This window comes from Haliotis cracherodii, unplaced genomic scaffold (assembly GCF_022045235.1).
Source record: "Haliotis cracherodii isolate W230 unplaced genomic scaffold, xgHalCrac1.p SCAF_6, whole genome shotgun sequence".
In the NCBI taxonomy this organism is placed as follows: Eukaryota; Metazoa; Mollusca; class Gastropoda; order Lepetellida; family Haliotidae; genus Haliotis; species Haliotis cracherodii.
In genome coordinates, this window is record NW_027266319.1 from 11,379,806 (window position 1) to 11,451,894 (window position 72,089).

Genomic DNA, 72,089 nt, shown 5'->3' on the forward strand with positions numbered 1-72,089 from the left:
ATAGATTAAGTATTGTCTGAATTGATTACATTTCAGGGCAATTTGTTGAAAGCCGTTGTGATATGAGCGACTACCGTGTCATCTGAATCAATGTTTATGAGCCCACACCATGATATGCGAAGACAACCTGGCAACTCTCCCCGACTTAATACCTGACCACATAAACAATATTCATATGGACTAATGACAATCTCTATGGGGTTATTTGCTGATGGACGTTCTGAAATGAAGAGCAATAAGTTGAAGTTCGGTTGATCGATAGAGGAGTGTGGAGAATGGGCTTGGAAGGGACTCTGTCGTTATTAAATAATGATATATTACGTATCTATAAAGTGAAGTCAAAACTGTGAAACTTTTAACTTGATCGCTTAAATATCCTTGAAGACTGGGTCTGTCATGATTCGGTCGATATTTCACCAGATTTCAGATCTCTTCCCGACACTGTGGCCTTGTGGATAGAGCGTCCGGAGAGCGGAAGGTTCGGGGTTCGATCCCCGCCCGCTTCATACCAAAAGAGTGAGTGAGTTTGGTTTAACGCCGCCTTTAACAGTATTCCAGTTATATCACGGCGAGTCAGCTTAATGTGGGAGGAAAGCCCGAAGTGATGCAGGTATCAGACGTTTACCACTTCGGTGAAACCCACGAGCACGGGTATGGTGCTGACAAACCTAGAAACATAATCGGGGCGAACCGGGATTCGAACCCACAATCCTAGGTTTCTGGCGTGCCCAAGGGACGCAACTCTGCACAGCGAATCGCGGCGCCTTAGACGACTGGGCCACCCGTGACTCCTCAGACCAAAAGACGTTAAAAGGTGGTACTTGTTGTCACCCTGCATGGCGCTTGGCATTAAGGAGCTCAAACAAGGACTGGGCGACACGGAGTCAGTATACTGTGTCTGAGTGGGGTATTTGTGTTTAACTGCGGCATGGTATCTCAGTGGGCTAGAACTACAAACCGGCATCAGTCCGGACTAGTACAAGCAGGCACATATGCAGGTGCATGCACGCCACTCTACAAGTGAAATAATGTTGAAAGCGACGTCGAAAACCATTTCATGGCCGTTCTGTATCACATTACGCGTTACCTTTCTACTGTATTGACATAATAACATGATCTATGATTTCATACGTATAGTTGGCCAATTGCCAATGTGGATGCTATGATAATGTGGTAAAGTCTAAGGGTGAACATTTCCAATAAATAATTAATATACAATATTGGCCTCGCATTCCGAAATACACTTGGTCTCTGCAACAGTGCGAGGCAGATATTAGAACACAGGTCAAGTGTCTTTTGTGAATAGTGAATAGTGAATACGACGCGATGTCTTTTTAATGTATTTTTCGTAACTGAAGGATGTATTGACAGATGAATTTATTAGAAAGCTGCAATATGATATGAATAATAATTCTTTAAATTCCCACTCGCACTTATATATACATTCTCTCCCATAACAAATGGTCTAATCTCTTAAATAAACATTGTTTTAGAAAGAATTTTTTTATTAATGTTGATGATGATAATATTGTTTCAGAAAGGGGGCTTAAGTAATCATCACGTTGTATTTAATTTCGAAATAATCAGATCATAAATATATTTAACATATATAAGATCATATAGTCCTTTACGTAAGCGTTGTGAAATTAGCAACACAATAGCTATCTTGTGCTTACACGATGTCTTAGAAATATTACCATCACTCACTATGAAAACTTAAGGCATAAACCATTTCGTTCATGAAGATTTATCATAACAAAATTGATTAAATTTCCATTACACAACCCTTGGGAAATTAGAAGCAAATCGTGTGCTAATACAATGGAAATTGTTAAAAAATATCGCACTATGGTTTGTAGGGCACTTATAAACCGCTCTTTATTTCTCTATTCCATTTCGGTTACCGACTTGTTATTGGAACATTTTCACAGAAAATGTATGTTCTACTTCGTGTGAAATATGCTGTGTGCGATCACGAACGCTATTAGCAGCTACGTATAAAAAGACGAGCGTTTGACATGTCAACGTTTTAAATATTAGTGATCATTTCGTCCTCATCGCGGCTACTTTGTGCTTGTGAAGACTGCGGTGACTCATGCTCAGACGTGCATCGCATCCACTTGTCTGCTGGCTTGACGTTAATACACGTGCATATCCCTTGTGAAAAAACGCGCGTTTCAGTTTGCCAAAAATAATGATGCACGTGTTTTGTGTGGAAGTGACGGAATGCTGCCTGAAGCGGCCTCTCAGACAAAGAAAGTCGGTTCGACCTTTTTTCCCTTCCAATCCGAAGTCCACAAATTATGCTAATACTAAAATAATTGGAACCGGCGCGCGTGATTATTTGGCTACCATCTGTGTCACAGGAGAACAAGATCGACATTGGGTGCGCTTTTTTCTAATCCTCACGACACTCAAAATTCCTGTACTCGTAGCTCGATAATGAAACTTGTTTACAGAAATGCCTTCACAAAATACAATCGCATGTGTTGAGGCAGGTTCTCACTGGGTGCGCTTTCTCGCACCATCAGATGAACTGTTGAGGGGTTGACTTAGCTGCTGAAGCTGCTCTCAGAACGAGAGGGATGAGACAAGGGTTTTCTCTGTGTACTCCTCTGTTAAGAGGCTTTGATGTTCCTCTGCATTGAAGTCTTTCCCAGCGACTGTAGAAGACAAGGGACATTTATCCGTCAAAGGATTCCGAAGAATGTGTCAGGTTTTCTGTTTGAAAAAGTGACGATTGCGATGACTCAAGTTTTCAAGAAGAAAGGATTTATCAAAGAGAGATGGCATTTTGTTTTATAACTTGATTCAATTAGTACTGTTAGAATCAATTTACTTTTTCGTATTGAAATGTTGACCTTTTTATCCAAATCAAATGTGACAAACTGCTTTAATGTATGATTGCTTTCCTGGGCAGGACAGTCGTGGATATTTCAAGATAATAATCCTCATTTAAGTTTTATAAAAAATACATCATTTCCCTGATTAAAAAAAACAACAAATTGCTTTTAAGCAGTCATGTAATGCCTATATGTAATTGTGGTAAAAGTTTTTAATTAGCTGAAAGGTTGAAGTCGTTTCAGCAAAATAGTATGCAAGGGATCAGATGTTGCTGGAATATATTAATTGCATATGGTCTATTTTAGTCCTCTAAATAGTTTTGAACCTTCGTTAACTTTTAGAGCCAGTGAGTGAGTTTGATTTAACGCCACTTTGGACAGTATTTTCGTGATCTTACACCTGTATCAAGTGTGTGAGTGAGACTGAAATCCAGACCCGTGACCAGATGACCTAAGGTCAGATTATCAAGTTCTCCTTATATCATTCTCGTGCTTCATTCGAATTGACCTACGTCTGTATCGTAACTTTATGGTTTTAGAGTGTCTAATACATGTTTTTTAAAATTAATATCAAGTTTGCATTATCATCATCACAGATGCATATTTTTTGTGGAAGGTCACAGTAGGTATGAGTAGTAAGCCGGAAGACGTCACTCATGATCGTTGCTTTATGTATTTATGCGCCACTGCGATCACTGAGAATAGACAACTTGTGCGTCAATTCGATGCTAAAATGGAGCGATATTGGGGTGTGTAAGAAACAGATTGCTGTTCGTTCGTTAAATAAGTTTTGAAACGATTCGCTGTAAGATAGTGAGTGAGTGAGTGAGTGAGTTTGGTTTAACGCCGCTTTTAACAATATTCCAGTTATATCACGGCGTGTCAGCTTAATGTGGGAGGAAAGCCCGAAGTGATGCAGGTCTCAGACGTTTACCACTTCGGTGAAACCAACGATCACGGGTATGGTGCTGACAAACCTAGAAACATAATCGGGGCGAACGCACAATCAAAGGTTTCTGGCGTGGCCAAGGGACGCATCTCTGCACAGCGAATCGCGGCGCCTTAGACGGCTGGGCCACCCGTGCCCCTCGCTGTAAGATAAATGATATCCGACAGGCATTCGTCTAGTAATCTCTATGTCACAGTGCGTGTCATGGCGCAGGTCTCAGACATCTCCCACTTCGGGGAAATCCGGTTATGGTGCCGACAATCCTAGAGTGAGTGAGTGAGTGAGTCGCTTTTAGCAATATTCCAGCAATATCACAGAGGGGTACACCGGAAAATGGGCTTCACACATTGTACCCATGTTGGAAATCGAACCCAGGTATTCCGAGTGACGAGTGAACGCTTTAACCACTACGCTACGCCACTGCTCCGAGAGGCCTTGAAACATAACCACCGCGAATCCACGGCCATAGGGTTCACAACTGTCCGCGGTGAGTGAGTGAGTCAGTATGTTTTTTTACGCCGCTTTTTCGCAATATTCCAGCAATATCACGGCGGGGGACACCAGAAATGGGGTTCACACATTGTACCCATGTCGGGAATCGAACCCGGGTCTTCGGCGTGACGAGCGAACGCTTTAACCACTAGGTTACCCGACCGCCCCTGTCCGCAGTGAATCACGGTGCCTCGGACGACTGAGCCCCCTACATTTTTGTGACATAAAACTGAACTAATATAAAATCGGCAGAATCGAATCTTTGTATTAATTTCAGAATAGTTATGAAAAATAAATGAAACGTTTTAATCATATAATTGTAAGCATTCAGACGAAATAAACATATTGTAAAATAACTTATAAATACATTTAACATGTTCCTAATAATATGACGGTGGGGGACACCAGAAATGGGAATCACAGTTTTAATCGAATTCGGACCTCGGCACTACTCCAGTAACATCACTGTGAGAGACACAAGAAATGGGATTCACACACTTAATCGAATCAGGACCTCGTCGTGATGAGCCAGCGTTTAAACCACAAAGCTGCCAAACCACCCAAGTTAAACAGTAAACATGAATAGAATGTCATCACAAAATCACCACCAAACTATTTTGAGATATGCAGAGATTTTGTATCATCATTTATAGTTTGTATATATTTATAATTCTATAATAGGGATCAGTGACGCCTCTTGGTGGCTGGGTATTTTCACATAACGGAGTTTGGGGATAACAGTAGATGTTTTGTTTTATCACATCATCTCAGTGACCTGTCAAATCCGCCCGCCGCTCCTCTGAACATCTTTCAATGCCATGCCTCCAACTCTGGCTTCAAGTGGTCTAAACTGGTTACTATAACCGGATTGTCTCGAGTGCACGTGCTGCACGAGAAGAGGTCTGCGACTTTTGTTCACAGGAGAACTCAAACAAAGACCTTATCTTGGACTTGCCCAATACAATTTACTCCAGAGACAATGCATTATCAATGTTTGTAATTATTGCATAGTAATTGAGTTAGGGGTTTAGAATTTGAATTAACTAATTTAGATGGGATAGTCAGAATTTTAATTGCATTTGATCTCTCCTCTGTTCAAAGATATTCCTTTGTGTGTACGATTAGGGCGAATGGCACTTAAACATGTGCTCCGGTGTATGACACTAACCGGAAGTCTCGCCGCTCTTCTCGCTCTCGTTATAGTCATGTTATAAATCGAGATACCCAACGATTGGAATACGTCTATTTCTATTTAAACCTGGCTGTAGCCTTCCAGCCTTGTGGTTAATCCCTTGTGATTCAAGCGATTTCCCAAATTGGTAAAACCTGTTCTCGGTTCCCTCTTGCGGTCATGACATTACTGGATTATTGATAAAACTTGCGTAAAACGCTACTCACTAACTCTCTGAAATCGCTCAATAGATTACATTATATGTATGAAACATGCTACGTTATTTACAACTGAACTTCTGTCAGTTATGTCACCCGTGTTGCATGTTTTTTTCAGATATGTTACATGTATCATAGCTGGACATTATTGTGGGATATTTCACATGTTTTGTAGTCGTTCATTCTGTAAGAAAGATGACCTGACTGTTACAGACCCGTGGAGAATAAGTCTTCAGCAACCCATGCTTGCCGTAAAAGGTGACTGTGCGTGTCGTAAGAGGCGACTAACGGGATTGGGTGGTCAGGCTCGCTGACTTGGTTGATGCATGTCAATGTATCCCAATTGCGTGGATCGATGCTCCTGATGTCAGTCTCTGGATTGTCTCGTCTAGACTTGATTATTTACAGACCGCCGTCATACAACTGAAATATTGCTTAGTGCGGCGTTAAACAACCAACAAACAAACATTCAAACAACAACATGTATGATAGCTCGACATTATTATGAGATATTTTACATGTATTTTAGCTGTTCATTCTGTCAGTTAGGTTACCTGATTGTTACAATTATAACTGTTCAATCAAGTAACCTTGTGGTTAAAGCAATCGTTTGTCACGCTCATTTCTGGGGACACGGGGTCTCGGGTGGCCCAGTCGTCTAAGGTGCCACAATTCGCTGTGTAGAGTTGCGTCCTTTGGGCACGCCAGAAACCTATGATTGTGGGTTCGAATCCCGGTTCACCCCGATTATGTTTCTAGATTTGTCAGCACCATACTCGTGATCGTTGGTTTCACCGAAGTGGTAAACGTCTGAGACCTGCATCACTTCGGGCTTTCCTCCCACATTAAGCTGACTCGCCGTGATATAACTGTAATACTGTTAAAAGCGGCGTTAAACCCAACTCACTCACTCACTCAAGTTGCCAAGTCGTGATTATCGTTCAAGGCAGTGTTGAACCCAGTGTTCTCCGTTTCAGGTCTGTTTCAGCAGCCGTTTTTTACTTGTTTGATATGTTTCCTTTTAAGCTGTTTTCTCCTAAGGGATCTGTTTTAGTAGTGTTTAAACCTTAATTAAACGAATTCTGACTCAGCCTCTTTGAATAGGTTTTTAGTTACATCATGACATGTCAGCTAATTGCGAAATGAAAGCCCGAAGTGATGCAGGTTTTAGACGCTTATCACTTTGGTGAAACCCATGATTAGGATCGGGAGGTAAGAAACACCCATAATCATAATAGCGCGTATCCGGGATTCCAACACTGGATCATAAGATCATGACACGGCTAAGGGACGCAACTCTGCTCAACAGAAGTGAGGTGCCTTGAACGACGGGGCTACCTTGATAGAATACTTGAAAATGTTGTTGAGAGCGTCTTAGGACATGGACATGATTAAGTTATAGGTTGTGTAGATGCTTGGTTCAATATAAATAGCCACATGAAGACGTTAAATTTTATAAATAACATTTCTTTTGCTCTTTGTAACAAAGTTTCCAGGCTATATTTTGTCCCTTCACCTGGTGATTACTGAGGGAATATAACAGTATTTACCTGATGAAGGTAGCAGCTCTGAAACGTTGTTGAGAACAATAAAGAAGATGTTATCCATAAGAGTTTTACGTCTTTACGTTCTTCCAAGTTCTAAATAGCAATAACAGATTTAAATATGCGCATAACATGTTCTATCGAGTATAGTCTTTTGAAATATTATTGATTGCGTCTGCCTTCTGTGGGGCACGGGTGGAGAGTTGCGTCCTTTGGGCACGCCAGAAACCTTTGATTGTGGGTTCAAATTATTTTTCTAGGTTTGTCAGCACCATACCCGTGCTCGTGGGTTTCACCGAAGCGGTAAACATCTGAGACCTGCATCACTTCGGGCGTTCCTCCCTCATTAAGCTGACACGCCGCGATATAACTGAAACAATGTTAAAAGCGGCGTTAAACCCAACTCACTCACTCACTCACTCTGCCTTCTCCTCGGACATTCTCTGCTCTTACAGCAGAACATCGTCGCTGTACGGCTGAAAAGATGCCGATGCGACGTTAAATTTTAACTCACTCACTCACTACAACAGAACACGCTTAGCTTAGGAGCCTACCATTTGATACTCACTGGGGCTGGGGTTTTATTCAAAAGGACATGTTGTTCCCGAATATGCTTGAAAAAAGTAATTACGCTTGAGACTGTTAAAAAAAATGAAATTGCCTGCACAAAAATACTTTGTTGCAAGATGCAAAAATATAATTTAGGCTCATAGTATTAATTTAAAAAAATATCTGGTTTTGCAGATTAAGCTGAAAACATATCTACTCTCCATACAAAATTCCACCATCAACACCCTATCGGAATAATGGTCGGTCGGTCCCTAACAGATGCCGTCCTGCGATGTTCCTTTATTGGTAGAACAATGAAGTCCTAACCCCCAGGCTTTCTGTCAACATATCTTGACATATGGACAGAACAATGTGGGACAGTGTTTACTTTGATTCTGGATTAGACGCACGATAACCTTGCTGCGTCAAAGCACAATTATCTTGGCCTTGTCTGGCGAGCCAGTGCGTGCATACTGTCAGTGTACAGTTCTGTCATTGCACCGAGACACTACTGATGTTCCAGTCAACCATCTGGACTCGGTCACATGGAACCCGAAGCTAGCTGACTCTTTCAGTCAATGGGCTTCAAAATAAATGACCATGTTTGATTTAACGCTGCTCTGAACAATATTTCAGTTGCATTACAGCACGGGCCTATACAGCTCCGTGATTACAGCATCTCAGTTTGATGTGTCAGTGAGTGAGTGAGTTGGGTTTAACGCTGCTTTTAACAGTATTCCAGTTATATCGCGGCGTGGCAGCTTAATGTGGGAGGAAAGCCCGAAGTGATGCAGGTCTCAGACGTTTACCGCTTCGGTGAAACCCAGGAGCACGGGTATGGTGCTGACAAATCTAGAAACATAATCGAGGCGAACCGGGATTCGAACCCACAATCATAGGTTTCTGGCGTGGCCAAAGGACGCATCTCTGCACAGCGAATCGCGGCGCCTTAGACGACTGGGCCACCCGTGCCCCCTTGATGTGTGAGAAAAAAGTCGAAGTATTGAAGATCTTGGGGTTCGAACCCGCGATAATAGGGTTCTGGCCAGGCCATCATCGGTACGTGTCATATTCACTGAGAATTAAACTGACAGAAACTAACATTTCTGAATTTGGGATCTAGTGAGGACTTCGTTTGGTGCTGATTTAGTGCACACAATTTGGAAACAATTTTCTTGTTCTTTTGCCAAACAATAGTCAATGAATTGTTGTTATTGTTAAAAGTTGTTTTGTGTTCCGTAAACCCCAACAATATGATCCCCTCTTCCATTAAGCTTCATCGTGTTACACATGAGTAAATGAATGGTCTATGATGTACCAAGAACCTGATTGTGTATTTAATCCCACTGCAATAACTTATATTTGATGGTGTTTTTTGTTGACGCCGCACTCAGCAATATTCCAACTATATGACGGCGGTCTGTAAGTAATCGAATCTGGACCTCCATTTGATACATACACGTACCAGCTGAACCCATTTTATATACAACAACCCCTCTAATCAATATCTATTAAGAAACAACTAGTATTTCTATTTGACATAGATGCTTAGGGGACTAATGGCATTCAAAATGTTCACTTTCTTGAAAAAACCCCGTAATGAACCCTTTCATCGTGGAGAGATGTCCATTATAAAATTGCACATTTTAGGAGCGTGCATCTCCCCATGTAGAAGTAAGTCTGGTTATATTGTATTTCGGAAGATGAAAGCAACAGCACAAGCCTTAAAAGCTTCCGAGTAACAGTCACGATAGAGTTGGAAACAGGCCCAAATGTACACGTCTGATAAGACTCTGAAGAAAACACTCATTATTTGAAATACTTTGTTGCAATTGTTAATCAAACTTTTATTTTTTTTCAAACGAGCCACCTCGTCCATTCCAAGATTGCTAATTCCAGGTGCGTTCTTCTTCATCTGTGGCCACTTTAGCTCTGCAGAAACCATCGTAAAAACTGAAAAGATTGAACCTGTTTGAAATGATGGATCAACAGTCTTTGTTAATGCACCGCAGGGAATAATTTCTTTCATTTTATTTCCATTAGAATCTTTTTCACGCGACCCAAGCTGCAGTATGATAATGACAAATGCGAACAGCCGCTGACAAATTCTTCAGGGATAATTGGTTGAAATGCAACTTCAGAGAACTACAGATTAATGGATGACGAGTTATATTTGAAGCAACGACCAGTAATACGTTTTTTAATTGTAATCCAAACATAATCAGCACGGGGATTAAAAGGCGATGACAAGGAGGTTTGTAGCAAGGGAAAACCTGACTACGATTTGTTAACATGGTTCTAAAGGAAAAGAGAAACAGTTCATCTGGAATATTGGAATTCCTTTGGTCAACCATACAAGTTTGCCTTGGAGAAATATGCAAACTTGGAAACAGGCGCTGACGTTTATACAAGAACTCATGAAAATTCAAATCCGCCACGGATAAAGAATGAACATGGTAACTGTCAAGCATAAATGGCTCCGTTCAAATGGTGATTAAAGCCTTCATTCCAACTCGTGTCTGTGACGTCAGAGCATCCTGATGAATGCATAATTCATAGTCTTTATTCGGCGAGACAAACGCTGGGTCGCCATTTGACATGGAGGGACGAAACCCCATAAGGGACCGCACCGCCCTATTGATTAGGGGCTTACTACAGCATCGCCAGGATAACACTGCTCTGTGAGGGCGGCTAGACTGAAAGTCCACGAGTATCGGGATGCATAATTCAGCATCCGAAAACTTTTATGGCGTCTCATAAAAAAAGGATGATGTTTCAGACGAGAATTGCATTAGCAACATGTGTAAGACATCTTGAACAAGAAAGAGCTAGGGGAAATTGCAGTTGTAGAAAACCAACCTACTGTAATAGATAGCTGCGTAGGTAGACAGGCGGCTTGTTAGACATACAGATAGAGAAGTAAGTAGGTTTGCAGATAGACAGGATAGATGGGTCTATAAAAGCCCGTCTATCACTTCAGGTTATTCTAAACTAGAGTTTTATTGATGTGTCTTAAGACGTAAAGCCTGACAATGGTAGAATACCCTTGGGATGAATTCAGAGTTAAAAAAAACCGTATTCTATAGTGTTTGTTTCAAAAATATAGTTATACTTGTTCGTCAATCTGAGCTAAATCCGGAATTTCGACCCCCAACTATTACGCATTCAAATGGGAACAGCTGGGTGTAGTTGTACAAAACGATCTTAGCGCTAAGATGATCGTAACTACCATACCTTAACATGGACTTACGACAATCGTAGCGCCGAGGCTGTTTTGTAAAAAGCCAGGTTGAATTATACTACTCAATGTTTTATAAGGATATCTTTGGTGTCCTGGTGGGTTGTGAATGTAACTGATTTCTTTGGGATGACGTCATGCGTTTTACGTTTGGTATTCAATATTGCCAAGGAACTGAGGTATTTTAATCATCATTGCAAATAAATTCAACACATGTACACAATTCAATAAATTGTCTCCCTGTTTCATAACAGTTTGAAATATTTCAGTATCCAAATCAAATGTTGAGCAGTATACATCTTCAGAGAACTTAAGATTTATAGTTGTTTATGCGTTGTAATGGAAGCAACGACATTAATACATGTATGTTGTCTGTCATAAATTAGCATCGAAATTATCCAAAAAAGGAGATACTCCTGTGCACGGCTGTTTAACTGAGAATGTGAGACACAAGTCCAAACGTTATATTACTTGATTCATATGAATAAATAATTCAGTGCAAAGGTCAGAATCAGCTGGCTGTGGTACATAGTGTATAGCGTATCAAAGACGTATGTTGACACCTTATTTGTATGTATGCCGATATAAAACACCCCAACACCCGAACAGGCCTATTAACGTGTTAATCAAGCAGTGTTCGATGGCATGTTTGAATAACAATAACATATTTGATACAAACACACCACTGCCCTACATAAAATTTGTAACAGCTGATCTAATTCGTCGTCGTTGTTGTGTGAGTGAAATGAGAGAGTGAGTGAGTGAGTGAATATAATTTCCCATTGCTTTGACCGATATTTCAGAATGTACAGAATTATGTTTGTTTGTTTGTTTGTTGTTTAACGCCGCGCTCAGCAATGTTCCAGCTATATGACCGCGATCTGTACATAATCGAGCCCGGACCAGACAATCTAGTGAGCATCGGTCCACGCAATTGAGATCGATAACATGCATCAACCAAGTCAGCGAGCTTGACCACGAGATCCCGTTAGTCTCCTCTTATGACAATCATTACAAAAGAGTGAGTAATTGGGTTATTTTAACGCTTAAAGCACTAATCCAGTCGCGGGGGAAATCAAGAATGGACTTCACACATTGTACCCACAGACTGTACCCAAATCAAACCCGTGAAGATCCGGGGTAGAATAGGTCTTCAGCAACCCATGCTTGCCGTAAAAGGCGATTAACGGGATCGGGTGGTCAGGCTCGGCGACTTGGTTGATGCATGTCAATGTATCCCAATTGGGTGGATCGATGCTCACGATATCTATCACTGGATTGTCTGGTCCAGACTCGATTATTTACAGACCGCCGTCATATAGCTGGAATATTGCTGAGTGCGGCGTTGAACAACAAACCAAACAGCCAACCAAACCATGATCTTCGGAGTTGCGGGGAAGCTTTCTCCTCATGCCTAAGATGATTATATGGCTTCTCGATATCCTGACCCAATTAGGGGATCCTACTCACATAGCCCATCTCTCATACCAGGCACATCGTCTCTCACAGACCCAGCCATGCACTGAGAACAAGCAAACCATGGACCTGATCAATCACGGCAGATTGTCGTATGAAATAGTCGTTGTGACATAACCATTAGTCATTTCCTGTGGACATTGAGATCTGTCTGACAAATGTCATCGCTTATCTCCTTCAAATGGACGGGCACAGTCGGGTGAGACTAAAGAACATCTTACTGCTAACAGGGTAATCGGGCAGGCTAATTAAGTTAAATTTAGGCAATGGAAGAGATAATAATGTTTGGAAACAGCTGCAATGGAAGACTGTGTCACTGACTTACGAAGTAACCACGGAAGAACATATTTATCCACGGACATTGTGCTTAAGTAACCCCCATAATAAAAGCGTATAAGGGAAAGCGACAAAATCCTTTGGCGTCCATAATCATAAGAGGTCTCCGCTAAAATCCAGTATTCACTGTACGATTTCGATAAAACCGTAAGATAATACCGACTGCGTCAAAGGCCGATATGTAAGGTTGGATTAAGGTGAGGATTCTCCTGTATTTTCTCTAGATATAAATCCACTGATGTTTTGAGAGGAGGGGGTGTCGCATTCATATTAATTATTTTAATCTCATTTCTATCCTATGTTTTGATTACAGTTAAGACTAATTATTGTTAAGTTAAGTGAAAGGTATTTGTTGGTCATGTAAAATAAATTTATTTCTCGATTTTGTAATCAAGTTTGACCATATGAGAGCCTCAAAAGTAATTTCAGGGAATATGTCTAACAAACATGATGTTAAATCAGGGAATATGTGTAATACCTGAAAAATTTAGGGATTATGTATATTCCCTGAGTGAATCAGACAGTAATTATACATGATTATACATATTAAATATATATATATATATATATATATATATATATATATATATATATATATATATATATATATATAGTAATAATTAAATAAGTGGAGTAAGATTGAACACAGCTTTAATAGGCTAGCGCTTTCAACTCGTACCACGTACGAGTCTCATCAGGCCATAACTGAATAACGGACATGAAGTAGTAACATATAGTTACGTGACGTCATAACATTTAGGAAACTATGACGTCACAATACCAAGGTGACAATGGACAAATGTGTGTGTGTGTATGTGTATGCGCGTGTGTATATATTTGCATGTGTGTGTATATATATGCGTGTGTGTGTGCATGTATATATATATATATATATATACACACACACATATATATATATATATATATATGTATTCTTATGTGTGTGCGTGTTTATATATATACACACACACACATATATATATATATATAAACACACACACACACATATGTGTTGTGTGTGTGTGTGTGTGTGCGTGCGTGCGTGCGTGCGTGCGTGCGTGCGTGCGTGCGTGTGTCTGTGTTCGAAGTATGTGTAGGCAATCGTAGCACGATCAAACGAAATCAGCCTAATCACAGAACCTGAATACCCGATCTCCTTTTCACTCGTGTAGGATCTACTCTGACCAAACGCACCATGATCCATTCGGTCCGCGTTACACATTACTTCTCAACATGAAAACACATGAAAACATACAAACATACACTGATTCACAGAATCAAAAAGGTTTAATTCAGTGACATACAGTTTTTGGATGATTCATCTTTAAAACTTTCACAATCATTTGACATAAATCGCATAAAAGAATATGATTCATAGTAGTCACACGACATACAACACACACTGTCACATTCACACCCTCGACACCATGGAACACCTTCTATAGCTTACAGTGTTTGGCACGCTGAATTCTACATGGAAACATTGGCTCCTTCCGGAATTACCACACTAAAGCAAACACACTCAAATTGACATAAGGACAACGTAACGAAAGTGTATCGTAAGCTGTAGCAAAAAAAAAAAAAAACGGCATTCAAGGAACACGGCCTGGAAGTAAATTTGGTCGTTGGGTGTGTGCAATTGTGCGTTCACTAACAACGTTTTGGGATACATTTCGTAGAGTGGTCATCTCAAAAGGATTATGGAATATTTCAGTTGAGCAGATATGATGTCCAAATTGGTTGTCAGATATGACATGCTCGTTTGTCAAACCGTATTATGACAGTAACGGAAATCACGGAACTGTGTCTTTGCAGCAATAGGAGTAGATTTAAAAAATCTAATAATTCTATTTGAAGAATTGAGTAAAATAACTACCTCGGGAATTATGACATGCTACCTAATCGAGATTGAAACTCGTTCCGAAGATTTAAAAATAATCCTTTATAATTTGTTTTCTTTACTTTGTAAAATATATTCTTGTAATGCATTGGCGTCTCCCGAGTTGAAAAAAAGCGTTATCATCAAAATAATAATATTATCTCTATCCGCTTTCCACGGGTGGCATACATATACATTCTCATCAATATCTTCATACAAGAAATGCGTTTATATGGTAAATACTGAAATAGCATGTAACTTTTATTGAATCGACAGAACGATTGAGTCGTTCATTTCCTGTTCCTTGTTTCTAAAAGAAACTCCTTCTTGTCATTTGCATCGAGCACTGTCCGCGAATGCTTCCTGATTGGTCCACGGGACACAATATACATAAGAGGGCACAACGCCACCTGGGTGTATGTTAGCCAAGCAGCGATGGTCACGAACACCGATCCAATTGTTCCAGTGTCACCAAACATTCGCCAAAACGCAAGCACAATATAGGGAAACCACAGCGAGCTGAACGAACAGGTTACGACAAAAAATAACCTCGTGAGGTGTTCATTTTTCACAATATGCAAATTCACAACCCTACCAAAATTTGGACGCACCTGCATACGTAGCGGATTCATTGCCGGATTGGCACCGAATCCATTCATGACGTTAACAAGTGCTTGTCCATTAGCCCCCGGGCCAAAAAATGTCCAGTTGGAACTCCGAGCAGGCTGATGTTCCAGCGGTCGCATCTTCCTGTGAGACCTCAGAAAGGAGAACACTCGCAAGTAGAGAAACACAGATACGAAGACAATAACGGAGAACACAAGCATGAATCCAAGCGTATCGTTTGACTTGTAGTATCTGTGATGAAAGGTGCACTGGCTTTCCTCTGGAATGAAGACGTATGTACCTATTCCTACCACAGGGGGGAAGGACATTGCAAACGCGATCGTCCATCCAACCACAACCACAATAAGGTTAACCAGTCCTCTGGATCTCCGTTTGTAAAATTTGGAATACACAATTGAGAAGTGGCGATCTATTGATATAGCTAATATGGCTCCTGATGAACTGTAGATGAAGAAGGAGTTAGCAAAGGCAAAGAGTTTACAAGCTGATGTTCCGTATTTCCAAACAGATCCTTGCAGGACAGTCATTAGCACGAGAGGAACACAAAACACGGCTCTGGACAAGTCAGACACACAAAGGCTTAGTAGGTAATAAAATGGCGGACGATGGAGATTGCCTTCTTTGACAATTGTGTATATGATGAACCCATTGCCAGCAACTCCAGATAATGCTATGAGCACTAGTGAGACTGTTTTTAGCACGAGTGCATCAATTGGTATTCCCTTGTAAGCTTCGTGTGATGTTATGTACGTGATAACAGTGGTGGCTGTTGTTACAAAGTCTATCACAGGCGGTGTCGTCCGATTATAACCAACTGTGTCGTTGCCAACGTATGTTAACGTTTCAGTGAAGTAATTGGTCACGGCAGACGTTGTTTCCTTTATCCAATTAGCAGACGTCAAGTCCGAAGACAAAGCAGACGACACACTTTCAGACGAAACGTCACTTGTCCACAAGTCTGTTACTGTGTTCGTCCATGCATCTGCCACAAAAGATGATGTTTCTGGTGCCACAGATGTCGTCTCTGACGCCGCATGTGACATCTCCGACGTCCACACAGCCGACTCAATTGTAGAATTGGACATCCCTGCGGTCGTGTTGTTTCCCACAGCCCAGTCGGTTAAATTGGAAGCAGTTGAAGTAACGTTATATTCCATAGCTCTGTATCTATCGATATGGTCACATCACAGGCACGCGTTCATTAAGTTAGCAGCGCTTGCAGCCGATATAGTTAAGTCCCTCTGGACCTATCATGCCCAAATGCCAAACTAGCAGTTACTGCCACAACGATGAAAACGTTTCTGTCGCGCCTGAACAGCAACAGATGTTAGTCATATGCATGAACTCCAATCAGCCTGTCAGTCATTTTAAACTTTTCAAATAAAAAAAATTCTCTCAAAACTTTACTAAAATGATTCCCTGAGGAACTGAGGCTGTACCGTTGTCTCGTCTGTATGTCCAGGGAAGTGAGGGTAGTTTAATTCGTCTGTAACTGTCTAAGATCAAGCGCATGGCTTCGTGCAAAACCAATAATCATGTTTGGCCACAGTAATCAGGTTTAAAGCCTCACATGGGCGTTTTCCACCGCAACGTGCAGCCAGCTCCACGGAGATTTCACAGCGTCCAACTCAAGTCCATGCAAAACCAAATGAGACCAAAATTACAAGCCAGTGCCGGTGAGGCCCCTAAGAGACTGAAATATGATGCTTGATCAGCAACAATGCCTGTCTGTATATAAAACAACAGACGTCGTTTAAACAATCATTTTCATTTGATCATACACACACCAAAGATGGAATTATGTCGATTCCCCGTGTTAATCATACTGTGGCACGATTTCATTGACTAATATTCAAGTTAAGCTGATTTACGGTCCTATCTCTACACGGTCAATTTGTCCTTGAGGAAATACGATACAATTAGTATAATTATATTTCAAGATTTACCCAATTCCTGCGTCTCCTAGCACTTGGCTTCCTTTAGGTTCCTCGTCTACCAGATTACTCTCGGCTAAATCAGTTTTTAAAAAAAACACGTCAATTGTATGAGATCCTCGTCTGCAATTAACACCTGTTTATCCTCGGGGCGTATCTGACGCTGGGGACATTGCTTCTCAAGACGTTAGGTTTTGCGATGTCCATTCTCATACGGTTAAGGTCACAGTAATGTAAAGAAAGGTACAATTAATGTAAACACGCCCTTCTAATTAAATGATAGCGTGGTTATAATTCCAAAGTGTTTCCTCTGTTTACAACTATCATAACGATTACAGATTGAGAAGCCAAGAAAAAGTGCCAGTTACAGAATATCTATAGTTATGTTTGAGAGATTGGACAATTTGCATGCAATATGATCGGCTCGATAAAACTTGAAATTACATAAGCTCCTTAAACCATAATGTCATGGGTCTCTTTACATTAAACCTATTTCAACTGACGTAAATCCTATTCCTGATGTCTCACGGGCACTTTGCAATGGGTGTTTGCATCAGTTACAAGTCGTTTATGTCCACCAGAAAGCCATAAATCAACCATCACAGGATGAAAAGCATCAAACTCTTAAGCTTCCACTTACAAGGCTTTTAGGCTTTTCTGTACCATATGCATCTTAAGAGCTTCTCTATATCACGTATCTGAAGTTTGCCAAGCTTCTACCACGCATGTTACCACTGTAGTTCCACTTGCTTTTCTTAAATGACATCTGCTGCAGAAACCCCTTGACCTTTCGTCAGTGATAAAGTTAAACGAATATTGTTTGCTCACTGTTTGAAATGCCTTCTTCTGTGAAGCCAAGAGCAACTTCAAAGACTATGTAGACCGTGCCGTCTGTGATAAAATAGTGCTGCGTATGTTGGTTTCTTATTGAGATTGTTGTCTGCTACATCTGGACATTTAAATCAACGGTGACTTTCCTTTGAAATGAGACCGCCTGCTAATATTAAAACTTCTAGATCGGTGAACAAGCTGAAGTTTTCGTCTGTCTTAAAGTCTGCATTTTAAATTCCCTTTTGTCAGCCTCGATCTATCACTGGCCTCGTAAAAACTCTATTTGTTTTTTTATTGTCGTCTGCTGCACCGGGAGCAGACGTCAGTCTTTGTGCTCATCACTTTTTTGCCTTGCAATAAGTCCAATGATTTCTGAGCATGCAATATTCAGCAAGTTGGTTCCATAATTTACAGCATGGCGTCATGGAACCCTTACAAATCTTCCGTTTTCCTTTGTGTGGCGTTGACGTTTGCGTTTTGGGCGTCCAATCATATCTCATCGAACTGATCATTTGACATCTGGAAGGTTACGTTCCTCCTGAAAAAGAAAAGAAGTTCGGTGACATGTAATACACATGTAATACATCAAATTCATTTACTTTAACAACAATTTATTTGAATTTAATGTTCAACCAGTTCAAAACGGTAAACTACGGTTATAACAAACTCAAAGGGACCACTAATTTTAGTTCGTTATAACCGCAGTTCGTTGTAAGCATATATGCAACATATATACAGCAAAAGATCAGGACCAAAAAGACCAGTTTGTTGCATCCGTCAAGTGTGTTCGTTATAAGCGTGTTCGTTATAAACGTAGTTTACTGTGAAATTAAATTCACATTTTTAAAAATATACTCTCCACTTCAATTTATCGGTGTTTTATACATAAGTTATATGCATTAATTGTGTCCTGAATATATTTCATATCAGGTGAGGTGAAATGGTGTTTAATGCCGGGTTTAACCACGGAGGCGGTCGATGGTGAAACATGGTGAAACCGATCGCTCGTCACATCGAAACCTGGGTTCGATCCCACACGTGGGTCCATGTGAAGCCCATTCGTAGATTCCCCGCCGTGACATCGATATGACATGATTGCACCAAGATGCGTAAAATCAACCTCACTCACAAGTTTATCAAAACCATGAATCACTTAATGATATCGACGCTGTTGAATTAAAGTGTCTCTTTAATACCCGAGCATGTTTCAACATTTGCCGTAACTTGCTCTTATCTCGAATGAACAAAACAGGTGATCAATAGCCAGGCCGCTGAAGCAATCATTATTTGCAATTTCCCAATTTAATGGCTAGTTTGATAAAGGGTCTTGTTTGGCTGAAACTGCTGGGTAAAGATCATCTGGTTCAAATTTCTGAAAGCTTTACTCTTTTATCACCTCTCTGGCATCTTTTTTCATTCTACAAATGTTTCACCTTCAATTTTATCCATTGTTTTAGGACGTAGTAGTTATATTGACAGATGAGATGGTATTTGAAAATAAAAATACATATCCGACAATTAATAATTAAGGGCTTCGAAATTTCCGAATAATTCAATTAACCATTTTCAAAATATTTTTTGAGGAACATGCGAATGATCACTGGATCCTAATGACAAACTCCAGCACGTCGCCATGACAGAAAACGCGTCTGGCAGCAAGGGACATGTCTCATTAACGATCCAACGAAATCGTCGCAATTAGAGCAATTATTACTGAAGAAATGTTCCGTAGCCTTGACCTTGCGGTGGTGGGTTTGTTACACCGCTAACAGAGCTAGGGACTGCTTGTGGCAATTCTGGGTACGCCACTCGTAGCAGTAACATCGTGGGATGGGATGACGCGATATCAAACCAGATCATTTACAGAACCATCCATTATACAATGACGTAACCCGCTGTATTGAGAAATGAGGAAATGAATCTCCGAGGGATCTTTTTGGAACATTTCCCATTGTTCCATGAGGTTAGGTGATAGGGGATTAACGTCGCGTTCACTTATATAACGACGTGCATGCACGTGTGTGTGTGTGTGTGTGTGTGTTTGTGAGTGAGTGAGTGAGTGAGTGAGTGAGTGAGTTGGGTTAAACGCCGCTTTTAACAATATTCCAGTTATATCACGGCGTGTCAGCTTAATGTGGGAGGAAAGTCCGAAGTGTTGCAGGTCTCAGGCGTTTACCACTTCGGTATGGTGCTGACAAACCTAGAATCATAATTGGGGAGAACCCGGATTTGAACCCACAATCATAGATTTCTGGCGTGCCCAAGGGACGCAAGTCTGCACAGCGAATTGCGGCGGCTTAGACGACTGGGCCACCCGTGCCCCCGTGTGTGTGTGTGTGTGTGTGTGTGTGCCTGTACTAGTACGGAGCTATGTTTTATAGTGCCAGCCCACTGAGATACCATGCCGCAGTTTAACATGAAACAGTATACTGACTCCGAGCCAACCATGTCGTACCCCTTAATGCAGAGGGCCAGGCATATGTGTCATATTTGAAACTTGTTAAATGAAAATTAAATTTAAATGCTTTTTAGTATCATTAAATCGTAAAACTTCAATCGCAGCCCAGCCCTTTAACCTTCTTGGATGAACAAGTTCGTGATGTGAAAATATGGAAGCTCAATGCTGAACACGGTGTCCACGTCCACCATCCAGCTACAGAATGTCGTTAGTCGCAACATTATCACGTACGTGTTCAAGCCATCTGCATCAAATGGCCATTAACACCTCTGTAGATACCACCTCGAGGTTCTCGATGCTACCAGGGCAACTCCAGGACTTGACCTCACCCGGCCAAACACTAGCAAGGAGGCAATCGCGTGTCATCGCCACCTCGTCAGCCTCCTTGTTTGGATTGTATCCCTGGTGGATGCGACCTGGGTCAAGTGTGAAGTTGTTATGCTAGGACCAGAACAGACACACAAGACAAATTGTAATTTCATGTCAGGCAGCCGCTGGAGTTTCCCGTACCAAGTGGTTATCTCCAGGTCCTCATCACTTACTTAACGTCACTACCTTCATCTTGAAGGTTTATATACATTCGAAATAGATAAGGTGTCTTTATTTCCATCAACTTCGAGACAAGGGTTTATTTAATATTATTTTCAACATCTTTATTTGAGTCAGATTCAAATGAATTTGGGTTTCATTCAGCAGGATTTCTCTTCAGAAGTTGATTTGAACGCGTGTGGGGTACGCGTGTGGAGTATTGAGTTGTGAGTTCTGCAGGCAATAGTGGCTAGGGTTCAGTTCGCATTAATGTAAAGGTTATATAGATCTATTTGTATATACTTCAATGTTGTTGTTGCGTCGGGTCTTATTTCAGCACTTTGAAATGGGGGGCGGTCGGGTAGTCTAGTGGTTAAAGCGTTCGCTCGTCACACCGAAGACCCGGGTTCGATTCCCGACATGTGTGAAGCCCATTTCTGGTGTCCCCCGTCGTGATATTGCTGGAATATTGCTAAAAGCGGCGTAAAACCATACTCACCCACTTTGAAATGGAGCTCAGCAATGAACAGGTCCTCATTCAAATGAACCATAACAGCTCACATTAATGTGAAGCTGCACATATAGTCTCTATATATCCACCGTGTCGTTATTTTCAGGTCTAAATATAGACCCAATATCAAAATCTAACTGACTGAACGCTTTTGATTTATCAACCTTTGACCAGACTCATTGGTATCTAATAACAAACTTTTATCGTATTGATAAATTGATGCCTCAACTGTAGAAGTAAAGGGCAATTCTAAACGGTGATATTACAAAAGAAACTTGTTCACAGGGTATGCCTCGATAACAGTGAGTGAGTGAGTGAGTTGGGTTTAACGCCGCTTTTAACAGTATTCCAGTTATTTCACGGCGTGTCAGCTTAATGTGGGAGGAAAGCCCGAAGTGATGCAGGTCTCAGACGTTTACCACTTCGGTGAAACCCACGAGCACGGGTATGGTGCTGACAAACCTAGAAACATAATCGGGGCGAACCGGGATTCGAACCCACAATCATAGGTTTCTGGCGTGTCTGAGGGACGCAGCTCTGCACAGCGAATCGCGGCGCCTTAGACGACTGGGCCACCCGTGCCCCCGCCTCGATAACAAACCAGGTGTTCATATCAACCAGGGGCGGTTGGGTAGCCTAGTGGTTAAAGCGTTCGCTCGTCACGATGAAGACCCGGGTCCGATTCCTGACATGGGTACAATGTGTGAAGCCCATTTCTGGTGCCCCCCGCCGTGATATTGCTGGAATATTGCTAAAAGCGACGTAAAACCAAACTCACTCACTCATATTAACCATGTATGGTGCATTCCCATTCTACCAGGGAAGAAATATGGCTTTTGAACCATCACTAATCCATTTCCTCCTCATAACGGTGATTTGTAAGAAGTAAGTTTGGTGCTATTACATGTATTCGTCGCCAAGAAACTTCCAATTTACGAAATAAAAAGATGTATGAAATGCACTCGTGAAAGGCCTGTTATATACATCGTTTTGCATTAAGGAGTCCGTCCGGGGTTACGGGTTCTCTGAAAGTGGGAAGATATGATTGGATAAATAATTTCGTTGATCATATTCCGCGTTTAGGGATGAGAGAGGTTTCGTTGGAATTGGAATACATAAAAACTAGATTCATGTTAACGGAGAGTTATTTCATTTTTCTGATCTGTTTCAGCTCTCGGTGCTAACGATGTTCTGGCTGGTATTCATGGTGAATATGGAACCGTATACTATAAATACTAAACACGTATTCAGTTGGAGATCAACGCACAAACTCACCTGTTTCACAAAAGTTATTATGTTTCATACAGATCGATACTTTTAAAAAGTTTAATGATTCAGGAAATAGTATGTAAAATCCAAACTTAGAGGAGATCGACGTTAGTCTGTAACTCATAAAGAACGTGTTTCAAATACAGTAAACTACGGTTATAACGAACACGCTTATAACGAACTGACGGATATAACGAACTAACTTTTTAGTCCCGACTATTTGCTGTAGTTATGCTGTACATATGCTTATAACGAACTACGGTTATAACGAACTAAAAATAGTAGTCCCTTTGAGTTCGTTATAACCGTAGTTTACTGTAATTCACTTCATTCAACAACAATTGTGGTGAAATCACAATCAATCGGGACCTGGAACGATTGGTGGCAGTTTTACTATTGCAATAAGTATTGCGGTAGTTAAAGGCACTTTTGCAATACGATTACAATCCATTTTTGTGTAATCTATTTTAATTGTGCGAGTGGTTTTGAGGTATACCCCTTTGGTTCACAATCACTCGTCACAATAGGTACAGCAAACTTCATCAGTCTTGCCGTAGATTGAGGATGATGCTTGGGGGGATGGCAGAGAGTACGGGAGGTATCCCTGACAACTGTCTGATATATAAATGTGAACGCCATTTGAATGTATATCCACGTGTCTTTATGTGCCGGTGTTTATTAGATGAAAGCAGAATGGAAAGGTAAATCATATTTTCTTTATTTTTCATCATATTACGTGTTTTTAAATAGTGGAGCGCGACACGGATGTTAAATATTGATATGTTAGCTTCTCACTGAGCGAATGAATTGGGCTTAACACCACTTATAACAGTCTTCCAGTTAATCACTGCGTGTCAGCTTAATGTTGGGAGGGAATCCCGAAGTGATGCAGGTCTCAGACGCTTAACACTTTAGTGAAACCCATGAGCACGGGTATGGTGCTGACAGACTAGAAGCAAAACGGTTTATGGACCATGCTCAAACTCTTATAGAGCTGGAATCAGTCAGTGAGTGGACAGTGTTTAACGTCGTTGTCAGCAGTAACACAACAACGACCGTGTGTACTTCCTCTTATTATATATTTCCCCTGTATAGTACAAAGTGGTATCAGTTCATCTGATATATCCTAGAGGAGTGCTGATTGCGTCTTATCGCCACATGTGGTCGTTCTCGGTATGGTACATTCCCATGCTGTTATGCTCTATCGTTATTAGATTAAACTCACATGGATCGCCCTGTATATACAACCAGATGCGTCCGTTGGTCTCTGGTATACACGAGCAAGGGTTATAATGATTACATTTGGTCTGACACACTACAAGCCTGCTCTATCCATGAGTGTTTTTTCCGTGTTTGGAGTGAGTGAGTGAGTGAGTGAGTGAGTGAGTGAGTGAGTTTAACTCCGCTTGGAACAGTTTTCCCCTCATATCATGACGTGTCAGGTTGATGTAGAGGAAAGCCCGAAATGATGCAGGTCAGACCTAACCGCGAACATGGGTACGGTGCTGACAAACCTAGAAATATAATCAGGGCGAACCGGAATTTATACAACCACGATCGTGAGTTTCCGGCATGCTTAAGGGACGCAACTCTGCACAGCGAATTGCGGCGCACAAGACGACATTGCGACCTGTGCCAACTATGGCCTCTGTCATCAGCAGCAATATCTATCATCACACATGTAGGAGCGTGTAGCGAGTGAGTGAGTGTTGGTTTAGACAGCAGTCAGCAATAGTTGGGCTGAATAATGGTCTGTATATGACGGGACCCGTGAAGTTTCCGGGTTAGAATAGGTCTTCATCAACCCATGCTTGTCGTAAAAGGTGACTATGCTTGTCGTAAAAGGCGACTAACGGGATCGGGTGGTCAGGCTCGCTGACTTGGTTGATGCATGTCATCGATCCCAATTGCGTGGATCGATGCTCATGATGTCAATCACTGGATTGTCTGGTACAGACTCGATTATTTACAGACCGCCGTCATATAGCTGGAATATTTCTGAGTGCGGCGTTAAACAACAAACAAACACAAACCAAGCTATAAACGAAAGATTCCAGACAAGTGAAACCAGTGACGGAAAGTAAGCACATGGGTCTACGTCATCAGAGTAACATGGCATGCCCCCAGTTTGACCAGTAAGGTGTCTCCACCAGGCACATTGTTGCACAACGATCGACGCAATCAGGATGCTATAACACACGATCATCCCAGTCACACATTGTGACCATTCGATATCCATTTTAGTCGGCATTTATGACAAACACTGATACTGGGGACCTACTCCACATGAAATCTCTAAAGACACAGTGTGGCATGGACTAGCATCATTACTTAAAATCGCCATCCATCACTCATTTCAATTTCTCATTCATCCCCAAACGAGGCTTACTTTGTTGTGCTATTTTTGGCAAGATATTTATAAAAAAAGAGTAACTGGCGCCATGTGCAAGTATGGAATTTCATTGTGACGTAGTCACGTGTTGCGTGAGGTCTGCCTATTATTACTCGATGTCTTCTTTTAACATGATATATCACGAATAAAGTCTCGCTGCTCTCGGCGTCGTCACCGTTATGTTTCTTATCATCATAAAATTCGTATCATCATCGTAAATATTCATATAATCACAATCATGATAACCGTAGACCTATGGCAGTACTTCATCATAATTGGTGATGCTGCTGTACGCATAGTGCTAGTAACTCATTGGACGATCACATCTACACCAAGACGTCGTGCACATACACAAGCCTCGTTTCCGATATTAGCCAAAAGATGTTTTTTTTCGTTTCTGTACATAATAGTCCGGCTTTTTACATCATACGGATAATAAATAACGCTAACAATGACATTATTTGACACTAATTATGATTACAGTAATCAGGCGGAGAAAGATGATATTACCCTTGTATCAGCTAATCGATGAAGCTATTTCAATTATTTCATTGCGTGTGCCAGGAAAAAGATGATTTACTGAAAGAGCAAATTACTCAAGCTGAACAATTATTAATTCATTTTCTACAGATTATCTTGTTCAATGTGGCTTTCACGCCGAAACATTCCGCCATTCGTAGTTTCAGTGGACCTAAAATTGAAAATTATGGATTCAAGAAAACATGATGGCTGAAATTCGATCTGGATAACTGTGTCCAAATTTCAAACGTGACATTTTATCTGTGTTTATGCAGCCTGGAAAATATCACTTCGCTTTTCAAATAACCCCAAAAAAAATCGATGTCACAAAGAACAATTTGTTCAGAAACGCTTAAAAGCCTAGGGATCGCACTTGCTGATAATTCACCCATAGTACCATCTTTTTTGTGTCGTCTTTTTATTCAAAAGAAATAGATTTCATTAATGTATCCCCTGGTTGGGCAGCATGTAATTTTTTGTGATGTTTCGACATGGTATTAATGTATTCTTGGCACGATTAGTTTCTATTACACGGTTTCATTGAAAGAAAAGCGGGGTTACTCTTGGTGATTGATGGACATTGTTGGCATAAATTGACAGTTGACAAGTGAGAGCGACATAAATATGCATGTCTCTTAACCTATGATACATGATCAAAACAATATGAATATCAATGTTTTTCTCCCGAACTTGGACGCTGATTGAATTGATTATAACAAAGCTTACAATATGCGTACTGGTGTAGGCGACCAGAATTCAACCATATGCTATCCGCGTATGTAATGATAGCTCTGACAACTGCAACCATCTGTCGTATGTTTCAAGGGATGAGGTGAAATGGGATTTAACGTCGCGTCCAAGATTATTGCACTTATATAGCGACGTGCATGGACGTGTCTGTGTGTGTATGGCTGCTTGTACTAGTCCGGACTGATCCCGATTTATAGTGCTAGCTCACTGAGATACCATGCCGCAGTTTAACATGAATACCCCACTCAGACACAGTATACTGACTCCGAGCCGACCAGGCCTTGTTTTAGCCCCTTAAAGCCTTGCACCTGACAGGGTAACAACAAGTACCATCTTTTAACGTCTTTTGGTATGACGCGGCCGGGGAACGAACCCCGGACCTTCCGCTCTCCGGGCGGACGCTCTACCACTAGACCACGGAGGCGGTCCCTATGTTTCAAGAAGGTACCGTGATTTATGTGACTGTTCTGATTCTTGGAGAGCAATACCAGTTCAGTAAGAATTGGAAATGCGATGCAATAGAACGCCCTACTGTAGATCCCCAATTTGTAGCAGAAATCTTTGACAATTGCGCCAGCGCATGCCATTATCTGCCAAAACAGATTCATTTGGCGTAAAAGGCAAAAGAGGGGTGAAAATGATATGAATGGATAACTGAAATTCAGTGATGTCACCAGGTGTTTGCGAAAATGGTCAGCATATCCTGTTCTATCATAAGCACCCACCACTGTCCCGCTATTTCATACCCCGTCAGATTAGTGAGTATTGTTTTACGCCGCTTTGTAGAGTCGAAGATGTTTTCCATTTTGGTGAAACCCACAAGCATGGTGCTGACAAACCAAGAAACATGACCATGGCGAGTCTGGGATTCGAACCTACGATCATAGATATCTGGCATCTCCAAGTGATGCAATTCTGCACAGCGTGCCTTTTCATACTCTGTCAGAACAGGGGCGGTCGGGTAGCCTAGTGGTTAAAGCGTTCGCTCGTCAGGATGAAGACCCGGGTTCGATTCCCGACATGGGTACAATGTGTGAAGCCCATTTCTGGTGTCCCCCTCCGTGATATTGCTGGAATATTGCTAAAAGCGGCGTAAAACCATACTCACTCACTCACTAATGCTCAATGAAATCTGTTTTCCAGTTAATCGAGAGTGATTATTTTCTGGCGTTTTGTTATATTTACAGAACTGAAGTTGTTCTACTCTAAATGTTTTGGCAATGGTATATACATACGTAGACCGCCTCCGTGGTCTAGTGGTAGAGCGTCCGCCCGGAGAGCAGAAGGTCCGGGGTTCGATCCCGGCCGCGTCATACCAAAAGACGTTAAAAGAATAAATTGATGGTACTTGTTGTTACCCTGTCTGGCGCTCGGCATTAAGGGGCTAAAACAAGGCCTTGTCGGCTCGGAGTCAGTATACTGTGTCTGAGTGGGGTATTCATGTTAAACTGCGGCATGGTATCTCAGTGGGCTAGCACTATAAATCGGGATCAGTCTGGACTAGTACAAGCAGCCACACACGCAGCCACACACACACACACACACACACACACACACACACACACACACGCAAACATGCATGCATGTCGCTATATAAGTGAATAATCTTGGTCGGGATGTTAAACCCAATTTCACCTCACCCCATCTCACATACTTACATTTTGAATTGTTTTATTTGTGGTTCTGGTCCCAATCTCGATCATATAATAAATGTTCCACTTGTAAAAAAAAGAAACTTAGTAACTATCACCCACATTATTTAAAAATACATGATTAGCTGGAAACACACTCAAGGATTGGCAGGTCCGGATAGGAGCAATTCAGGCTCGTGGGTTTATTTCCTGATATGACAAACAATAACCTGGTTCAATCAGTTGTTGAGACTATAAACAGGCAGACATAAACGTTTTATTGCTTGACAATCTCACAAAGACGTCCACGCTATAGCGGTTCCTAGTTGATGAAGGTGCTAAAGCAGTGACTTTAAATAAAATCATTGAACAGCTAAGGAAATAAATACTATATCCTGTATCCAATAACATTTCTTGTACGTCTTCATCACCAACATGACGAAATTAAACTCTGTGTGCAGTAATCTAAATGAAATACGTCTGAATGTGGTAAATGTTTTCAAACAACACAGCGTCCGAAACGAACAAGGGTTAATGGCCAACTCAATCAAACGTCATTAGCGATCTGAAAGTCTCAAAAAACAATAGGAAGTGAAACGCAATGAAACGAGGTCTCATTACGACATTATTCTCGCGATCAACATGGTCATCGTGATGGAAATATCCCATTAACGAAGGGGTCACATCAATCCTGTACCAAGATCAGAGCTGTGTAAATCGTTCTGGAACTCCAATCGCCCGAAACCCATTTTCCCATGCTGATTAAGACGTACGCGTTTCTCATGCCTCAAAGGCAACTTTATGCAACGTGTGCTTATAAAACGATGGCTTTGCCTATCGGTGCCGTGTATGTGTTATAGGAGAGACATTATAGATCTTTCCTACGAGGAGAACTTGGAGATTGGTTTCCTAAAGATAAGGTCAAGTAGTGTGCCCATGCCATTTAGATGTACAATAAGAGGTGCTCTTTGGATTACGGACGTTTAGACTCATTGTATGTCCATCAAACTGAAATATGTTACTTGAATGGAGGTAGTGACATTTTGATTAGGATTGAGGTCTAACAGTACTGGCATTGATACAAGGTCCTTTCATTTCCTTTACCAGATAAAAAACATACCTATACTTAATGGTGGAACTGGAAAACCGATAAAGGAGGCATTTTTTAGAATTTAAATCGCACACCAGGCTTCATGGCTGCAACATGTAATATTTATAAAGCTTATTTCAACAAAACTTTATTTATGCCCCAATAAAATTCGCCGCAAATCCTTGTCGTTAATATACTTCTCCTTTCGAACTTACATAAATTCTTTTCACGACTGACATATTGTCTTTAACAGACTGGGTAATCAGCTTATCGATGTGTTTTTGAAAAAAGTGTTCATATAATCAAGTAATCCTTTTTGAATTAACAAAAATGCAGATTATTATAAATCTGAAATTACAGGAGGCCTTGTTGATGTCACAGTCTAAAACAGTATTTCTAGGTGTTTGATGAAACAATAACACTTCGGATACCAATGAGGTAATTAGCTTTGAGACCATTACAAGCCTCTTAAAATACGTTAACCATAAAACAAATCGTGAATCTATATCAAAATAGATAATAATCTAAACGTGGTCAGTATTACCAGAAGATTATTTATGATAAATAAAAAAATAAGTTTAACATCTCGTACAATCGTGAGATAGGATTGATCGCTATAATATCACATTAATCAAAATCATGTATATTTTAGTAAGTATGGCAAACAATACATTCACAAAAATAAATGAGAATCTAAAGCACCGTTTGTCCTCAAGAACAAGGACATGGCGTTAGCACAATTCGGACTCACAGAAAGGGCGATTAAAGTCCCTTAAGACCCTACAGACATACATGAAGTCACTGACACGTCTTAAAATGCACTTATACAACACAAACGAGTTGCGAGAAATCAAAGATAACTTACATGTCTGTCCATATTTGCATCTACTCGGGGATCCGATCACACACAAGCAGTCTTGATTCAGGAAATTGATGAAGTTAAGCTTGGGTGCTACCTAACAAGCACCATGGAGCTCCAACAACATCAGTAGCTAAGGGAGAAGATACTTCCGACTTGCAGGCAAGGTAAACACTCTCATGGGCAGGCTCCCTATCACCAATCTGTGAGGAACTCGCAGGACCACGCAAGCCTGTCAGTTAATGGAAGATGAGGCTAGAATCCTGGATGAGATATAGGAGATGATTGGGGATTAAAAGTCCTCACACAGGTGTATATCTCGTTCAGCTGTCGTTAAAGACGAGAAGTGCACCTGAAAGCAGATCTTTGAGCCATTTGCGCTTTTGATCCGAATTTTTATAGTAATTATAATGGCATATTTGATGTATTTGGGCTAACCTTGGTTCCAGCTGTCTGTCTGTTTAAACCTAAGCTCCTTGTTCTATGATGACGGTGACGCTGTGACTACTTCTGCTTGATGGATGTTGTTGTAGATTGTTCGATTTTCGATGTTCCAGGAATTGCCAATACCTAACAGGAACACCTTTATAAGTTTGTTTTCAATCTCACGGTGGCCCCGTATCCTACAACCGAATCGCGAAATTGCCCTTTAAAGAGTGTCACAAAATAGTTGAAGATTTCGATTCCTTTTTTATCCGTGTTCGTGCAATGATCTGTAAAACACGAACGGAGCAGACGACACTTCTAGTGATTCCGAGGAGCGCGTGCACCTCACGTGACTTTACACCGTGGCGTTCATTGCCAAATGAGTGCGGAAGAATTCCTGCAACAAATTTCACTCATTGTTATGAACGATTGGTTGAGCTGGTCGGTTTAGGACTGCGGTGAGCAAAGGCACCATTGACGGTAATTAAAGCCATCGATTGAAAAGCGCGTCCCATCTCTTGGCAGAACCCGGCACGTCTGTCCATTCATCACAATTGTACATTTGTAGCTCTGCTAATTTCTTCAAGTCGTAATGCGACAGGAGAAGGCATGGGTTCATCCCCTACACCATAGTTCAACGTTGTGGTGGACTGTGGACAACGTCCCTCATGCCAGATCGATCGTTATATGTCTATTCACAGACAAAAGGAAAGCCTGTAGCCTATCTATCAAAACAATGGCTCAGTAGCAGTGTCCCTCTCTGAACCGAGCTTCAACATAAAGCCGACTGGCTTCTCTACGGAAATTGATGCTGAGGACGGACGTAGTAGTCGGATGATGAGGATGCCCGTCTTGTTATATGTCTACATGATTAATAACAGTTGGGCAAAATTGTTCTTTTAACACACGAATCATGCTTAACCTTCAACGTAAGAAGAAATATTGTTCAAGGCTCTTGTAAATAGTGAAGGAATGGATTTAGCTTCATGTGGCAACATTGATCTTCTCACTGTTGACTATGTGAAAGTTTGGGCACGGCTGGCCCAGTCGTCTAAGGCTCTCCGCAATTCTCTGTGCAGAGTTGCGTCACTTTGGCACGCCAGGAACCTGTGATTGTGGGTTCGACTTCCGGTTCGCCCCGATTATGTGTCTGGGTTTGTTAGCACCATTCCCGTGCGCGTGGGTTTCACTAAAGCGATGAACATCTAAGACCTCCATCACTTCGGGTTTTCCTCCCACGTCAAGCTGATACGCCAGAAAGCTCACTCACTATATGAAAGTATGTATGTACAGCTGAAACACCAGCTAGGTCAGACTCAAACAAAACAGACAATCAGTTAGTAAGTTAGTATAGGTCCCCGGGGCTCTGTTAATTTTTGTTTGTTTGTTTGTTTGTTGTTTAACGCCGCACTTCATGGTTAATAGTCGTTTGAGGCGACTAAATAGAATCGGGAGACCCTGTGACTTGAGTTGATTTATTCGAACTGTATGACAAGCGGGTACCACCAGGAATGAGTTCCACAAATGCACCCGTGCGGGGTATCAAACCCGCGTTTTCGGCATGAAAAGGCAACGCTTTGATCTCTTGGCTTCTGCACCGATGTGATGTTGATGATCGGTTTTAAGCCAAACCGGTTTTGTAAGACACAACATCGGACTAATTAACAAAATATACACCTTTAACTCGTTTTACATGCATTCATGTGGTATAGTTACCATAAGGTTAAAACACAGCTGTTACAATTACATCCGATATTGTCGACACAAATATTATTTACTGGGGAAAGCTTGAACAAAAACTATTTTGCTGTCTTTGTGCCAAAGGAAATCCACTGCCAGCAGCAGGTGCTCAAAATGAATGATCGGAATAAGCCACGATATAATCGCCCCTTTCTCTTAATTGGTGAAAAAACGGACTGTTTCGTAGTAACATTTCCATGGGATCTGTCTTAAACGATACTCTTATCAATCGCCATCGATCACCCTGTTGAGTAAAGTGGTCCCCTCTTCGTCTAGGATATACTGCCATGTTAACCCTTTGCAGCAAATTAGGCTTGTGTCTCTGTTACCATGGAAACATCCCTTTCATCATCATGATGAACTCCCATATGTAATTATCTGCTAGTCAAAGAATGACTTCATTATGCCCCATGTCATTAGCTAACCATGTAATCAGCTCAGGTAAATCAAAGGTAATGCAACGCGCGAGCAGCTTTTAATGGCTTCATTTTGAGTAACGTGAACTCTCCAGTTTTTCAAGTTAAATGGCTAATGGCACGAGAGAATATTCTATTCCGGTTCGTCATATTGTCTGATGGGTACTTTAGAACCTGCACTTTAAGATAAATCTTCATCGCGTAATTGGGTTGACATTTACGTTTGGGTACGGTGGTGGCACGTGGTCCTTTGTGCTGCGTACATGTCACAAGTCCTAATTCAGACAAAGTTAGGCAACACTGGTTGCGGAGAGTAGGTGGATGGGTGACCGCGTTCGGCTTGACTCCTGACGGCAACTGTCCTGCCCATACGGGTTACATGTGGTGTCTCCGTGAGGCAAATGACTCTGTTAGGAAACATGCCTCTGTTTGAATGGGTACCCGGTAGGATGATACAATTTTGTGACTGTAAACCTTTATCCGATATTCAAATATTGAATTCATTAATTTGCTGCTATCAAATACAAAACGTAGTCAGCTGGGTAAATTATCATTATTTTCATTATCTTGCCTCTTGTCACTGTCAGACCGCCTCCGTGGTCTTGTGGTAGAGCGTCCGCCCTGAGAGCGGAAGGTCCGGGGTTCGTTCCCCGGCCGCGTCATACCAATAACGTTAAAAGGTGGTACTTGTTGTTACCCTGTCTGGTGCTCGGCATTAAGGAGCTAAATTAAGGACTGGTCGGCTTGGAGCGGGGTATTCATGTTAAACTGCGGCGTCGTATTCTCAGTGAGCTAGCAGTATAAATCGGCATCAGTCCGGACTCGTACAAGCAGACAGACAGACAGACACACACACACACACACACACACACACACACACACACACACGTGCATGCACGTCGCTATATAAGTGCAATAATCTTGGACGCGATGTTAAACCCAAATTTACCTCACCCCACCCTGTCAAAATCCCGTGAAGGTTATTGAAACAGAAACTGTGACCTCATTTTTTCAACTGTTATAATAAAGCCAAGCTGAACATTAATCCTTGTGCAAATATATATATTTCATCCTATCTGGGATGACAAACAGTGCAGATCGTGTCCAATGAATATTTTACTTGTTGTTACTTACGAATCACTCGCATGCAGTGCGGTCACAATTCATCAGAGGATTAATCAAGGTACTTAATCTAATTTTTGTAAGTAGTCCGCAGGTGGGCTTATATTGAATATTAATCCCGATATCTCAGGACAGATATGACCAGTGGACGAGATGAGCACGCTCGCGACACACGCTATCGGCGCACGCCACCAACATGTTTCATATGCGGAGTTTCCACATTTCACCGCAACACAACACGAACTAATTATTTGTATTGTGAGACACCGGAACCAGTGACGGGAAGCCCCCATGGGTACTGCATCTACAGTGACTGACACATGGGCTAATGCGCCTGCGGGCGTACACGTGGGAAGTTCAGGAGCTCACCTTACATGGTCGTGACCATACAACACTGGCATAGTGAAGCTTTTGGAGTCGTGATGAGTGTGTGAGTGAGTGAGTGAGTGAGTCACATGGAACCAGAAACTAGTTGACTCTTTAGTCAATGGACTTCAAAATAAATGACCAAGCTTGATTTAACACTGCTCTGAACAATATTTCAGTTGCATTACAGCAAGGGCCTATATAGCTCCGTGATTACAGCATCTCAGTTTGATGTGTGAGTGAGAGGGTTTAACGCCACTTTTAACAGCATTCCAGTTATATCGCGGCGTGTCAGCTTAATGTGGGAGGAAAGCCCGAAGTGATGCAGGTCTAATACGTTTACCACTTCGGTGAAACCCACGAGCACGGGTATGGTGCTGACACACCTATTAACATCATCGGGGCGAACCGGGATTCGAACCCACAAGCATAGGTTTCTGGCGTGCCTAAGGGACGCAACTCTGCACATCGCATCGCGGTGCCTTAGACGACTGGGCCAGCCGTGCCCAAACTTGTTGTGATGAGACAATAATAGTATCCAGGTATGGATGGTTGTCTTTATGTTACACAAGCATAATGTATTTCCCACCTGTTCGCTTCTTCCCAAAGGCAAGGGGGTTAACTGACTATGAAAGTCCGGTTTCCACCCTTGCCGAACACGGTTGGAATTATGGAGTTATACGCATAATCCAATCAAAATCGCGTAACGAAATCGACATCCGGTTCGTAAACTGTCGTGCTGATTTCGATCGAGGATTTGCAAAACATGCGTACCGCCAACTCGGCGTCAACAGATATTTTCTAAATCCTTTCATGCTTTTTATCAAGGTGCTCAAGTGATATGATTGCACTTCGCCAAGTTAGACCTGTTTACCACAAAATAGATTTTGATTATCGATCAGATCGTCTTTACGGGGCGCCGACGTTTTTTTTTTGAAGCAAATGCAAGTGATATGAGTGGTTGGATCTGATTGGACAATAGGAGGGACATAGAAGGGACATAACTCACAATAGCCACTGGTGGCGTTACGATCGAGCCCAGATATTCCAGCTCAGTTCGGCAAGGGTGGAAACTGGACTTTGGTAGTCACTTAACTCCCGACATTTTTTATCCTTTGTCAAAACCTTATCCATGCTCTGGGTGTTATCGTTGCAGTAAATGTCTATCATCCCCCCTGTCGTGATATAACTGGAATACTGCTCAAATCAGCGTTTAACCCAGGTCCCAGGTCTAACAAAGTAATAGGCTCGGCTGGTCAGGCTGAGCGCCTTGTGACAGTGACTGCATATCATCGACGTCCTTGGACGCGGCACACACTATCAATCACCAATTTGTCTGGTCCAGAATCAAGTTTTAACTGGTTGCATTCATATATGAATAAACAATGCCATTTAGAAAGTGATCAAATGTAACAATTGTGATATTTGGGATAACACTTTCTTAGTAAAGTACAGATTCTCGTACTTTTTGGAGTTGAGTCCCGTCCGGGATTCGAACCCACACTTGCCAGAGTGAGGCACCTAATCGCCGGACGGGACTCAAGCCATAAAAGTACGAGAATCTGTACTTTACTAAGAAAGTGTTATCCCAAATATCACAATTGTTACATTTGATCACTTTCTAAATGGCATTGTGTATTCATAGCTTTCGGCCATGGGAGCCGTGCCAATTTACACTTGTCAGAGGGGTACTCAAAGTGCGTGATCTAGACTACCAGTTGCGGACTTTCATTTTTGTGGAAGACTCGGTGGCTCACTGGGTTAGATCGCTGACTTTGTGTGCTGGCGATTAGGTGCCCTACTCTGGCAAGTGTGGGTTCGAATCCCTGACGGGACTCAACCCCCAAGAAGTACGAGAATCTGTACTTTACTAAGAAAGTGTTAACCCATATATAACATTTGTTGCATTCATATAGGTAACAATATTTAAAACGTCAACGCGTCAGAATAATAAGTCTCATTTATATGCCGAAACAGATTCGATTTGGCATAAAAGGCAAAAGAGTGGTGACAATTATTTGAATGGATCACTGGAAATGACACCAGGTGTTCGCGAAATTTTATAAGCATGTCCTACCCTAACGGTAGCACCCGCCATGTTTGTTTGTTCGTTGCCTGTCGCCGCAGTACTCCTGCAATACGACATAAGCTATGATAAACATGTCCCTCCTGCCCCTTGTTCGTTGTTTAGGAGTCCATCAGCTCACCATAAGATGCTTCGACTATATTGACACGGGAGTTGTATGTTGATAAGGAGTAGTATGGGCCCTGCACAAATATCCTCTCAGAAAGGTAATCAACCAAGAGAGATTGTAGAAGCAGAGTGCCGCCGCGGAATGCTTACTGTCAGACAGGACAATGAGGCTGCCTGGTCTTAGAAACTTTGGCTTATCAAAGACCTTGGTTCGATTCCCAACATGGATACAATATGTGAAGCCCATTCTTGGCGTATCGTTCCGTGATATGGGGTGGTGGGGTAGTCTAGTGGGTAAAGGGTTCGCTCGTTACGCCGAAGACCCGGGTTCGATTCCCGACATGGTTACAATGTGTGACGCCCATTTCTGGTGTCTCCGCCGTGATATTGCTGGAATATTGCTGGAATATTGCTATAACGACGTAAAATCTGACTCATTAATTAGAGTATGCCGGTTCAGAGCTGTTGAAGAGTGGTGGTCAAACTAATATACAACGTAATGTAATATTAACTTCTACGAGAATTAATATATTGGTATAACGATGTGCATACACGATCTGCTTGCTCTTAATTCACTTTACCAGGGACGTGAGAATTGTGACTTATCAATTATTAATTTCATACGGACATTTGTATGGCATAAGGTTACAGTATTTCCTCGTCAAGAACAAGACTCAGAGTGTGTTCCGAGCACATATACCAGTACATGTATACGAAAAGATAATACGTCAACGCCAGAGAATAACCAGTATCGATTATCCGACAAAAATGATTCCATTGGGCGTAAGGAATTTTATTATAAACTTCAAAATATATTTTTTCTCGAGAAAATGCTTAAAAAAAGCCAAGAATCGTCAGAAAAGAAAAAAAATATGTCTGCAAAAAGACATTGTCTGCCACAAAAAAATACATATTTATCAGAGGCTTTCAAGTTTTTCTAAGTTAGGCTGACAGTTTCATATTTTTTTAAAATGTCGAGTTTTGCAGATGTACTCGAAACTGAAAAAATATTAAAAAGACGATACCTATCTACTTGATCAGAGAAGGTCGCGTTAGGTAAACCTTATGCGAACCTTGACCCAATCTAAACGAAGCATGCATGTGTCCTTGAGACAATTAAATGTGAGTTTTCTAAAAGGAATCGGCTTCCTTCTCTACATCGATTCAGAAATTTCGATTTGGAAACAAATATAGAAATCCAACTCAGACTCAAATATTCCTTCGACGAGTGTAGATACCATTGCGCTCAGAAACGACAAGGTATATAAAATATCCACACCAATATAACAGCGCGGTTTTTATCATTTACATTTTGAACAGCCCGATTAACGTCGTTTTTGAGATACATACATCAAACATTCTGATCTGAATGTTTCGCTCATTCCTACCGAGAAACAAGATTGAGTGAGTATGGTGTTACGCCGTTTTAGCAATATTCCTGCAATACCACGGCAGAGGACACCAGAAATAGGCTTCACACATTGTACCCATGTAGGGAATCGAACCCCGAGTCTTCGGCGTGACGAGCAAACATTTTAAACACTAAGCATCCGACCGCGAAGATCCAACGCTCATTGACTCATTAGAAAGTCCGCGGAGCTGTCCTCAGATCGTCCCGCTGAGAAGTAAAAACACGAGTTTAATGATATTGCAAAGTATCAAATTTGACCATTTTATTTGTTCTCCACGGCCCGTTTTTTTCAACGTATTTATCGACTACACATTATTTTTCAAAGCGTTTTACCTCCGTGTAATTTGTTTGATCAAACACAACATATCGTCACGATAGTGCTATGGTTACCAAAGCTCCTCACAGCGACATTCTATTCTGTATCAACTGTGCCTCTCGCTTCAATGAAGCCCTCCCACACATACTGTTTAGTGGCTTTATTTGGGGCGTCACATTCATGAGGGGTAGCAACAGAATCCTTCATTCTGATTGATCTATTTCAGCCTACAGTCATATTAACATTGCCATTCTGTACAAGACAGGGTAATCAAGGCTAGTGTCGGGGGACTTCTTGCAGCAAGTCTGAAAGAAAAAATATATTTCGAAATCTAATATATGTGTCAATCCAAAAGTGACTTGCGCCTTTAAGATCGCTTTATTTAAGTGCACCCTTCCCTTAATCTTATTTCACTTTGATTCAGCTTCTCACTGGAATTAGTCTGTAATTTGATAACAGGTGCCCCTCTTGGTGAGCTGTTTACCATCAAGAGTGTATAATCATTACGTACAATGAGACCAAGTCTCTCCAAACACCTCTGATCGACTATTCCAGGCACGCCAATTCCAGCACCACCTACATACAATAGTTGTTAAACCAATTATCGGGTTTAACAAGATTCTTCAACCACCCTGAGCGTTGTCGCCAAATTCGCAAATAACGGTGCGAGGTTCCGTCATCGACGACACCCATCTCTGCAGCAGCAGCCACGCCGCTGTCGTGAATATTAAAACAATTAGCCCGCACAGCGCACGGGACACAAGACCGAGAAACGCTAAATTTGACAACAATTGGCTTTAGGTGAATTAGATCGGAGCGACAATATTGACGATAAGGGTCTGGGTTGTCTCAAATTTGCCATGAGGATAGGTCGATTCAGAATGGGAGGAATACCAGATGACTCCTTGTTCTATCGCGGCGGAGCCTAATCAGGCATTGTAGGCATGTAATAGTCCAACGAAACAAACGAGTGTACATTGAACTCCTATTATCACAACCTTCGTTATCTCAACATCCCCCGCTATATTGGCACTGGTACCTTGGAGAGCCCTGCTGGTCTTGCGGGGTGCAATATCGCCGCATCTCCAATATACAAACCAATGCGCCACAATAATAGCCAGTAATGAAACCCTGCAATTCCGGACGGAACTGCTGTACAGAGCAATTGTCCAGATTGACAAATGTCCGCATTAACGAATAAACGCCAGTAGCATAATCCTTCTAACTGTATATAAAATAAATGTTCCCAACCTAATGGTCCACAAGGCCATTGTTCAGAATTAGCGCGGTTTCATTGTATTATACAAGAAGTATGTAGATTTTAATGTTTTGTGAAAGTCATACCGGTTTTTTTGAATGATTAAATCGAATTAAGTGTAGCCTGTATTGCCTAATTCCAGCAAATGTTTCTCTCAAAACGATGTTTCATATTTCTCGACTAAAATCAACACAAGGATGTGATGTTGTTTAACGTCGCACTCCGTAATATTCCGGCTATATGACGGCGGCTTGTAAATAATCCAGTCTGGACCAGACAATCCAGTGATTGACATTGCGAACAATGATCCACATTGTCGGGGCATCAACCAAGTCATCGAGCCTGACCACCCGATCCATTTGGCTGCCTTTTACAACAAGGGGCGGTCGGATAGCCTTGTGGTTAAAGCGTTCGCTCGTCACGCCGAAGACCCGGGTTCGATTCCCTACGTGGGTACAATGTGTGAAGCCCATTTGTGGTGACCCCCGCCGTGATATTGCTGGAATATTGCTAAAAGCGGCGTAAAACCATACTCACTCACTCTTACAACCAACATAGGCTCTTAGGGACCAATTCCCCGTAATCCAAAGGGGGTACAAGGAGGTAGACATATATACGATTTTATATTTCTATATGAATTACATGTAATAGCTTTTGTTACCTTATTACCAGTTCTTAGAACCTTTCAAATGGCCCCTTCAATACTGAGATTTTCTTTCGACCGAGAGTGAGTCAGCCGACTGACGATACTGGCTAGTGAGTGAGTGAGTGAGTGAGTGAGTGTTAACGCCGCTTTTAACAGTATTTCACGTTGAGTCAGATTGATGTGATATGAAAGTCCGAATGAATGTAGATATTGTGTGAACCCGCGAGCCCGGGTATTGCACTAACAAACAAAGAATCAGGGCCAATCTAGAATTTTAACCAAACATGAGATGTTGGCAGCATAAGGGACACAAACCTGCACAGCGAATGGCGGCGCTTTGGACGACTGGGCGTACTGCTACGTGGCGGCAGGCAACTAACACTTACATTTTGATGCAAATTGTGTGAGGTGCGGGTTCTACCGGTAGGGCAGGTCATGCTTATCCATTCATTATATTTTCACAGCTGTTTTTAGCCTTTTACGCCGAATGGAATCTGTTTTGGCAGACAACCAAAACTGATTATTCTCTGACGTTGAGTGAGTGAGTGAGTGTGGTTTGACGCCGCTTTTAGCAATATTCCAGCAATATCACGGCGGGGGACACCTGAAATGGGCTTCACACATCGTACCCATGCTCTGACGTTGAAGTTTATAGGATAGGATATGACAAAACATAACACTGCCTTGCCCAATACATTGTTCAATCTCATGATTGAGAAAGGTTTATTCTTTGTTTCACTCCTTGCTCGATCATTAACAAAAATGCATTCTTTCGTCAAACAACGATGTTTGTTTCTTTGTTGTTTTACGCCGCATTCAGCAATATTCCAGCTATATGACGGCGGTCTGTAAATAATCGAGTCTGGACCAGACAATCCAGTGACTGGCATCATATGCATCGATCCACGCATCAACCAAATCAGCCTTTTACGGACCCCGGATCTTCACGGGTCCATACAACGATGAGACGAACTTGCAATTTAGATACAAATTATAACTATTGTCAGTTCATTTCAAACATGGAAGTGAAATATTGAAAAAACCCGGAAACATCATCAATATTGACCACTGGAGTAATTAATGATAGTGAGCTTATCATGTGTTTGTGTTTGCATGTGTTTGTGACGGGTACCGCCAGTGGAGCAGGATACGCTCACCTTTTCGCGAACACCTGTTATCATCACTATTTGATAGTGATTCATCAACATAACACATGCTCATGATAAAGTCGGAATAGTACTTTCGACTCTTCTTAATATGTAGAGATTAATATTGGTTATGGTTGGGTTTTGTCGCTTAAATTAAACTGCACATGGACTATGCACACTTAAAAAGATCTACAGATAAAGATTGGTTGGTTGGTTAGTTGTGTTACGCCGCACTCAGGAATATTCTACCTGTATGACGGCGGTCTGTAAATAATCGAGTCTGGACCAGACAATCCAGTGATTGATATCATGAGCATCGATCCACGCAATTGGATCGATGACATGCTTCAACCAAGTCAGCGAGCCTGACCACCCGATCCCGTTAGTCGCCTCTTACGACAAGCATAGTCGCCTTTTACGGCAAGCATGGGTTGCTGAAGACCTATTCTCCCCAGGAACTTCACGGGTCATACACATAAAGAATACTTCATTTGTGAATATATCTATCCACATCACTAATGTGATCTATTCTCTATTCTCTGAAATATAAAGCACAGCGCCTTTAGTTTACCAAAATCACCGGGAATGCATTTGTATTCATCTAAATTCAAGACAACCAATAAATCTCCGTTGGAAAATGAAATCTATTTTGAGAAAGATAAATATATATGCTAAAATGCCACCTGATATCCATTGACGTAACAACTGCGTCATAAAACGTCATGACGTCTGTAAGAAGCAGGTGTTGCTGGTCAGTTGCCAAGGGTTGGCAGACATTTTCAGAGAGGTTTTAGTTATATGACACTTTCATCAATGCTGCTTTTGACCACCTCCTTGGTCTAGTGGTAGAGCGTCCGCCAGGAGAGCGGAAGGTTCGGGGTTCGATCCCGGGAGCGTCATACCAAAAGACGTTGAAAGATGGTACTTGTTGTTACCCTGTCTGGCGCTCGGCATTAGGGGCTAAAACAAGGACTGGTCGGCTCGGAGTCAGGATACTGTGTCTGAGTGGGGTATTTATGTTAAACTGCGGCATGTATCTCAGTGTGCTAGCACTATAAATCGGCATCATTTCGGATACACACACACCCACACCCACACACCCACACACACGCGGGCATGCTATATAAGTGTGATTATCTTGGACGCGACGTTAAACCCCATTTCACCACACCTTTGTTGATTGCAAAGAATATCAACGTCAAGGTGTTTTTAAAATGACATGTTCACATAATCTCATTCCTATCAATTTCACATCTTACAAAGATGCGACTCTCTTGATATTACCCATTTTGTCAGGCAATTCGACACACACGATAGTAAACATCAAACAAAATGTTAATAAAACTTATTTCTCAACATACGAATTTGTGCCTAAACCCGACCCCATACACGTTACAAGTTAATGGGGGATGTTATAAAGTAATTGAGTAAATATCGATCATCCCAGGTATCAATAAAACCACAGGGGTCGTAGATGAAAGGGATGTAACAGCAAACGGTATGAAAAGCCTTGAACTAACAAGACGACAGAAAGCTTGGAGTACTACCGACCTTCCTCGTTCTTCCTCTTCCAAACATCCGGTTTTTCCGGCAGTTATTCAACAGCCATTCCCGGATCGATCTACCGGACTCAGTGTCGAGACTTGACGAGGGAGGCAATTATAGCAAAACATAATACGATTATATCTTGCCTTTCACCAATCGACTTGTGGACACTCCAGTGTAAACATCTCTTCCTCAATTCCTCCAGGTCGATAGTCAAGCATAGATACAGTGATCAGGCAATCAGAAAAGACGATATCTTTCGCTAATATTTATTTATGAATTCAATGCCACCAGAAGATGCGACCGTATCCAGCCCAATTACCATTTCATAAGAATCGAGTGTATTAGATCCAGCAATATCTTCACATGGACCTGTTGGATTTAAAAATTACTGTTGTCATGTCAACGGGGTAAAAACTCACACGTTTCCGTAATTTGATTGCAGTTGAATATTTAGGAAGTTTGAGAAGATTTGCTTTTTCGATGGGTTTGAAACGTCGTTGGAGATTTTTTGAACTCACGGCTTTATGCTTTCGTTGTTGCTTTTTGTTCGAACTCCTCGGAGTAAGAAACCCATTCCGGCCACGATCAATCATTCACTCTTATTTACATTATCTTTAAGGCGTGATTACAGCTCGAAGGGCTATTAGAAATGACTTGAGGCACTGCGGAGGAAACAAAGATCAGTGAGCGTTTCGTTGAAGACAAAACTCAGCGCTACGTAAAAACTACAGGGAGATGATGAAGCTAGAATAAGCAGAGAATTCAGTGGAGCATCCTTCAGTTTTTCATGCTGCACAATTTGTACTGAGATGTTTAAGGGGATCCCAGTCGATAAAATAAACACTGGAAAAGCGTGAATTACTTCAAAAGCGCCTTCGCTTTCCGTTTAGGACACAGACAACGCATTACTAACAAACAACAGATGAAGATTGAGGCAACTATTTGCGTAGTGTCACGTCTTTTCTACTGCAATGTCGATATATCTAGATTAATAACTGAACATGTTTTTGACAGATGGACTTCAAAAGCTGTACAAAACAATGATGTACGGCTGAAAAACAGGAATAATATTGGGTTTATTGAAAACAGAAGCATATTATGTTCTATGTGAAGTTATATTATGAAATTGTTTTTGTCAGTGATATAAGGCTTCTTCTTTAACGTGAAATTATGACAAATGGTGGTGTGTAATGATATTATAATACATGTATGTGCAATCTCTGGGGATTGCTATTGCAAACGGAACAAAGGTCTCTGAAAGAAGGCAACTTTACGATCTGTGATGAAGCCGAAGGTGGAACTCAACAACATTTTGCGAATTGGAATTGCTACATCACCGGAGCTCGAACACCATAGCTGATAGCTTAAAATGTGACATCCGCACACCTCGAGGAGCAACTGGGGAACATTTCAAGGCACATTAGTCTGAATTGTGATATGTCCTGTCTGTAATTACTCCCACATTAAGTGAATCCCTCTAAGGAGGCCACCATTACGAAATGCATGCTTCATTTAGCTTCCGGCAGAAATTCTGTGACTTTACCAGCTCCGCTGCAATCTGTTTACAAAAACTGCATCCTGGGGAAATTTTCTCAGTTGACAGAACTTTGCCATCAGTGGAATGACTTTTTGAGATCTGCCGGCCAAATTTAACATCCCAGGGGGCCGGACGCAGGGACAAGATGGCTCCCCTGGTACTTCCGGTTCGAAGCCGTCGGCAGATTGCTGCGCATGGGCAGACACGGTATGCATGGATTTCCGATTAGGGGCATCTCTAGTTGATGAGAGTGCCCTGTTGGAATCCCATATGTTCAAACAGGACATGAGACTACGCTTTTAGGCTTTTCCCATTCTTGTGTGAAGTACAAAACATATTTGTGAAGATAGGAATTACATGAGCAAGGAGTCATCTGCGCGAATCTGATCAGTGTAAATAACCCTTGACACACTGCACTTTAGGCTATTGTGTAGAGGTGTTGAGCGTTCAATAATGTGAAAAAAATATAGGTTATTCTCGTAAAAACAACATTCTCATCAGCGATGATAGATTACATTGATTTCCCAAGATCTTTCTGCCCAGCTTGCATTTATTGTCTGCTCTCTACGCCTCTATTTCGAATAGTTTTAACCTCTACAGGATATTCTATTAAAGGAACAACCCTAAACAATTTACCCTCCTTAAACCGCAGTTTCCATCCCAACAATCCATCTCATCGTAGTTATCAATACTCACTATTCTGAACCCAAGATTCGTTAATCCGGACATGTTTGTTTGTTTGTTTAACGCCACACTCAGCAATATTCCAGCTATATGACGGCGGTCTGTAAATAATCGAGTCTTGACCATGCAATCCAGTGATTGACATCATGAGCATCCATCCACACATTTGGGATACGAGGACAAGCGTCAACCAAGTCAGCGGGCCTGACCACCCGATCTCGTAAGTATCTCGGCATGTATTTATCCGGACTGTGCCAGAGGGTATTTGTTACAACGGGGCTGTAATGTTTCACTTAAGATAATTTTGGTTTTAATGATGATGATGATGATGATGATGATGATAACAGGCCATTTATACTGCGCATATTTCAACACCACACAGGGGCAAGCTTACAACGCTATTATTCCCCCTTTCATTGGATCAGTGTACACTCAAAATCCTTCTCAGCTCCATGGAGAGTATAGTGAGTGAGTGAGTATGGTTTTACGCCGCTTTTAGCAATATTCCAGCAATATCACGGCGGGGGACACCAGAAATGGGCTTCACACATTGTACCCATGTCGGGAACCGAACCCGGTCTTCGGCGTGACGAGCGAACGCTTTAACCACTAGGCTACCCGACCGCCCTCATGGAGAGTATACAACCCAAGCTGCCTGTTAGAAGGTTAACAACCACATTGCCATCTCATCCTACCGGGTACCCATTCAGTGCTGGGTGAACAGAGGCTTTTTTCGAACAAAGTCACTTGTCCATGTTTTAGATGTGCTTCAGTGTGGGGCACGACCGAAGCCCTGAATGCCGTTAGGACCTGTCCCTGATAGCGAAGGTCTTTAATATATTACCAATTCTCCGTTTCAATGTCTTGGTCTGTGTCAAGTTTAATTAAATTTTTGGACTGGTCCACAATGTATGTGTGCAGTTCTGTGTCACATATGCATGTTAAACAACACACAGGGCGGTTTGTGTGTTTCTAGATTCTTCGTGAAGCTAGCCCTAGCTGGGTAAATAAATTATTGTAAACTGTGTAAAAATCCCAATGCCTACGTAGTATCCATACTGTTTACCGTCACATAGCTGGAACATTGCTGAATACGGCGTTAAACAGCAAACAAACAAAACCTCACCAGGAGTGTTAAAAGGGCGTCATGATTCGCTGTGCAGAGTTGCGTCCCTTTGCCATGGTAATACACCAAAGATTAATCCTTGGTCTGGCGGTGTCAAACCCGGTCTCGTAGGATTCATCAACATAACATACGTCTTTACCTTGTCATAAAGGCTTCCTTCCCATGTGCAGTTGACGCTGTGTGACACAACTGTTCAAAACGGGAAGAAACTCAACTCACTCACCCAGGTGTGCATGAGTTTGTTGTGTAACGCCGCACTCAGCAATATTCCAGTTATATGACGGCGGTTTGTAAATAATCGAGTCTGAACCAGACAATCCTGTGATTAACGTCATGAGCATCGATGACACGCGTCAACCAAGTCAGCGAGCCAATCGCTATAGTCGCCTCTTACGACAAGCACGGGTTGCTGAAGACCAATTTTAATTCGGATCTTCAAGTGTATGTGTATTAGAAACACGATTTCTCACACAGGTACATTATATAAAGCTCAATTCTAGTGCACCCCACCTTTTCGTTGCTGGAATAAAATTAAAAGCAGATAAAACCCCTACTCATTCACTCACAATTTGAAGAATTGTTTCCCTTTGTTGTGCCAGAAACCTAAGATCACGGGTTCGAATCCTGCTTATGATTCCAGGTTTGTCAGCACCATGCTCATACCAGTCGTCTAAGGCAGACACAGAGTTGCGTCCCTCGGGCACGCCAGAAACCTATGATTTTGGGTTCGAATCCCGGTTCGCCCCGATTATGTTTCTAAGTTTGTCAGCACCATGCTCATACCAGTCGTCTAAGGCACCGCGATTCGCTGTGCAGAGTTGCGTCCCTTGGGCACGCCGGAAACCTAATTTTATGATTGTGGGTTCGAATCCCGGATCGCCCCGATTATGTTTCTAGGTTTGTCAGCACCATGCTCATACTCGTGGGTTTCACCGAAGTGGTAAACGTCTGAGAACTCATCACATCACTTTCCGCCACAAGCTGCGTTAAGCCAAACTCACCTCTCACTCCCTCAGAATATAATCTAAAAATGTGGGTTTAGATATAAACATTAATCACCGTGACATTATGTTTCAATCATTTTGTTCCATCTGCTTCTGACATAACACGTATCGACTCTTACAAGACAAGAAAAGTGGAATGTATTTAATCTCAGCAAAATTGTGTCGGAAGAGATAAAACAGAAAGGATGTGTTTTATTACTGCCCGTACAAGTCATCAGTCTATTGATGCGGTTATTATTTCCCCAAAATACAAGACTTTGCGATATTAACCAATAATGCCCTCATACATATTCATAGACCCTAAGCCGGAAACAAATGATATGGTACGACCCTCGTAATTAATCATAAATTAACACTCGGGAATGGAATTTTCGGCTTGATGGAAAACTGTTATAAAGAAAGACCGTTTTTCGACCTTTTTTGACACATCAAAAAGTGACTCACGGCCGTCATGACTAAACTTTCATAGTTCTTCTCATTCCTATCCGACTTAGTGCGGGAATGCCACTATCAAGGAGGGTATTTCCCCCTTTACTCTTTGTCTGATTGTGTACTAATCCTGTTTGGGGAAGCCCTCTTACAATAAAAAGCCAGAATTGCAGGAATAACGGTTCCGTATAATGACAAAGGACATTAAAAGAAGCTATTTGCCACGCTGCCTAATCGAACATGTGTTTGTACAAACATACTTAAGCAACAGACTGGGGTTATAAATCGTATTAGACAGTCTGGTGGATGAAGACAATGATAACCAAGCACGTCTGATGGGAGACAGTGAAACTGACACTAGGCTCTGTTAGCGTTGAGTGAGGCACGGGGATTAAAATGGATTGCTGGGAATTAGAGAGGGGTGATATTAGGTGCTGGTGTATGAATGAAGGAATTGGGTTTAAAGCCGCTTTGAACAGGATTTCGCTTGTATCAGACTGTGTCAGCTTTATGTGAGAGGAAAGCCTGAAGCGATCAACTAGTACGCCATAGTGCTGAAAGATCAAAGATCATAGTCAGGGGTAATCCCGGATTCGAACTCAAGATCATCGGATTCTGACGCAAGTAAGGGAGGTAACTCCGCACATAAAAAGGGCCCTGAATCACCCGAGTGATTGAGTGAATTTGTTTTGCAAACTCTTAGCATCGTTCCAGCAATATCATTTTGTGTGTTTGTTGGTTGTTTAACGTCGCACTCAGCAATATTCCAGCTCTATGACGGATGTCTGTAATAATCGGTCCGGACCAGACACTGGGTAGGGTTCATTACACCATTCTAGTGATGAAAAAGTAGTTAAACAGGTTAACAGGTTCTTGGTACGGATAACATACTTTAGTCAGACAGAAGTAAGGATATAACCTGTAATAAGTGTTTGTCTACAGTAGGGCCCAAGTACAATTCTGTTTGTCTCCCACCCGGACCGACACCAACAGAGGTACATCTGTATGTGGTCGGACGTGTAGTGAGTGAGTGAGTGAGTGAGTGAGTGAGTGAGTGAGTGAGTGACTGAGTGAGTGACTGAGTGAGTGGTTTAACCTTCGAACATGGGTATGGTGCTAACAAACCTAGAAACATAACCAGGGCTTTAAGTCTGGAGTTCGAATCAACGATCATGGGTTTCTGTTAGATTGAAAGTATGATGTTGAGAGTTAAAAACTAGTACCTAACGGTATATGTGGTGTAGGTACGGCAGGAAATATGTAGCGAGGGTCGATGTCAGTTGCGGCGGTGTCTGTGGCTGTGTGGCCGGTGTCATCTTCCCGAGGCAAGGGAGTTTACTGACTATTAAAGTCTAGTTTCCACCCTTGCCGAACTAGGTTGCAATTATGGAGTTACATTTTGACTGGACTAACGAGTCTATGCATAGTCCAATAAATCGCACAACGAACTAGACACCCATGAATTTCAACGTGCAGATTTCCCTCGACTGCGGGATTTGCAAACTGGGCGTCGACAGTTAGTTTGCAAATTCTTTCATGTTTTTAATCAAGGAGCATACGTGATTTGATGCACTTCGCGGGGTAAGACCCGTTTTATTACAATACATACGTTGATTATCGAGCAGATCGCCTTGACTGGGTGCCGCCATTTTGTTTGAAGCAAATGCAAGTGAAATGAGATATGCAATCTGATTGGTCAACAGGACGAACATAGAAGGGACATAACCCGTAACAGCCACTGGTGGTGCTACGATCGAGCCTGGAAATTCCAGCCTAGTTCGGCAAGGGTGGAAACTGGACTTTTATAGTTAGTTAACACTTGCCTCGGGAAGATGGGCCGGTGTTTGGGAATGGTAAGTACAAATAAGGAAGATGAGGAGGTTTTCTCTGGGAATGTAGTGCAACGATAAATTGTTTAAGAAAATATGGCGGTTGTCAGGTTTAGGGGCCGGGAGTCAATGTCGATTCGTGTTTTGTCAAAATGTACCGATTCATAGGTAGATTTTCGTCTGGGCGGAAGAAATGGAAGCGCATTTAGAAATAATCGAAACAGGACCTGACCGGTTAATAGAACGAGCTTGTCTTTAATTCAGTTGTTGGCATTTCTATTTTGTTTTAAACCATCAATAGGAAATATACTATCTTAAATATAAAGCTGAATGTTAAATGGCCAACATATATTTGAATTAAAAGGAGAGACACTCGAATTAACATCATATTTGATATATTTGTCAGTCACAAATTTGATACTTCTGTCAGTCACACATTGGATACTCCTGTCAGTCACACATTGGATACTCCTGTCATTCACACATTTGATACTCCTGTCAGTCACACATTGGATACTCCTGTCAGTCACACATTTGATACTCCTGTCAGTCACACATTGGATACTCCTGTCATTCACACATTTGATACTCCTGTCAGTCACACATTGGATACTCCTGTCAGTCACACATTTGATACTCCTGTCAGTCACACATTTGATACTCATGTCAGTCACACATTGGATACTCCTGTCAGCCACACATTGGATACTCCTGTCATTCACACATTGGATACTCCTGTCAGCCACACATTTTCTAGTTCCCATTCCTTTACATACATAACGTCAAATCGATAACAACATAATCGATCTGTAAAAATAAACAAAAAACATGATACTCCATGTCCCTCACCGCCTCCGAGTTGTCTCGGAACAAACACTAAACCAAGACGGAGCACCGTCTACACACCGCCATCAGAGGGATTGCTGGGATGTTAAATACATACTTGAGAACAGACGAAGCTGATTGGGGACTCAAAAACAGCGTCTGCGACATCGGTATCATACACGTCGTGATTGGCTTCGTCTCGGGGTTACAACTGCAATAACAGACAGCGCTTAGCCTCATCGATACAAGCGTGGCTCTTTGATGGTTTTATGACATGGCTGGGCGTACCTGTGTACCACGCATCTCAAGTATCGATCCATTTGATTAGATGAGTTCTTGTGTCTGGTCACCGCTTCTAAAACCATTTGCTACAGATTGGTATCATTAGGTCATTTTATGGCCAACCTTCTGATATAAGTACATGTGGATGAATGGATGAATTAGACGTTTATCTTGAATTCAGTGAGAAAATATGTCTTAACGCTTCGTCAGCAGATTTTCGGCTCCATCTTTTTGTATATGTCTTGCGATCCTTTGTGAGTAGTTAATATGAATGATCTGCAGGAGCCAATAACATCTTCTTCCACGTGTATAAAGTTGTTAGTGATATATTTATAAGACAACATTTTTGGAGACATCAGGGCAGCCAATAACTGTACAATAACGCTGTGGTCAATGAATTATGATTCCTTCCAATATATATTCACCAACGGAAGGGTGCGACCACTGATTTTTCTGGCCCGATCTTGATATTATCTACATGCAGACAGTTATAAATAACTCTCTCTCTCTCCCCCTCTCTCTGTCTCTCCTCGCACCCCTTCTCTCTCCCCACTCTCTTTCTACCCCTCTCTCCTGCCTCTCTCCCCCACTCTAGCTCTCGTCTCTCTCTCACTCTCTCCTCTCACTCCCTCCTTTCTCTCTTTCTCCTCTGCTCTCTCCACTCTCTCCTCTCTCTCTCCCTCCCGCCTCTCTCCCCCACTCTCTCATCTCATCCTCTCGCTCTATCCTCTCCGCTCTCCCCCTCTCTCCTCCACCCAATCGTCTCTCTCTCTCCCTCTCTATCTCTCTGTGAAGAAACTGATTGTACAAATGCAGCGTCATGTCGTATTTTCTTCGCTACATTCGGAAGTTGCATTCCGGCATGGCGAACCTAGTGGGACCGCGTTGTAACTTCGAGATATCCGGATAGCGCGGCATTGACAGCCAGCCAGACATATCAAGTGCCAGACTGAGTATTATAGACCCAAAGCAATACGGTTGCATACACGTTAAACAAAGAATACAACAGGTGTATTCTATGACTAATTGAAATAAATTTCGCAGGAGATGATCAATAAAAAATATGAGAAATGCCCATGTGTACGAAATGCATGACGCACAGGATTGACACCAGTCCATTGAGGTGCACATGTTCTGGGAATTTACACAAACTTGAATTTTGTACGAAAACAATCGGGGACAGATGTTGGTTTGCACATACTGCGCATGGTCTCTTTAGATAAAACTATGTTAGACAATGTTTACAAAGATATTGTATTGTATGGTATAGAAGGAGGCACAGAGGAGTGTACTTTGATGAATTATTTACTACTGCTAGCAAAGTATATTGTGTACAGATGTGAAGTAACTGAAACCGACTGCCTTTTTAGAATATTATTTAAAAGAGAACTAGAAATACAATACAAAGTACTACAGTATAACAATGTTTATCTTGCAGAAAAAATTAAATGTGTACTGAATAATTAGGTGAGTATTATTGCTTTAAGCAGCTCAAACCCAAATATAAAAATATAAACCCTGGTATGTCAGTCCACGTGGCAATGTACAGGGCCATGTAAAATCGTGGACAATTAACATGACTAAATGATGTCAAAAAAAATAAATAAAAAAATAAATGTTAGACAATGTTGCACGTGATCTCTGGGTTTGACGTCATTCCGGGTTCCACAGTCTGTATCTTGGGGAATTTCTCACATGTATTTGAAATACTTATTACTGCTTCTCAAGGTTGTTAATGTGGCAAATGCCAACTTCGAGGTTCAAAATTCCAAAATAAAGTCAAAGTCGGGATCGACTCCAAGGTTCGAGATAGCGCTAGCGCTATGTACTTTAATCTCGAATTTGAGATAAACGGCCATATGTATTTATATATTTAGGCAGTCGTGAGCGGAGAAAAGGTTCGAGATATAGGTACATTCGAGATATCGGTACATTCGAGAAAACGGGGTCCAACTGTATATGATAATGCAGGTTTCTAGTTGTTTTGTATGTTTATTATTCATATATAAATGACAACCTTTGTTAGTAACATTTTACGCTTTAGTCGTAACACGTGACTATTATTGTACATTGATGTCCTTTATTTCATTTGATGTATTTCGGAATCAATCTAACACTGATCCGTTGAAGGTCATGGTAACTCCACAATCTCAGACGACCGTCTACACAGGGACGGTTGCGCCAAAACCCAAGAACCGTGTCCAAGATGGGTCACCCTGCCACAAGAGGATCACAGAGTTCTGACGAACCCCCGATGATATTTCCTAAAGGTGACCGAGCACTGGGGAAGCATTTCTGGTACATTAGCTTCAAATCAATTTACAATGGGATGATACAAGTGGCATTTCAGGCACGGTCACCCAATCATGACTGTCTGAACTTCAAACAGCGTTATTACTGCACCCAAGTGCGCTTGCATATTGTTATGACAATTATAATCCATTAAACATTTGCCATCGCATCAGCATCATCCTTTGTATGGAAACACTTACATTGCTTCATGTAATGCAGTTGGGTGGCTATGGGATCGCTTACAGATGCATTGCCCTTAAGGTGGAGGAATTCAATACTTTGTGTAGACATGTTCAACCAGTCTGAGGAAAGTGTTTCATGTCACTGAGCAAGTAGGGACGGATGTCGATATAAACGCCACTGCAGTCACGTCACGACGGTGGCAGTGCATGCAGTCCTGACAAGGGAAACCGAGGCTGATTGCCCATATGAGACTGAGTATAGCGGCCTACGTTGTCATTGAGTTTCAGTGGATGAGGATGAGATGTGGTGGTTAATTTACAGCGTGTGTTGGACAGATATTTAGAAATAACGGCAATGTAGTTGAAGAAATTTGATACCGATTTCAGTTATCGGCTGTTTAAAATAAGTCATGGAATAAAGTTCTGTCGTGGATCCATTTCGGGGTGAATGGTTTTAAGACTTATATGCGTCATTGTTTGCAACACACATACAGAGAGATAGACACACGCATAAGCACGCACGCACACACACAGAGAGACACGCACACACACACGCACGCACACAGAGAGAGAGAGAGACACACACACACACAGAGACAGACACACACATAAGCACGCACGCACAGGCACACACACACACACAGACAGACACACGCATAAGCACGCACGCACGCACACACACAGACACACACACAGACACACACACACACGCACGCACACACACACACAGACACACACACACAGACACACGCATAAGCACGCACGCACACACACACACACAGAGACACACACACAGGCACACACACAGACACACACACAGACACGTACACACATACATACATACAGACAGACAGACACAGAAACACACATACAGACACGCACACGCACGCATGCATGCACACACATACACACAGGCACACACACACATACACTTGCCCAATGGAACCCCATCCCACCTCTTCCACTGGAAAATTGGCCTTAGCGAATATGAAAAAGGTAAATAAACAAATCAACAACAAACAAATCTCACTGGGCCACTCCTCCCAATTACATTCAACTAGTTAAATACATAGGTACTTTTTATACTTTATGAACAATCTCAGTTATGAAATACCGTCACTGATATGTTTATTTTAGAAGAGTGAGTGAGTGAGTTGGGTTTAACGCCGCTTTTAACAGTATTCAAGTTATATCACGGCGTGTCAGCTTAATGTGGGAGGAAAGCCCGAAGTGATGCAGGTCTCAGACGTTTACCACTTCGGTGAAACCCACGAGCACGGGTATGGTGCTGACAAACCTAGAAACATAATCGGGGCGAACCGGGATTCGAACCCACAATCATCGGTTTCTGGCGTGCCCAAGGGACGCAACTCTGCACAGCGAATCGCGGCGCCTTAGACGACTGGGCCACCCGTGCCCCCTTATTTTAGAAGAGGGCGATTGGGTATCCTAGTGATTAAAGCTTTAACGCGTCACCCTGAAGTTCCGGGTTCGATCCCCCCTCATGGTTATAATGTGTGAAGCCCATTGCTGGTGTTCCCCGCCGTTTAAGACATGTAATGTGAGGGTCCCGTCACAATCCTTCTCGGCATCATAATGATATACAGACACAGTCCAGTCTACAAGTGGTTGGATCTTGTGTGCTAATTTATTTTCAGCAATTATTCATTATTGGTGTCTATCATTTCTCTTATATGTTCCACGGTCTTGTGGTAGAGCATCCGCCCGGAGAGCGGAAGGTCCGGGGTTCGATCCTCGTCCGCGTCATACCAAAAGACGTTAAAAGATTTTACTTGTTGTTACCCTATCTGGCGCTCGGCATTAAGGGGCTAAAACAAGGACTAGTCGGCTTGGAGTCAGTATACTGTGTCTGAGTGGGGTATTCATGTTAAACTGCGGCATGGTATCTCAGTGAGCTAGCACTATAAATCGGCATCAGTCCGGACTAGTACAAGCAGCCACTCACACACATACACGTGCATGCACGTCGCTTTATAAGTGCAATTATCTTGGACGCGACGTTAAACCCAATTTCACCTCACCTCTTATCTGTTCGCGACAGCTATAAAGGCAAATGGTGGGCGTTTCGTATGAATTGGGGAATACGTCGTTAGATATAAACCAGGCATTGCCCCTATAAGCCAGGTTAGATGCAAGTCAGGTTAACCTTAAGCCTGACCCACCTAGGGATAGCATTAACAGCACGTGTCATCTTGGGAGTACGCTCGTTCAGCCTGGATAAAGACCACATCGAAAATAGATCCATAGCGGCAACCACCTGGGGGTGAGCACATCACCTCGGAGATACCTCAATCGAGTGCTTGAACGTCAACAAAGCCAGGAGACGATAAAGCGAGTCCATAGATCAAGTCAAGACCATCTGGGGAGAACATGATATATCTATGATCTTTATATATATATCCAGTAAATACCATCCGTGAAGTACATTTATTTCAGGGAGGTTATCTATGAAGTACAAAACCCTGTCAGGACCATCTATGAAGTACATAGACCCAGTTAGGACCATCTATGAAGTACATGCATAGACCCAGTTAGGACCATCTATGAAATACATAGACCCAGTCAGGGCCATCTATGAAGTACATGCATAGACCATCTATAAAGTACACATATCACACGAGGACCATGTATGAAGTAAACATATCACACGAGGACCATGTATGAAGTACACATATCACACGAGGACCATGTATGAAGTACACATATCACACGAGGACCATGTATGAAGTACACATATCACACGAGGACCATCTATGAAGTACACATATCACACGAGGACCATGTATGAAGTACACATATCACACGAGAACCATCTATGAAATTTACATATCACACGAGGACCATCTATGAAGTACTCATATCACACGAGGACCATCTATGAAGTACACATATTACACAAGGACCATCTTTGATGTACACATATCACACGAGGACCGTCTATGAAGTACACATATCACACGAGGACCATCTATGAAGTACACATATCACACAAGGACGATCTATGAAGTACACATATCACACGAGGACCATCTATGAAGTACACATATCACACGAGGACCATCTATGAAGTACACATATTACACGAGGACCATCTATGAAGTACACATATCAAACGAGGACCATCTATGAAGTACACATATCACACGAGGACCATCTATGAAGTACACATATTACACGAGGACCATCTATGGAGTACACATATCACACGAGGACCATCTATGAAGTACACATATCACACGAGGACCATCTATGAAGTACACATATCACACGAGGACCATCTATGAATTACACATATCACACGAGGACCATCTTTGATGTACACATATCACACGAGGACCATCTATGACGTACACATATCACACAAGGACCATCTATGAAGTACACATATCACACGAGGACCATCTATGACGTACATAGATCTCAAGAGGACCACCCATGAAGTTCATATATATCTCATGAAGACATCAATAAAGCACATGTAGTACCCCGAAAGGAAACGCACAGGTGAAAATATTTACATATGTAAAATATTCCGAAGCAAATATCTATGAATGTGATAAAAGTCATAGTGTCTATATATAGTCAAATCTGACTGACATTAATGTCACAAACGTTCACACAGCGTGATATGGAAGCTTTAAGGTCAGTCTCTGTTATGACCATCATTGGCCTGTATCACAGTCCTGCAACGCCATCTATTGACAGAAGGAGTCGCTTAATTCGATCCTGTGATATTCGTGCCCATTCATCTTCCAATGTCGGCCGAAGTTGCGGAAGCGATGAGGCGGCGGTTGAAATTGTCGAAAATGGCGATCTAGTACATCACATAAATGTTCAATTGGGTTTAAATCGGGCGATCATGATGACCATGGAAGCACTGCAATGTTCTGATTCTGTAGAAAATCCATAGTGACACGTGCAGCTTGTAGTCAGGCGTTGTCCTCGTTGGGGGTCGATAACGGGAAGCAGGTGACGTTGGAGAATTTCATCTCGGTAACGTAATGCTGTCAAATTGCCTATCACTCGCATAAGGTTGGTTCTACGGGTGTAGGATATGGCTCCCAACATCATCACACTACCACCACCGTATCTATCCACTTCGAATTTTGAGCAAAACGTTCATTTCTACGTCTGTAGACACGGGTTTGGCCTCCTCGACGTTGCAGTGAAAAACGAGATTCATCACTGAACCAAACTCTCTGCCAGTGTATCAGATTCTATGTCTTAACGTTTACACAACATCGAACAGGTAAACGTCGGTTGCGACGTCGTTGAATAGCTCCCCAGCACGCAAACGGCCTTCGGGATTGAAGTCCAAACTCAAGGAGACGATTATATACTGTTTGCGCCGACACCCTACGCAGACCTAGTACGTTGGAGTCGATGTCTGTCGCTGAGACGGCCCAATGACGTAGACGTAAGACCCGGATGAACCTGTCTTGAGCTGCAGTTGTGATCTTGGTCTGCCAGATCTCTTGGAGACCCATACTGTTGGTATCTGTCCCAAAGACGTGAAATTGTGCTGTGGTGGGCGCTAAAATAACGAGCAACTAATTGAGACTCCTCAGCCACTATACGTACGATGGCGTTATTTCGAGCTGCAGCTGTCGAAAAGTACTCACAGTTTAAAAACAACAGTAGACAGTTTACTGAAAGAATACCAACCTTTTATAGCCAACACTCCTTCCCTCTATTTCCCCGAAAACCAGGCGTGAAGTGCATGCAGATTTTATTCCACTCTTAATTCGTGATAATTAAAAAACATCCGTTATAAATGTTAATAAATTGGACGGTGTGTTTGGGTGATTTACTCCAATAAGAAAACACTGTGAGGTGTCATTTATAGAATATGTAAACTTAATCAAACATTTTAGCCGAAATCTGCAGAATTTGTATGACCAAAATCACTTGTGCGTATTTTGGGAGAGTATATATCCAGTCATATCAAATGTACATAGATCTAGTCAAGGTATCAAATGGTCATATATATATATGCTTACCATCTGCAAAGTAATACAGATCTAGTCTTTATTCTCATCACGAGAATAAATACGTTTTGTCAATACCATATAGCTACAATATTGAAGTCCAATATATACAACTTACAACCCTTATAGATTATACAAATCCACCATATCAATACCTTATAGCTACAATATTGAAGTCCACTACAACATACACCCCTTATAGATTATACATATCGACCATATCAATACCTTATAGCTACAATGTTAAAGTCCAATACAACATACCCTCCTTATAGATTATACATATCGACCATATCAATACCTTATAGCTACAATATTGAAGTCCACTAAAACAACCACGCCTTATAGATTATACAAATCGACCTACACTACTGAATAAATGCATATAACGAGGACCGTCTATAAAGTACATATATCTAATGAAGACGTCTATAAATTATATACAGCCAGTCATGACCACATCAAATGTACTAAGATCCTGTCAAGATATATACAAGTAAAAAGATCTAGTCAGACCATCCAAAAAAGGACAAAGATCTTGTTGAGACCATCTATACAGTATTTACACTCCATATAGTAAAGACCATTTGTAAAGTAAACAGATCCTGTCAAGACCACCACGAGAATAAAAAGATTTAGTAAATACCATTTACCTACTATATATAAATCCAGTACCACATATACCCTTTACAGAGTTGACATATCGACCCAGACTATTGAGTACATATATCGAGTGGGGGCACGGGTGGCCTAATCGTCTAAGGCGCCGCGATTCGCTGTGCAGAGTTGCGTCCCTCGGACACGCCAGAAACCTATGATTGTGGGTTCGAATCCCGGTTCGCCCCGATTATATTTCTAGGTTTGTCAGCACCATACCCGTGCTCGTGGGTTTCACCGAAGTGGTAAATGTCTGAGATCTGCATCACTTCTGGCTTTCCTCCCACATTAAGCTGACACGCCGTGATATAACTGTCATACTGTTAAACGCGGCGTTAAACCCAACTCCCTCACTCACATATATCGAGTATTGCGACCTTGCACATATATACAGAGAGTAAAAAGATCTACCAAGGCTAGAATGGAATACAAGGATTTAATCAAGACCCCCCGGGGAGTACACAAACTGAGTTATCTCCAAATACAGCCGAGGAGTGCTGTTGTACAACCTTAGCACTACGACTGTCGTAAGTCTATGTTAAGGTATGGGAGTTACGATCCCCTTAGCGCTAAGATCGCTTTGTACAACGGCACCCGGATCACTATCATCCGGACAGAACATAAATCTCTCGTAAAACACAAAGGGAGAATACAGATCTCATCCAAACCATCCAGGGAATACACTGATCTGGACACAGGCATCTAGAGAGCACACAGATCTACTCAAGATGGCCAAGATTCATCTAATGGTCACTTTCATGGTAGTCATGATCTGATCAGGACATTCAACACTAAGCCAGGTCCCTCGCGCCACGGACTACCCAACTGAAATACATCTAGGCTTTCAGTATTTAAATTGATATGTCTCGATAGAGAAATAATATATAAGATGATGGGCTCTGTCTAGATATGTAATTGCTTTGGTCTGAAATAATCGCCCACGTCGATGTTGTAGACAGGGCATTACTTTATAGAGGTGTATTTAAAAGCCATATTGATGGAGCGAGTAGCCATACTATTGTCCCAAAAGGTTTCTGTATCGTAAAATTTATTACTTGGCTTACAGGCATTGAAACGTTAACCAATAAAGATAAACATTAAAAAAAACCACAATTCTCCTTACAGTCTTAAAAGCAAACAAGAAAGCTTCCTTATTAATTTTCTGAGAGAAGTGTATTGCGTTGGCGTCGTTCGCAAGTCCATTTACGTGAACTATAGATAAGTTAATGTGTTTTCTTGCCTGGTGCATGCTTTCCAGATAACATAATACATAAAGGTTCAAGTAGGCCAACACTATCTTACTGAGTCTGTCATACATGTACTAAGTGAAGGTGCAATCAGTCTGTCTGGAGAGGTTCTGGTAGCGTTGCAACTAGAGTCCCCACTCCTCTAAATCAGAACCAGCTGTCGTCCGGTTTCGTACATAAATATGAATCATGCAGTCAAGATGCTAGCAGCTATGATTGGATGACATTATGATATATAATATTTTGTAAATCTACATCCACCCGGTGATTAAAACTTACCATGTTTTTCGGTAGCAAGTGTTCCAATTTTTATTTGGCATCATCGGTTATGTTCGAAGATAATTTCAAGTTTGAAACTGTCACTACAGAACTGTGGTTGGTGTGTTTCGCATCCAACCTGTGCTCGGAAATGGCGTTTTTAGCATATTTTGTGACTTTATTGCAGTTATAAGTTCATGAAATGACAGACAAATTTCTCCTTAGTCATGATAAAGCTGCTTTAGAATTCTTTGGGAAAGTTCGTATTTGGGTGTTACATAGACCATATTATTGTATGTGAATTAGAGACCAAACGTCTGCTTTTACACAAAGAAAATCGTTCACTTGAAATGTTTAGTCTGAAGACACATTACAACCATGTGTTTCTTTCGTCCTTTGAGAAATTCAGAGAATATTAAATAGTCGGTTCCTAAGTCAGTATATACCAAGGTCATCGACCAGCGATCACGCCATCTCAGATATATAACCAGCCGGGCCATGTGGTTACTCTTTCATCTTGCTCTTCCACAGCATGGGTCCAAAATCGAATCACAACCTGTCAGTGGAACAAAAGACCTCAGGTGGATCGATCGTCAAATATGTGTTACACTTATATACCATGCAAAGAACAGTCATCACTTGCATGAATGGTGACTGTAATTCGAAATACAAGTAGGTTCACACATTTTATCATTGTTTATGTGAAACTGAAAATATCCTTTCGATGGTCAATGTTACAATATTGCATTCGGTGAGCATACGCATTATTGATTGAATCGTGTACGGTCATCGTACAATGACCCATTGTTGTAAATGGTCAGTGCGGAGATATCCCTGACCCGAACGTCGTCACCGATTTGCATGTTCACAAGGGTAGCTGTGCTTCGGCGTTTCTCACCCCTCTATTGTACAGAGACATTTTCTGTCATCTTTTGGTAGTTAGGTGTTGGTGTACAGTCGTGTTGAATCATGAAGAGTTGACTCGTGATTTTATAAAAAAAAAACAAATTCTGTACACAGTAAACTGAGGAGAATATAGTACAAGAAAAACAGGAAATAAAGAAACTTAAATAATTATTGGCCCGTCTGAAATATTACTTGCCACAGGACAACGGACAGGCAGCTATTTCGAACAATGCATCGACCCATGCTGCGAGCATAACATATGAGTGAGTGAGTGAGTTTGGTTTTACGCCGCTTTTAGCAATATTCCAGCAATATCACGGCGGGGGACACAAGAATTGGGCTTCACAGACTGTACCCATGTCGGGAATCGAACCCAGGTCTTCGGCATGACGAGCGAACGCTTTAACCAGTAGGCTACCCGACCGCCCCGCATAACAGATGAAGCACCGACAATCAGAGTGTGAATCCATCATTACGTCGGGGTCGCAGAGTGGCCAACCTTAAGATTCATATCCATTTTGTCCATCTGATCACCATTTAACAACCGTTTACAGTAGAACTCAGTAGGGATTAATTAAATATGTACGGAATAACTGTTATGATTTACATGAATGTGGTTTGGAAGCATTTAAATGAAATCAATAACTGATTATCCATATATTAAACTCCCAGAATCTTAACATTTCAATCAGATTACGTTTGATGACCGTGTAGCGTAATCTCCATACAAGAACTATGCGTTCTAGGCAGCCAGTGTGGCTACCTAGGATGAGGAGTACCTTTTGCGACAACGGTAATGCACAATGGGATACTCTTGGTGTATCTGGTTGACATCGTGAATACATCGCCGCCAGTATCCACACCTACGTGTTACAGCGTACTTTACCAAAGAGCTTAGCATTAGAAGCAGGTATTTTGGTCAATCGGGATTTCGGTTGCCTATACGACAACCATCTGTCCTCCCAAAAGAAGCCAGTCAGGCGTTGGATAATTAGGCCACTGTTATCAGTTGCTTTACGGATCCACTGACTCAAACTTTTAAATGTGGAATAAAATTAGAAACACAAAGTTAATTTCAGAAATTAACAGTATCAAAATTGGCAGGGATGTTACGCTTTGACAACGCGTAGTAACCGGTGTGGCAGGATACGCTCAACATCGCGAACATCTAATATCATCATCATAGAACGTGATTCATAAACAAATACTGATGATATAGTCGGAATCGTGCAATGGATTCAGCTTTTAGTGGAAATTTCTTATGTTTATGGAATCAATTTGTGCTGTTTTTATTGTCATATTATTAAGTTTTACAGATTGAAAAAAACCAAATGCAGCAAAGAGGGTTTTGGTGATCCTGGCACAGTCAGGCTGGTTGGGCTCATCATCAGCTCAGGGTCCTTGCCCCCTCTACACGCAGCCCAGACAGCGAGGACTCTCCCAGGAAACACTGTCTAGTCGAACCCACCAAGAATTTTCCGGAGAATGTGAAGACACCTTCACATGCAGCCTTCTGCATTACCCAGATTATCAGAAGGGCTGTATTCCTGACACTCTCCCAAAGTTGGGAGGTATCCAACCAAAGGCACCGAGAACAATGGATAGTCGAACAGAGTGGTACTTGGGATGCAAGCGTGACATTTCGTAAGCATTAATATAAAAATCCCAACCGCAAACAGGGGGTAAAAAAAAGCCAAATAACGCTGAGTCATTTACATTGAATCATGTTCAGGGCGTCCTAAGCCTGCTGTTACACGCCACAAACCCCAGCACAATTATAAATCATTTTTAAATAATAATATAAAACAGCCAGCATGACACCGTCTTCATCAAGTGGTCGAAACACAGTCGAGACAGTGATGCGCACCAAAAGCATATTGCGAATGACGGTCCCACAGTTAATGTTTCCACCAATACCCTCGCCGGTAAACTAATTCAAACACTCTTTGATCTTTTTCTCAACCCAAACCTGTTAATTCCTCGTGCGTGGAGCTACTGTCCTCTTCCCAACGGGGAGAATTATTGAATTTGGTGGATCTTCGATTTTTCCATTCGACCGAGTGTCAAAATTGATAAGCTTGATCGGGGATAAATGTTACAATTTTCGATTTTCTAGTGAGTGTTCGTGAACGCTTGTCCGACTTGGTGGAGTCAAGTCGTGTCTTAAGAGAATTGTGAACAAATTCACTATGATATGCTCAGCGGACAAAGCTGATTTAAAAGGCTTACTTGCATTTATTTAGAATGAGGTGGGCGATAAAAGATATCCAGAAGATGTTATGCAATTATACACGCTAAATTTATTTCAAAGTGTTTTGTGCAGAAAACTAAAATGATTTATGCTAGGTTGCCTTTTATTGACGAAACGCTTTTGTGATGGGGTTCTTTTTGAGTGTTACGTTTCGTGGTATTTTCAATGATATTTTCCATTTTTACAAGTATAGAGCATTTCAATTAGATTTGAGGTTATATTTTTTTTTTACAAATTGTTCTATGATACAAAATGGTAGCTCCGTGTAATACTGGCATGGCGAGATGAGTTTACAATAACTTTAATTTCATTTTTATAAACATTTGCTCAATCTTTTCAGTATTATTTTCAATCAGGTCACAATTTCAATCATATTACACATTGAAGCTTTAAACTTGTATTTATCCCGCTAGTTATATAAACGAAAAAGAAATTGGCACATGGTGATAGTAATTTATGTCATATATATTCATAATGCCTTTTTCTCTATGGCTAATTTCATCCAGTCCCAATGGATCTTATTCCTGAGAACACAGAAACGGTTAAACATGTTACAGTCGACAGAACTCGAATCAAGTAATAAAATAACCGTCAAGGTTCTAATATTATTCACAGCACATTTAATAACCCCATTAAGTCTGCTTCGGTGATAATTAAACTATATTACTTGACCACTCATTGGACTTTGTACTCACCATCTGGACGCGAGGACCACCATCTCACCTTCTATTCCCATCACACACGGTTACCTTAATGAGTTTCATAATAAGCGAGGGATGAAGCGAGAGCCTTGAGGAACCCCACTGCTAATTTGAAGACTCGCGATCAGCCCTAGCACGGAAATTTCTGTGGATCTCATTCAGTAAATTCAATATTGACCACCCTCGCCATATGAGGCTCTATCAAACCAATTGAATCAACACTGGTTTAGGACTGTGGCAGTGCGCCACTGTAACAAGCATTTCCAGATTTGTCCACCAAATTTGATGTTCTCAAACAATCATTACAGGAAATGAACAGTTAGGTGTGTAAAATACATAACGAAGTAGTATTCGCGAGGTTTCCCCCATGAAAGGCTGATTTAGTTCAATGCCACAGTGGGGAGAGTACAAAATGACATTTCTAAAAAATATCGAACTAGCTTGCTCCGAACATGAATTACCGTGATTGGCTCAGAAGGTGCCAAATTATTTACCTCGCAACTTGCGACATTTGAATCTCATCCAGGTAGTCTTAGAAACAAAGAAATATTTATGATTGAAATCCTTCAATTGAAACTGATCTCAAGTTTGATTTGGTTCCCTACTGCGTTTTCCTAATTCACATATGGAGAATTTATTTATTTGAGAAGAAAGTAATTACATTTTACGGTTAGGGGCATTTAATGTTGTGTCACGAAGTAATTCGTAATTGATTCGTTGAAGATAACGTTATAAGAGTATCTGAAGAAAAGCAGTGAAACGGACATTTTGGGAGGATTTTATTATAAAACGTTTTATTGTTAAGGAAGAATAATGTGTTAAATCACACAGCAGGTTCAAATTGAAAGTCCTTGAAGTTGTCGAATTAAAGGTCCCGCAGTGCCATACAAACGGACAGTTGTCCTGTAAGGCAGGTGGGGTGAAATCGGGTTTGAAGTTGCACCCAAATTTATTTCACTTATATATCGACGAGCATGTGTGTGTGTGTGTGTGTGTGTGTGTGTGTGTGTGTGTGTGCGTGCGTGTGTGCGTGCGTGCGTGCGTGCGTGCTTGCGTGTATGTATATGTGTGTGTTTGCCTGATTGTACTCGGCCGCACTTACGGTGGTGGTATAGTGCTCACTGAGATACCGTGCCGCAGCTCTACAAAGATACCCCACTCAGACACAGTAAACTGACTCCGGGCCGACCAGTCCTTGTTTTATCCCCGTAATGTCTAGCGCCAGGCAGGGTAACAACACGTACCATCTTTGGTATGACGCAGTCGGGGAACCAAACCACAGACCTTCATATCCCCGGGTAGATGTTCCTTCGCCCTGAAAAAGGAAGGCGTCGTTGCTCCTATACGACAATCGTTAGATGCAACACTCCCAAATCTAATACCACCCACGTTGCCGTCTATATATTCTGCATAATTTCAGTAATGTCACAGTACTACCAACATAATGCATATGTCATAGCGCTTCTTCAAAACTGATTTTTCACCATATTGTATCCAACTGACAGTTAATTATTCATCGGTCGACTTATAGTCGCAATGCTCAAGAAGTCCTGACAAGAAACAGAAACATATAAACGTATAACGTCAAAACCAGAAAATATCAAGGCTCCATTATCTGGCGAAACAGATTCCACTGGGCACAAAATACAAATTAGCGATGAGTGAGTGAGTGAGTGAGTTGGGTTTTACGCCGCTTTTAACAGTATTCCAGTTATATCACGGCGTGTCAGCTTAATGTGGGAGGAAAGCCCGAAGTGATGCAGGTCTCAGACGTTTACCACTTCGGTGAAACCCACGAGCACGGGTATGGTGCTGACAAACCTAGAAACATAATCGGGGCGAACCGGGATTCGAACCCACAATCATAGGTTTCTGGCGTGCCCAAGGGACGCAACTCTGCACAGCGAATCGCGGCGCCTTAGACGACTGGGCCACCCGTGCCCCCACAAATTAGCTATGAGAATTATAGGAATGGATAACCGAAGATCAGAAATGACAAAAGGTGTTAGTGAAGAGGGTAAGCAAAGTCAAATTGATAAACGTGTTAGACTGCATTATAACACTGACGTATTAGTACAAGTCATTTTATAATGTAATAGCAATTCTAATATAAAAAGAAGAAGAAAAGAAAAGTAGCATACTCACACTGGCATGTACTCTGTGAGATTCTGAATATATCCTATCCATTAATCAGAAAACAAACATTTATCGACCAGTTTCATTTCTTTGACAAGTGCTCGTTTCACAAAGCGAGCTGTGCGCTCCGACTATCGTAGCTCCTATACGTTAAAATAGACTTACGACATTCCTGTCAGCAAAGATAGCTTTGTAAAAAAGGCTCCCAGGTGGTGGAATATAACGACAACCTAGAAACACCATTAGATTAGTCAGGTGACTTTGTTTGAAATATGACCAGCAGTTAATGGGTACCCGGTAGGATGGGATAGTAAGTTGTTGGGAGCTGAGAATGAAATTCGAGAGCACCACTCATCCATTGACCGAGGTAATAACGTAGCGTTTTGAGCATGCTTTAGGGTGGGGATTTGGCGAATTATAAATAAACACCCGGGTGGTATCAATGTAACATTATGACAAGATGGTTATTATATTTTGAAAGTATTTTTCATTATGTGTGCTCCGAATTACTGAAGTAGCGTTTTGAGAATGCTTTAGGTCAGAATTTGGCACATTATTAATAAACACACGGATTGTATCAATGTAACATTATGACAAAATGGTTAATAATATTACATTTTAGAAGGAATTTTTTTATAAGGTGTGCTCCGAATTACTGAAGTCCAAGTTTAGGCCTGATGCACAATCAACAGTTATAAACAACCGTTACGTTTTCAATGTCTAAATTCTTATAAGCAGTAGTGATAGGAATCCAACTGACATGTGGTTTTCCAAAGTAAGTGCTATCTCACTGCTTCGAACCTAATCAATCACGGGAAATCTGAAGCTTAATGATTGATAACCTGACACCAAATTAAGCAATTCCAACACAAAAGAAATTATTACGCCATTCTGACTTCAATCTGAATAACAGCAAACGTGACGTCATCACTTCTTGGGGCGTGGGTCCCCAGGGCTCTGCGAGGTGGGGCAAGGGTTAGATACTGGGGATGACTTCCAAAAACGTCATAATTGCCTAATGCTTGAAGTGTGAAGCATTGTCAAAATGTAATTATGAAGACTTCTTTGATATCTCCATCGGGCATTCGCCTCATTTCTATAATTTCTTTGGGGCATTTGGCGAAACGCCGTTCCATTTATATCGTAATATGGCTGGAGATGAAGATGCTTGGAATAACTGAAGTAATTTAGCCTGGTATTGTTTTAACAGGGAAACCATCTGCAAGAGTTGAACGTAGTGCGTGTTTAACTGTGAAGGATTTATGGCCCAGAATGTACAAGGGGGGATGAAATGGTATGAAAGTAATTTAAATGAACATGTGGAATCCAAAACAGCCCTATTAAACACTGAATGAAATCAAATTGAATCGGTTGACAATGGCACGCATGCCCGTTAAGAAATAATGACTCTATAACATGAAAGCCGTTAAGATAGCCATGTAACAACATTTCATATGGTGTCATCGCTGATTGTCTGGGATCCATTCACATAATTTCCTCCGTCATTTTGCCTTTTACGCCCAATATGATCTGTTTCCTTGGATAATTGAGACTGGTTATTCTCTGGCCTTGACGTTTTATACCTTGTGCACTGTACGCGAATAGACGCTTGCCTTTGCTTTGCTTTTAAATGAGGTGTGAACTATAACTGTAATTGATATAGAAGGATTTGTCATGAATACCATACTTGTAAACTGTGCAGGCCCGCTTGGAACGTTCATAATTCGGTTTTCGAGAACACGAAACTGTTTTGGATTAGATACGGTTTGATAGCTTCCATGATGTTTTAAGTTCAATGTTTCGAAAATTAAACTCAGTGAGACAGGGTATTTACTTTCTCTTAAACCGGAACGCGCTTGCAATCTGTGTTTGAACTTGAAAATTCATTTTTGTTGAATTGTCACATTGAAAGCATAAAATAAATGTACGTTGAAGAAATTCAATGGGACTCGATGAAATGATTTACTCTGCTAAGTTTACTGCCCCGGGTCCTACCGTGCAGCTATCAACGCGTGTAATCACCTACCGTATTCTATTGATGTCATATGAAAAGATGCGGACACTAAAGCAGTAATCAAGAAGCATCTCCTTGGGGACTATCCTCTTCAGGCTACGGGCAAATAGATCGCCAGGGCCTCTTGCTTCTAAGGCCCACTAAGCTGGAGATTAGGTGGCAATGTTAGAGCGTTATGGCTAATTATCTGTAGTACCAAACAGCGTTGGTGGTTATCCCTGACAACAAGCTCTGGTTTGTCTGGTCCAGACTTGATTGTTCAAAGGCCGACCTATCTTTGCTGTAACATCGCTGATTGCGGTGTAAAACAACATTCACTCTCTCGCTGTGACTTCATTAACCGCATATCTTATACTGTACATAAGTTCAGCGATGTCATTTCTTGTTTACGTCATGTGCTTATCATATTATTGTTATTATTATTACCCGAACAGTTGCAAATTCCGTGATGCATTTAGATCAGTGATGAGACCAGTGACACCGCCTCATCTATTTCTTATTAATATCCATACATAACCATTCAGATTGACAAAAGCAATTAAAAAAACTGTATGACAAGAGGCATGACTTCAACTTTCCCTTCTTGGTGAGCAAGATCCAGCAGCCCCATCCTTTTGTTTGTTTGTTGCTTAACGCCGCAATATTCCAGCTATATGACGTCGGTCTAAATAATCGAGACTGGACCGGACAATCCAGTGATTGACATCATGAGGATCGATCCACGCAATTGGGGTCGATGACATGAATCAACCAAGTCAGCGAGCCTGACCACCTGATCCCGTTAATTTTACGACAAGCATAGTCGTATGGGTTGCTGAAGACATATTCTACCCCGGATCTTCACGGGTCGTCCACTTTGTAAACGACCTGACATGAATTCCAATATTTTTTATTTGTCCAAAACGAAAGAAAACCATTTTTACACAGATTCTATAACATTGAACCCAATATGTATAAAATAAATTTACTCTTCAATAATCCACGCTAAGGAACGTTGATAAACTTGTCCAAATTCTGTAAAAATCATCATGTCATTGTATAAACCTATCAAGTAACTCCATCCTTATCGAATTGCACATATATTGCTACCCTAGTGAATCTGTATATATATAAGCATATCTTTTATGTTGTTGAAATAATTTTGTACCTTTGATACCGCTGGTAACGGCCTCAGTGTAAATAAAACTTCAGTTCAAAATAAAAATCAAAGCAATTCTGCGGGAGAACAATGCACAGTCGCCCATGCCTTACTCCCGCTGTTTGACTACAACTCGCCGCAATTGTTCTGCTGGAGAACAATGCACAGTCGCCATACGGTACTCCTGCTGTTTGACTACAAACCGCCGCAATTGTTCTGTTGGATAACAATGCACAGTCGCCATACGGTACTCCTGCTGTTTGACTACAAACCGCCGCAATTGTTCTGTTGGATAACAATGCACAGTCGCCATACGGTACTCCTGATGTTTGACTACAACTCGCCGCAATTGTTCTGTTTTAAAACAATACACAGTCGCCATACGGTACTCCTGCTGTTTGACAACAACTCGCCGCAATTGTTCTGTTTTAAAACAATACACAGTCGCCATACGGTACTGCGACTGTTTGACTGCAAACCGCCGCAATTGTACCATAAGTACCTGCAGTAACATTGTAGTTAAACATAACATGACTTGTGCTGTGTTAAACATAATGAACTAATATCTGCACCATCCATCACACACACACAAACCATTACATCAAACCAGTAGAGATAAGTTGACATGGTTAAAAATCCGCATTTGCATTGGGGGTCTCCATCAGCCATAATTGCGACTGATGCTCAAGAGTGTAAAGTTTGCAAATATCACATGATATTACATAATGTTGCGACCATTTCTCATTAAAATTGTCATTAGTGTAACAGATAAACAAACAGGCCTGTCCGACAGTCTCCTGTCCCACACGCCAGCTCTACAGCATGTCTGAACGGGAGTCTGACAGAAGTAGCTGACAGACAGAGCGATCTCTGAAAGACATTGACGTGTAATTATTTTCGTTTCTGTTTCCTTTCTTTGATTGACGTTGCATGATTTTGTTATCGACAAACGTTGTGCCTGACTAGTAATTCAGGGAGTCCCAGTTCACTTCACCATATGCACGTAATTGTGTTCAGCCAGCTTAGATCAGTGGGGTGTAACTGGGGGAGGCCCAAGAGGCGAGCCGGTCATTGGAATAGCAATACAGTCATTGGGGTTGTCAATCACGAAAAACGCGTGTTCAATTAATTGCGAATAAAACATTACTCCATGCTGCGGATTTCTTTCCGACTCATTGGCCTTAGAGACGAACCCGTCTTAAATGTCGCCTAGAAGTTGTATTTGGGTGTTTTTACAACATGTTCAACGTTTTTATAATCTTTAATGAGTGAGAAGAGGTTTAAGTCGAATTTTAGCAGCGATCAGGGTAGGAGACATTAAAGATATGCAGCAACCATTGCACCCATATGAATAAACGGTTAAATGGTAACTGATGATTTGCCCAAGAAGCGTCTGTGCCAAAAGTGTACGTAAAACTGTAGCTGTTAAATAACAACGGATAGAGTAGGATACATTCACCTTTTCCAGGAAGACTTACATACTCACTGTTATTAGTCAGGAGGGCAGTTTTACCGGTTTGACAGGTTCCGGACTAACGGGGGGTTCTTGTAATCAGTTTCACAGACATTACAGCTGTGGTATACTTGGTATCATCTATTTGATAGTGATTCCTACACATGCTTATGATGTAGTCAAAATTGTACAACGGAATCTGCCTTTAGCAAGAATTCTTGTGGTTACCTTCATTTCCTTTTTAATTGTTAAAAACAAAATATGTAAAGGATGATTCATTATGAGTATGGCCTTATCACCACTATTTACGGTTTTTGTCGTTAAAAGGTTAACACTAATAATATATATTTATACTTTAAAAAATTAAAATAATTAACAGATTTTAAAGAAAATTTAAAATATATACATATTTAAATATAATTATATAAATTGTTAAGGCATAGTAAGTTTCGAATATCTGCCCAAACCGATTCCATAAGCCATAAAAGGCAAAATAGTGGTGAAAATAATATGAATGGATCACTGAAAATCAGACGAATGATGACATCAGGTATTCACAAAAAGGGAATGCATGTTTTGCCCGATCGGTAACACACGCCACACAATTTGCATAAAAAAGTAAATGTTTGTTGCTTGACGCCAAAAATCTCATAAAAACACAAAATCACACAAAAAACACATTTCATCCCTCTTTTTGTTAAAATATTATTCAATAAAGGTATTGAAATAATTTGTCCTAGAATATGTGGTAATAATCTGGTATGGCATGAACATGTTGAGCTCATCATTCAATGGAACCGTTAATTTCATTGGGAAGCAGAACGCCCGAGGCTGGTACAATCACTTCACCTCAATGTGAGAGTGCACACGCCAGTACTTTGTAGTGCTGAACGTAGAGTTATCTCGGAAACAATGAGCTCGTTTCAGATGTGTTGTATGTTTGACAGCCTTTTGCAAGGTAATACTTCACTCATTTACGACCGAGCTAAAAGGCAATTATTGGAAAACACTTTAAGACTGGTAACGGACGTTCAATTTAGGTATTACGTTTTGAAGAAACGCTGAAATAGACGTAAAAGAGAGGATGACCTAGGTCAAATTAGGTCTTAGTGTATTTCCATCAGTCGCTCTAAAAAAACCTTTTCTAATCTGTATACTCACGTTTCATGATTTAGATTTTTTAGATCCTTTTGTCCTATTAACAGTATTAGAACACACAATGATATTTAGAAAGTGGCCAAATGTAAGAAATGTTATATTTGGGATAACACTTTCAAAGAACAGATTCTAGTACTTTTGAGTCCAATCTGGGATTCGAACCACACTGTCAGAGTGGGGCACCTAATCGTCAGCATACAAAGTCAGCGATCTAACCCACTCAGCCACCGAGATTTCTTCAAAAAACTGGTAGTCTAGATCACGTACTTTGTGTACCCCTCTGGCA

At 41.5% G+C, this 72,089-nt stretch overlaps 1 protein-coding gene across 2 annotated transcripts; it reads right to left on the reverse strand.

Annotated features, from left to right (window-relative positions):
* Positions 1–14,393: 14,393 nt before the first annotated feature.
* On the reverse strand, positions 14,394–42,722 carry LOC139445104 (probable G protein-coupled receptor 85). 2 transcript variants are annotated; one of them, XM_071226195.1, is made up of 2 exons: positions 42,689–42,722; positions 14,394–18,625 (listed from the first exon to the last, which is right to left on the reverse strand). In XM_071226195.1, exon 2 carries the CDS (start codon positions 16,477–16,479, stop codon positions 14,986–14,988), a length of 1,494 nt encoding a protein of 497 aa, XP_071082296.1. In that variant the 5' UTR covers positions 16,480–18,625; positions 42,689–42,722; the 3' UTR covers positions 14,394–14,985. The 2 variants fall into 2 exon arrangements, with proteins under 2 accessions (XP_071082296.1, XP_071082295.1); XM_071226194.1 differs by lacking the exon at positions 42,689–42,722 and adding an exon at positions 30,101–30,884.
* Positions 42,723–72,089: the final 29,367 nt, after the last annotated feature.

Bases quoted from the DNA above. Each gene is read 5' to 3' on its own strand.
- LOC139445104 (XM_071226195.1), bottom strand. From the start codon at position 16,479: ATGGAATATAACGTTACTTCAACTGCTTCCAATTTAACCGACTGGGCT.